Here is a 65,164-nt window from a genome sequence, read left to right on the forward strand (position 1 = left end):
TGCACCAGACCAGAGCGCCACTTGTGCCCATAGTATTGACATGGCAGGCACTAGACCAGAGCGCCACTCCTGCCCCAGTCATGACATGCGTGCCCCCCTCCTGCCCCCAGGCATCACATGACAGTCAGAGCTTTATGGTATGTGCACAAGTTGCGGATTTGGCCCTGCGGACCATTCTTGAAGAAAACCTGTTGGAGTCTGCAAAAGACCTGAGACTGGGACGGAGATTTGTCTTCCAACAAGACAATGATCCCAAACATAAAGCAAAATCTACAATGGAATGGTTCACAAATAAACATATCCAGGTGTTAGAATGGCCAAGTCAAAGTCCAGACCTCAATCCAATTGAGAATCTGTGGAAAGAGCTGAAAACTGCTGTTCACAAACGATCTCCATCAAACCTCACTGAGCTCGAGCTGTTTGCCAAGGAAGAATGGGCAAGAATTTCAGTCTCTCGATGTACAAAACTGATAGAGACATACCCCAAGCGACTTGCAGCTGTAATCGCAGCAAAAGGTGGCGCAACAAAGTATTAAGTTAAAGGGGCCGAATAATATTGCACGCCCCACTTTTCAGTTTTTGAATTTCCACAAAAATTTAAAATAACCAATAAATTTCGTTCAACTTCACAATTGTGTTACATTTGGTATCTTTATGTTTGAAGCATGATATGTGGGAAAAGGTTGAAAAGTTCCAGGGGGCCGAATACTTTCGCAAGGCACTGTATCTATAGATATATCCATAGATATATCTATAGATATATATATATATATATATACCGTATTTTTCGGATTATAAGACGCACTTTTGTTCCCCCAAATTTTTGGTGAAAGTGGGGGGTGCGTCTTATAATCAGAATCTGTGTGCTGTAGAGGAGGGGGGCGGCTCTGGAGTGGTGTCAGGGGGCTGGGGTGGGCTGGCTGCAGAGACAGCAGGAGGTCCTGTGCTCCCACTCATTAGCCTCATGTAATATTCACTGCACCTGCTGTCCATCACCTCGGTGCTGAACCTGTGCAGAGTTGATTCACAGGGGAGCAGCGAGTATTACATGTGCCTGCATCTCCCCCGTCCCGTCATGGATAGGGCCTCCCATCAATCTTATATGCCCCCCCCCCCCCCCGTACTGCTGGCAGGCACATGCCACCCCACCTGTGCTGCTGGCAGGCATATGATAGAATAACAAACACTTAACTCACCTTCCGATGATGGCTCCGAGTTCCCAGCTCCTCGGTTGTGCTTCCCTTTCACACATCAGTTTTTTGCCATCAGTCGCAATCCGTAGAATTTGGAAATAAACGGATCTGTAGCAGATTGTGAAAAACTGATGCGACAAATCCGTTTTTTTCAACGGATCCGACTAGGGGGGCTGGCTAAAGGATCCTAAAAAAATTAGCGCATGCTCAGTCGCCGGATTCCATCATTTGACGGATCCGGCGCCCATAGGCTTCCATTCTAACAAACAACGGACAGTGACAGATCAATCGCTGTCCGTTTTTTCGATGGAGACAAAAACGTTACTTTCTCCATTGTCTCCAGCCGCCGGACAGACAATTTTCGACGGATCCGGCGAACGACAGATGAAACGTGAGGCCATCCATCACAATCCGTCGCTAATACAAGCCTATGAGAAAAAAACATACGGAGGCATCATTCGCTGAATCGTTTTTTTTCTAAATTTGATGGATTGCGACTGATGGCAAAAAATCTGATGTGTGAAAGGGGACTAAGTGTCCGAGCTCAGAACGCTTAGGCTGCTTTTACACATCAGTTTTTGCCATCAGTCACAATCCGTCGAATTTTGAGAAAAACGGATCCATTGCAGACTGTGAAAAACTGATGCGATGGATCTGATTTTTTCGCCAGATCCGTCTAGCTGATCCATCTTATTGTATCCTAAAAAAATCGGAGCATGCTCAGTTAAAAAAAATGGATTCCGTAGCCAGATTCCATCATTTGACAGATGCGGAACCATTGACTTTCATTCTAGCAAATGACGGAGGGGGATGGATCCATCGCTGTCCGTTTTTTCGACGGATACAAAAAAACGTTAGTATGTCCATTTTCTCTGGTCGCCAGGTAAACAATTTTCGACGGATCCGGCAAAAAATGGATGAAACATGAGACCGATCCGTCACTAATACAAATCTATGAGAAAAAAACAGATCCGGCGGCAACTTTTGCCAGATCCGTATTTTTCAAAATTCGCCGGATTGTGACTGACGGCAAAAAACTGATGTGTGAAAGGGGCCTAAGTCAGGGGTGTCAAACTGCATTCCTCGAGGGCTGCAAACAGGTCATGTTTTCAGGATTTCCTTGCATTGCACAGGTGATAATTTAATCACCTGCACAGAATGATTCCAGCACCTTGTGCAATGCAAGGAAATCCTGAAAACAATCATGGTCTGAGGCCCTCGAGGAATGCAGTTTGACACCCCTGGCCTAAGTCATGTGCAGTGAGCTGAGGTGTATGCGTCACACCCACAAAAAGAAAATAGAAATTAAAATCATCCTTACGTTTCAAAAAACTGTACACCTCGTACACACGGCTCCTCTCTGTACACCTATGGCTCCGCGCCATACACACACGGCTCTGCCTCATACACTCGCGGCTCAGCTCCATACACGTTGTACACACTCGGCTCCGCTCCGTACATGTCGTACACACGCGGCTCCGCTCCATACACGTCGTACACATATGGCTCCGCTCCGTACACCTCGTACACACGCGGCTCCGCTCCATACACCTCATACACACGGCTCCGCTCCGTACACCTCGTACACACACGGCTCTGCTACATCCACCCTGTAAACCCCTCCTGACCCCACACACAAACTTCCCCTCATCCAGCACCATGACAACCAGCACAGCAGAGTCCTGCATACACTGAGGCCCCTGATCATGTGACCCCTGACTCCTCCCCTCCTGTGACCTCATCACAGGTCCTGTGCGCACAGAACAGCCATATATGTGGTGTGCGGCTCTGCAGGTGGAGGTAGGTGCTGGAGATTCCCCATTACTAAGAGCTATAACGCTTTCTCCCCTCTCCTCTGATAGATACATACGACCCAACTATGAAGAATCGGAAGTCAGGTAACACATATTGCTCCCATAGTACAGCGCCCCTGTCTGACACACACAGTATAATCTCCCCACAGTGCTGCCATCCTCCGCAGACACAGTATAATGCCCCCACAGTGCCGCCATCCCCTCACACACAGTATAATGCCCCCACAGTGCCGCCATCCCCTCACACACATTATAATGTCCCCACAGTGCCGCCATCCCCTCACACAGTATAATGCCCCCACAGTGCCGCCATTCCCTCACACACAGTATAATGCCCCCACAGTGCCGCCATCCCCTCACACACAGTATAATGCCCCCACAGTGCCGCCATCCCCTCACACACAGTATAATGTCCCCATAGTGCCACCATCCCCCCCACACACACATTCTGGCACCACCCACTCCTCCGGCTAATAAATGCCCCCTTCTCCCAATTACTGACACAGATGACCCAGGGACACAGCACCGACCTCCTGGATCAGTTTCCCAGGGCTGGAGATGTGGCCCCCGGGCCAGTGCTATAGATGTATGAGGGGCTGTTATCTGCGGTGTGAGCTGTACATTGTAATGGAGACATTCTGGGGACAGATTATCCCAGAAATAGAACTTTTCAGCTCTTTAGGCCTCTTTCAGACTTCCATCGTTTGGCATCCGTCGCAATCCGTCGTTTTGGTCAAAAAACGGATCCTGGAAATGTGCTCGCAGGATGCGTTTTTTGCCCATAGACTTGTATTAGCAAGGGATCGCGACGGATGGCCACACGTCGCGTCCGTTGTGCGATGGATCCGTCGTGTTTTGGCAGACCGTCGTCACAAAAAAAGTTCAAGTAAAAGTTTTTTTGTCCGTTGCGGCCGAAACTCCGCCCCCTCCTCCCCGCACTGCAGAATGGGCAGCGGATGCGTTGAAAAACTGCATCCGCTACCCACGTCGTGCAAAACTTTCACAACGTCCGTCGGTACGTCGGCCCGACGCATTGCGACGGCCCCGTACCGACGGAAGTGTGAAAGAGGCCTCAGACAATGTCGCTGTATTTTAGCTTTTTCTTCACTTTATATTTTTAATGACACTATTATAGGACCTCATTGTTAAGCCCCGGCTGTCATGGCGATATATTGAAATGTGCTGATGGAAACAGACCTTCTCGTCTGTGCACCTCCGATGAAGTAACCACAATTGAGAGTCCGCAGTAGTTGATGCTTTTTAACCCTTTCACGAACTATGACATATAGGTACATCATAAGTCATGTCCCTGCACTCCATGCGAGCTCAGGAGCTGAGCCCACATGTTTTCCTGCACTTGACAGCTTATCTGATCAGCTGTCATTTATCTCTAACAGCCATCTGTGGAATCACGATCCACCCTCGGCTGTTAACTTATTAAATGCCGTTGTCAATCTCAGATAGTGGAATTTAACATGGTCGCGCCGGAAGCGCGTCACTAGTCCTGCCCATCGACACACGTCGCATGACTGCAGGTTGCCAATGGGTTGGCATGGCAACACAGGGTCTGCAGGAGTCTGTGGACGGCGCTCATAGCAGGTGAGCATTTTTCCTACACACTGCAAGGCTGAAGCCCTGATGTGTGCAGCACAGGCAATCGGATAATCGAAGCTTCTTGTCTTACATGGAGACTATTGAAGCATGTGTAAAGTAAAAAAAAATACACTGCTCAAAAAAATAAAGGGAACACTAAAAGCCCACATCCTAGATATCACTGAATGGAATATTCCAGTTGTAAATCTTCATTACATATTGGAATGTGTTGAGAACAATAAAACCTACAAATGATCAACGTAAATCACTACTAATATCCCACGGAGGTCTGGATTTGGAACGAAGTGAAAATGAAGTTACAGGCTGATCCAACTTCAGTGGAAATGCCTCAAGACAAGGAAATCATGCTCAGTAGTGTGTGTGGCCTCCACGTGCCTGTATGATCTCCCTACAATGTCTGGGGATGCTCTTGTTGAGGCAGTGGATGGTCACCTGAGGGATCTCCTCCCAGACCTGGACTAAAGCATCCGCCAACTCCTGGACAGTCTGTGGGGCAACGTGACATTGGTGGATGGTGCGAGACATGATGTCCTAGTGTTAAATCGGATTCAGGTCTGGGGAATGGGCGGACCAGTCCATAGCTTCAATGCCTTCATCTTGCAGGAACTGCTGACACACTCCAGCCACATGAGGTCTGTCATTGTCCTGCATTAGGAGAAACCCAGGGCCAACCGCACCAGCATATGGTCTCACAAGGGGTCTGAGGATCTCATCTCGGTACCTAATGGCAGTCAGGCTACCTCTGGCGAGCACATGGAGGGCTGTGCGGCCCTCCAAAGAAATGCCACCCCACACCATTACTGACCCACTGCCAAATCGGTCATGCTGAAGGATGTTGCAGGCAGCAGATCACTCTCAACAGCGTCTCCAGAATCTGTCACATGTGCTCAGTGTGAACCTGCTTTCCTTAGTGAAGAGCACAGGGCGCCAGTGGCGAATTTGCCAATCCTGGTGTTCTGTGGCAAATGCCAAGTGTCCTACATGATGTTGGGCTGTGACCACAACCTCCATCTGTGGACATTGGGCACTCAGACCATACTCAAGGAGTCGGTTTCGAACCGTTTGTGCAGACACATACACATTTGTGGCCTGCTGGAGGTAATTTTGCAGGGCACTGGCAGTGCTCCTCCTGTTTCTCCTTGCACAAAGGCTGAGGTAGCGATAATGCTGCTGGGTTGTTGCCCTCCTACGGCCCCCTCCACATTTCCTGGTGTACTGGCCTGTCTCCTGGTAGCGCCTCCAGCCTCTGGACACTGCCCTGACAGACACAGCAAACCTTCTTGCCACAGCTCGCATTGATGTGCCATCCTGGATGACCTGCACTACCTGAGACACTTGTGTGGGTTATAGAGTTCGTCTCATGCTACCATGAGTGTGAAGGCACAACCAACATTCAAAAGTGACCAAAACATCAGCCAGAAAGCATTGGTACTGAGATGTGATCTGTGGTCCCCACCTGCAGAACCACTTTATTGAGTGTGTCTTGATAATTGCCAATAATTTCCATCTGTTGTCTATTCCATTTGCACAACAGCATGTGAACAGTGTTGCTTCCTAAGTGGACAGTTTGATTTCACAGAAGTTTGATTCACTTGGAGTTAAATTCTGTTGTTTAACCCCTTTACCCCCAAGGGTGGTTTGCACGTTAATGACCGGGCCAATTTTTACAATTCTCACCACTGTCCCTTTATGAGGTTATAACTCTGGAACGCTTCAACGGATCCCAGTGATTCTGACCAGGTTTTCTCGTGACATATTCTACTTCATGATAGTGGTAAAATTTCTTTGATATTACCTGCGTTTATTTGTGAATTTGGCGAAAATTTCGCAATTTTCCAACTTTGAATTTTTATACAATTAAATCACAGAGATATGTCACACAAAATACTTAATAAGTAACATTTCCCACATGTCTACTTAACATCAGCACAATTTTGGAACCAACATTTTTTTTTTGTTAGGGAGTTATAAGGGTTAAAAGTTGACCAGCAATTTCTCATTTTTACAACACCTTTTTTTTAAGGGACCACATCTCATTTGAAGTCATTTTGAGGGGTCTATATGATAGAAAATACCCAAGTGTGACACCATTCTAAAAACTGCACCCCTCAAGGTGCTCAAAACCACATTCAAGAAGTTTATTAACCCTTCAGGTGTTTCACAGGAATTTTTGGAATGTTTAAATAAAAATGAACATTTAACTTTTTTTCACAAAAAATTTACTTCAGCTCCAATTTGTTTTATTTTACCAAGGGTAACAGGAGAAAATGGACCCCAAACGTTGTTGTACAATTTGTCCTGAGTACGCTGATACCCCATATGTGGGGGTAAACCACTGGGCGCAAGGGAGAGCTCGGAAGGGAAGGAGCGCCGTTTGACTTTTCAATGCAAAATTGACAGGAATTTAGATGGGACGCCATGTTGCGTTTGGAGAGCCACTGATGTGCCTAAACATTGAAACCCCCCACAAGTGACACCATTTTGGAAAGTAGACCCCCTAAGTAACTTATCTAGATGTGTGGTGAGCACTTTGGCCCACCAAGTGCTTCACAGAAGTTTATAATGCAGAGCCGTAAAAATAAAACTTTTTTTCCACAAAAATTATATTTTAGCCCTTAGTTTTATATTTTCCCAAGGGTAAGAGAAGACATTGGACCCTGAAAGTTGTTTTCCAATTTGTCCTGAGTACGCTGATACCCAATATGTGGGGGGGAACCACCGTTTGGGCGCATGGGAGAGCTCGGAAGGGAAGGAGCGCCATTTGGAATGCAGACTTAGATGGAATGGTCTGCAGACGTCACATTGCGTTTGCAGAGCCCCTAATGTACCTAAACAGTAGAAACCCCCCACAAGTGGAAACTAGACCCCCCAAGGAACTTATCTAGATGTGCTGTGAGAACTTTGAACCCCAAGTGTCTCACAACACTTATTTTTTAGCCCCCAGTTTTGTATTTTCCCAAGGGTAACAAGAGAAAAGTTGTTGTCCAATGGGTCCTGAGTACGCTGATACCCCATATGTTGGGGTAAACCCTTGTTTGGGCGCACGGGAGAGCTCGGAAGGGAAGGAGCACTGTTTTACTTTTTCAACGCAGAATTGGCTGAAATTGAGATCGGACGCCATGTCGCGTTTGGAGAGCCCCTGATGTTCCTAAACAGTGGAAACCCCCCAATTATAACTGAAACCCTAATCCAAACACACCCCTAACCCTAATCTCAACGGTAACCCTAACGACACCCCTAATCCTGACACACCCCTAACCCTAATCCCAACCCTATTCCCAACCGTAAATGTAATCCAAACCCTAACTTTAGCCCCAACTCTAACCCTAACTTTAGCCCCAACCCTAACCCTAGCTTTAGCCCCAACCCTAACCCTAGCTTTAGCCCCAACCCTAACCCTAGCCCTAACCCTAATGGGAAAATGGAAATAAATAATTTTTTTTTAATTTTTCCTTAACTAAGGGGGTGATGAAGGGGGGTTAGCTTTACTATTTATAGCGGGTTTTTTATCGGATTTTTATGACTGGCAGCCGTCACACACTAAAAGACGCTTTTTATTGCAAAAAATATTTTTTGCGTTACCATATTTTGAGAGCTATAATTTTTCCATATTTTGGTCCACAGAGTCATGTGAGGTCTTGTTTTTTGCGGCACGAGTTGACATTTTTATTGGTAACATTTTCGGGCACGTGACATTTTTTGATCGCTTTTTATTCCGATTTTTGTGAGGCAGAATGACCAAAAACCAGCTATTCATGAATTTCTTTTGGGGGGGGGGGGGAACTTTTATACAGTTCCGCGTTTGGTAAAATGGGTAAAGCAGTTTTATTCTTCGGGTCAGTACGATTACAGCAATACCTCATTTATATCTTTTTTTTATGTTTTGGCGCTTTTATACGATAAAAACTATTTTATAGAAAAAATGATTATTTTTGTATTGCTTTATTCTGAGGACAGATGATGCTGTATGGTGGCTTGTTTTTTGCGGGACATTATGACGTTTTCAGTGGTACCATGGTTATTTATTTCCGTCTTTTTGATCGCGTGTTATTCCACTTTTTGTTCGGCGGTATGATAATAAAGCGTTGTTTTTTGCCTTGTTTTTTTTTTTACGGTGTTCTCTGAAGGGGTTAACTACTGGGACAGTTTTATAGGATGGGTCGTTACGGATGCGGCGATACTAAATATGTGTACTTTTATTGTTTTTTTTTATTTAGATAAAGGAATGTATTTATTGGAACAATATTTTTTTATTATTATTTATTTAGGTTTTTTCTTTTTCACACATGTAATAAAATTTTTTTACTTTGCCCTGGGGGGGGGGGGACATCACATTTTATTGACAGATCGCTGACCTGACACTTTGCTGTGCACTGTGTCAGATCAGCGATTACACAGGCACAGCAGGGACGCTTACCAGCGCTTGCTCTGAGCAGGCGCTGGTAAGCCACCTCCCTGCAGGACCCGGATGCAGCCCCGCGGCCATTTTGGATCCAGACCTGCAGGGAGGAGGAGGTAAGAGACCCTCGCAGCAACGCGATCACATCGCGTTGCTCCGAGGGTCTCAGGGAAGCACGCAGGGAGCCCCTCCCTGCGCGATGCTTCCCTATACCGCCGGATCACTGCGATCAGTTTGTTCTGCCCTGTATGCACACATGGATTTTTCCTCTCTGAACCCTGTTCACACAGGTTATATACAGATGATCAGGTTTTTAAATACATCAGATAGGGATTGCATACATTAGTTAGGACTGCTCTGATATGGGTATACCGTGAAGATTGGTAGAGCAGCTTAGTATACATTTTTTGCAAAAAACGTATCAACCAAATACCCTGTTATTTACATCTTTTACTAGCACTTGCGGATTACTGCAAACATTTTTTCAAACTGAGTGTTTTTGGTTTTACCATTCTCTTTTGTGTCTTCAGGTTTCTTGGTGGTGTGTGAACATGTTCTTACAGACTTGTTCACTGTGCAAGTAGCCCATGTGTTCCTGTTTCCATGATTGTTCTCTTGTGTCTACAAGACTGGGGAGTTCCACCACTCCTCTTGGGCTAGCTGCACAAAAGCTGTTCTGCCCTGTATGCACACATGGATTTTTCCTCTCTGAACCCTGTTCACACAGGTTATATACAGATGATCAGGTTTTTAAATACATCAGATAGGGATTGCATACATTAGTTAGGACTGCTCTGATATGGGTATACCGTGAAGATTGGTAGAGCAGCTTAGTATACATTTTTTGCAAAAAACGTATCAACCAAATACCCTGTTATTTACATCTTTTACTAGCACTTGCGGATTACTGCAAACATTTTTTCAAACTGAGTGTTTTTGGTTTTACCATTCTCTTTTGTGTCTTCAGGTTTCTTGGTGGTGTGTGAACATGTTCTTACAGACTTGTTCACTGTGCAAGTAGCCCATGTGTTCCTGTTTCCATGATTGTTCTCTTGTGTCTACAAGACTGGGGAGTTCCACCACTCCTCTTGGGCTAGCTGCACAAAAGCTGTTCTGCCCTGTATGCACACATGGATTTTTCCTCTCTGAACCCTGTTCACACAGGTTATATACAGATGATCAGGTTTTTAAATACATCAGATAGGGATTGCATACATTAGTTAGGACTGCTCTGATATGGGTATACCGTGAAGATTGGTAGAGCAGCTTAGTATACATTTTTTGCAAAAAACGTATCAACCAAATACCCTGTTATTTACATCTTTTACTAGCACTTGCGGATTACTGCAAACATTTTTTCAAACTGAGTGTTTTTGGTTTTACCATTCTCTTTTGTGTCTTCAGGTTTCTTGGTGGTGTGTGAACATGTTCTTACAGACTTGTTCACTGTGCAAGTAGCCCATGTGTTCCTGTTTCCATGATTGTTCTCTTGTGTCTACAAGACTGGGGAGTTCCACCACTCCTCTTGGGCTAGCTGCACAAAAGCTGTTCTGCCCTGTATGCACACATGGATTTTTCCTCTCTGAACCCTGTTCACACAGGTTATATACAGATGATCAGGTTTTTAAATACATCAGATAGGGATTGCATACATTAGTTAGGACTGCTCTGATATGGGTATACCGTGAAGATTGGTAGAGCAGCTTAGTATACATTTTTTGCAAAAAACGTATCAACCAAATACCCTGTTATTTACATCTTTTACTAGCACTTGCGGATTACTGCAAACATTTTTTCAAACTGAGTGTTTTTGGTTTTACCATTCTCTTTTGTGTCTTCAGGTTTCTTGGTGGTGTGTGAACATGTTCTTACAGACTTGTTCACTGTGCAAGTAGCCCATGTGTTCCTGTTTCCATGATTGTTCTCTTGTGTCTACAAGACTGGGGAGTTCCACCACTCCTCTTGGGCTAGCTGCACAAAAGCTGTTCTGCCCTGTATGCACACATGGATTTTTCCTCTCTGAACCCTGTTCACACAGGTTATATACAGATGATCAGGTTTTTAAATACATCAGATAGGGATTGCATACATTAGTTAGGACTGCTCTGATATGGGTATACCGTGAAGATTGGTAGAGCAGCTTAGTATACATTTTTTGCAAAAAACGTATCAACCAAATACCCTGTTATTTACATCTTTTATTAGCACTTGCGGATTACTGCAAACATTTTTTCAAACTGAGTGTTTTTGGTTTTACCATTCTCTTTTGTGTCTTCAGGTTTCTTGGTGGTGTGTGAACATGTTCTTACAGACTTGTTCACTGTGCAAGTAGCCCATGTGTTCCTGTTTCCATGATTGTTCTCTTGTGTCTACAAGACTGGGGAGTTCCACCACTCCTCTTGGGCTAGCTGCACAAAAGCTGTTCTGCCCTGTATGCACACATGGATTTTTCCTCTCTGAACCCTGTTCACACAGGTTATATACAGATGATCAGGTTTTTAAATACATCAGATAGGGATTGCATACATTAGTTAGGACTGCTCTGATATGGGTATACCGTGAAGATTGGTAGAGCAGCTTAGTATACATTTTTTGCAAAAAACGTATCAACCAAATACCCTGTTATTTACATCTTTTACTAGCACTTGCGGATTACTGCAAACATTTTTTCAAACTGAGTGTTTTTGGTTTTACCATTCTCTTTTGTGTCTTCAGGTTTCTTGGTGGTGTGTGAACATGTTCTTACAGACTTGTTCACTGTGCAAGTAGCCCATGTGTTCCTGTTTCCATGATTGTTCTCTTGTGTCTACAAGACTGGGGAGTTCCACCACTCCTCTTGGGCTAGCTGCACAAAAGCTGTTCTGCCCTGTATGCACACATGGATTTTTCCTCTCTGAACCCTGTTCACACAGGTTATATACAGATGATCAGGTTTTTAAATACATCAGATAGGGATTGCATACATTAGTTAGGACTGCTCTGATATGGGTATACCGTGAAGATTGGTAGAGCAGCTTAGTATACATTTTTTGCAAAAAACGTATCAACCAAATACCCTGTTATTTACATCTTTTACTAGCACTTGCGGATTACTGCAAACATTTTTTCAAACTGAGTGTTTTTGGTTTTACCATTCTCTTTTGTGTCTTCAGGTTTCTTGGTGGTGTGTGAACATGTTCTTACAGACTTGTTCACTGTGCAAGTAGCCCATGTGTTCCTGTTTCCATGATTGTTCTCTTGTGTCTACAAGACTGGGGAGTTCCACCACTCCTCTTGGGCTAGCTGCACAAAAGCTGTTCTGCCCTGTATGCACACATGGATTTTTCCTCTCTGAACCCTGTTCACACAGGTTATATACAGATGATCAGGTTTTTAAATACATCAGATAGGGATTGCATACATTAGTTAGGACTGCTCTGATATGGGTATACCGTGAAGATTGGTAGAGCAGCTTAGTATACATTTTTTGCAAAAAACGTATCAACCAAATACCCTGTTATTTACATCTTTTACTAGCACTTGCGGATTACTGCAAACATTTTTTCAAACTGAGTGTTTTTGGTTTTACCATTCTCTTTTGTGTCTTCAGGTTTCTTGGTGGTGTGTGAACATGTTCTTACAGACTTGTTCACTGTGCAAGTAGCCCATGTGTTCCTGTTTCCATGATTGTTCTCTTGTGTCTACAAGACTGGGGAGTTCCACCACTCCTCTTGGGCTAGCTGCACAAAAGCTGTTCTGCCCTGTATGCACACATGGATTTTTCCTCTCTGAACCCTGTTCACACAGGTTATATACAGATGATCAGGTTTTTAAATACATCAGATAGGGATTGCATACATTAGTTAGGACTGCTCTGATATGGGTATACCGTGAAGATTGGTAGAGCAGCTTAGTATACATTTTTTGCAAAAAACGTATCAACCAAATACCCTGTTATTTACATCTTTTACTAGCACTTGCGGATTACTGCAAACATTTTTTCAAACTGAGTGTTTTTGGTTTTACCATTCTCTTTTGTGTCTTCAGGTTTCTTGGTGGTGTGTGAACATGTTCTTACAGACTTGTTCACTGTGCAAGTAGCCCATGTGTTCCTGTTTCCATGATTGTTCTCTTGTGTCTACAAGACTGGGGAGTTCCACCACTCCTCTTGGGCTAGCTGCACAAAAGCTGTTCTGCCCTGTATGCACACATGGATTTTTCCTCTCTGAACCCTGTTCACACAGGTTATATACAGATGATCAGGTTTTTAAATACATCAGATAGGGATTGCATACATTAGTTAGGACTGCTCTGATATGGGTATACCGTGAAGATTGGTAGAGCAGCTTAGTATACATTTTTTGCAAAAAACGTATCAACCAAATACCCTGTTATTTACATCTTTTACTAGCACTTGCGGATTACTGCAAACATTTTTTCAAACTGAGTGTTTTTGGTTTTACCATTCTCTTTTGTGTCTTCAGGTTTCTTGGTGGTGTGTGAACATGTTCTTACAGACTTGTTCACTGTGCAAGTAGCCCATGTGTTCCTGTTTCCATGATTGTTCTCTTGTGTCTACAAGACTGGGGAGTTCCACCACTCCTCTTGGGCTAGCTGCACAAAAGCTGTTCTGCCCTGTATGCACACATGGATTTTTCCTCTCTGAACCCTGTTCACACAGGTTATATACAGATGATCAGGTTTTTAAATACATCAGATAGGGATTGCATACATTAGTTAGGACTGCTCTGATATGGGTATACCGTGAAGATTGGTAGAGCAGCTTAGTATACATTTTTTGCAAAAAACGTATCAACCAAATACCCTGTTATTTACATCTTTTACTAGCACTTGCGGATTACTGCAAACATTTTTTCAAACTGAGTGTTTTTGGTTTTACCATTCTCTTTTGTGTCTTCAGGTTTCTTGGTGGTGTGTGAACATGTTCTTACAGACTTGTTCACTGTGCAAGTAGCCCATGTGTTCCTGTTTCCATGATTGTTCTCTTGTGTCTACAAGACTGGGGAGTTCCACCACTCCTCTTGGGCTAGCTGCACAAAAGCTGTTCTGCCCTGTATGCACACATGGATTTTTCCTCTCTGAACCCTGTTCACACAGGTTATATACAGATGATCAGGTTTTTAAATACATCAGATAGGGATTGCATACATTAGTTAGGACTGCTCTGATATGGGTATACCGTGAAGATTGGTAGAGCAGCTTAGTATACATTTTTTGCAAAAAACGTATCAACCAAATACCCTGTTATTTACATCTTTTACTAGCACTTGCGGATTACTGCAAACATTTTTTCAAACTGAGTGTTTTTGGTTTTACCATTCTCTTTTGTGTCTTCAGGTTTCTTGGTGGTGTGTGAACATGTTCTTACAGACTTGTTCACTGTGCAAGTAGCCCATGTGTTCCTGTTTCCATGATTGTTCTCTTGTGTCTACAAGACTGGGGAGTTCCACCACTCCTCTTGGGCTAGCTGCACAAAAGCTGTTCTGCCCTGTATGCACACATGGATTTTTCCTCTCTGAACCCTGTTCACACAGGTTATATACAGATGATCAGGTTTTTAAATACATCAGATAGGGATTGCATACATTAGTTAGGACTGCTCTGATATGGGTATACCGTGAAGATTGGTAGAGCAGCTTAGTATACATTTTTTGCAAAAAACGTATCAACCAAATACCCTGTTATTTACATCTTTTACTAGCACTTGCGGATTACTGCAAACATTTTTTCAAACTGAGTGTTTTTGGTTTTACCATTCTCTTTTGTGTCTTCAGGTTTCTTGGTGGTGTGTGAACATGTTCTTACAGACTTGTTCACTGTGCAAGTAGCCCATGTGTTCCTGTTTCCATGATTGTTCTCTTGTGTCTACAAGACTGGGGAGTTCCACCACTCCTCTTGGGCTAGCTGCACAAAAGCTGTTCTGCCCTGTATGCACACATGGATTTTTCCTCTCTGAACCCTGTTCACACAGGTTATATACAGATGATCAGGTTTTTAAATACATCAGATAGGGATTGCATACATTAGTTAGGACTGCTCTGATATGGGTATACCGTGAAGATTGGTAGAGCAGCTTAGTATACATTTTTTGCAAAAAACGTATCAACCAAATACCCTGTTATTTACATCTTTTACTAGCACTTGCGGATTACTGCAAACATTTTTTCAAACTGAGTGTTTTTGGTTTTACCATTCTCTTTTGTGTCTTCAGGTTTCTTGGTGGTGTGTGAACATGTTCTTACAGACTTGTTCACTGTGCAAGTAGCCCATGTGTTCCTGTTTCCATGATTGTTCTCTTGTGTCTACAAGACTGGGGAGTTCCACCACTCCTCTTGGGCTAGCTGCACAAAAGCTGTTCTGCCCTGTATGCACACATGGATTTTTCCTCTCTGAACCCTGTTCACACAGGTTATATACAGATGATCAGGTTTTTAAATACATCAGATAGGGATTGCATACATTAGTTAGGACTGCTCTGATATGGGTATACCGTGAAGATTGGTAGAGCAGCTTAGTATACATTTTTTGCAAAAAACGTATCAACCAAATACCCTGTTATTTACATCTTTTACTAGCACTTGCGGATTACTGCAAACATTTTTTCAAACTGAGTGTTTTTGGTTTTACCATTCTCTTTTGTGTCTTCAGGTTTCTTGGTGGTGTGTGAACATGTTCTTACAGACTTGTTCACTGTGCAAGTAGCCCATGTGTTCCTGTTTCCATGATTGTTCTCTTGTGTCTACAAGACTGGGGAGTTCCACCACTCCTCTTGGGCTAGCTGCACAAAAGCTGTTCTGCCCTGTATGCACACATGGATTTTTCCTCTCTGAACCCTGTTCACACAGGTTATATACAGATGATCAGGTTTTTAAATACATCAGATAGGGATTGCATACATTAGTTAGGACTGCTCTGATATGGGTATACCGTGAAGATTGGTAGAGCAGCTTAGTATACATTTTTTGCAAAAAACGTATCAACCAAATACCCTGTTATTTACATCTTTTACTAGCACTTGCGGATTACTGCAAACATTTTTTCAAACTGAGTGTTTTTGGTTTTACCATTCTCTTTTGTGTCTTCAGGTTTCTTGGTGGTGTGTGAACATGTTCTTACAGACTTGTTCACTGTGCAAGTAGCCCATGTGTTCCTGTTTCCATGATTGTTCTCTTGTGTCTACAAGACTGGGGAGTTCCACCACTCCTCTTGGGCTAGCTGCACAAAAGCTGTTCTGCCCTGTATGCACACATGGATTTTTCCTCTCTGAACCCTGTTCACACAGGTTATATACAGATGATCAGGTTTTTAAATACATCAGATAGGGATTGCATACATTAGTTAGGACTGCTCTGATATGGGTATACCGTGAAGATTGGTAGAGCAGCTTAGTATACATTTTTTGCAAAAAACGTATCAACCAAATACCCTGTTATTTACATCTTTTACTAGCACTTGCGGATTACTGCAAACATTTTTTCAAACTGAGTGTTTTTGGTTTTACCATTCTCTTTTGTGTCTTCAGGTTTCTTGGTGGTGTGTGAACATGTTCTTACAGACTTGTTCACTGTGCAAGTAGCCCATGTGTTCCTGTTTCCATGATTGTTCTCTTGTGTCTACAAGACTGGGGAGTTCCACCACTCCTCTTGGGCTAGCTGCACAAAAGCTGTTCTGCCCTGTATGCACACATGGATTTTTCCTCTCTGAACCCTGTTCACACAGGTTATATACAGATGATCAGGTTTTTAAATACATCAGATAGGGATTGCATACATTAGTTAGGACTGCTCTGATATGGGTATACCGTGAAGATTGGTAGAGCAGCTTAGTATACATTTTTTGCAAAAAACGTATCAACCAAATACCCTGTTATTTACATCTTTTACTAGCACTTGCGGATTACTGCAAACATTTTTTCAAACTGAGTGTTTTTGGTTTTACCATTCTCTTTTGTGTCTTCAGGTTTCTTGGTGGTGTGTGAACATGTTCTTACAGACTTGTTCACTGTGCAAGTAGCCCATGTGTTCCTGTTTCCATGATTGTTCTCTTGTGTCTACAAGACTGGGGAGTTCCACCACTCCTCTTGGGCTAGCTGCACAAAAGCTGTTCTGCCCTGTATGCACACATGGATTTTTCCTCTCTGAACCCTGTTCACACAGGTTATATACAGATGATCAGGTTTTTAAATACATCAGATAGGGATTGCATACATTAGTTAGGACTGCTCTGATATGGGTATACCGTGAAGATTGGTAGAGCAGCTTAGTATACATTTTTTGCAAAAAACGTATCAACCAAATACCCTGTTATTTACATCTTTTACTAGCACTTGCGGATTACTGCAAACATTTTTTCAAACTGAGTGTTTTTGGTTTTACCATTCTCTTTTGTGTCTTCAGGTTTCTTGGTGGTGTGTGAACATGTTCTTACAGACTTGTTCACTGTGCAAGTAGCCCATGTGTTCCTGTTTCCATGATTGTTCTCTTGTGTCTACAAGACTGGGGAGTTCCACCACTCCTCTTGGGCTAGCTGCACAAAAGCTGTTCTGCCCTGTATGCACACATGGATTTTTCCTCTCTGAACCCTGTTCACACAGGTTATATACAGATGATCAGGTTTTTAAATACATCAGATAGGGATTGCATACATTAGTTAGGACTGCTCTGATATGGGTATACCGTGAAGATTGGTAGAGCAGCTTAGTATACATTTTTTGCAAAAAACGTATCAACCAAATACCCTGTTATTTACATCTTTTACTAGCACTTGCGGATTACTGCAAACATTTTTTCAAACTGAGTGTTTTTGGTTTTACCATTCTCTTTTGTGTCTTCAGGTTTCTTGGTGGTGTGTGAACATGTTCTTACAGACTTGTTCACTGTGCAAGTAGCCCATGTGTTCCTGTTTCCATGATTGTTCTCTTGTGTCTACAAGACTGGGGAGTTCCACCACTCCTCTTGGGCTAGCTGCACAAAAGCTGTTCTGCCCTGTATGCACACATGGATTTTTCCTCTCTGAACCCTGTTCACACAGGTTATATACAGATGATCAGGTTTTTAAATACATCAGATAGGGATTGCATACATTAGTTAGGACTGCTCTGATATGGGTATACCGTGAAGATTGGTAGAGCAGCTTAGTATACATTTTTTGCAAAAAACGTATCAACCAAATACCCTGTTATTTACATCTTTTACTAGCACTTGCGGATTACTGCAAACATTTTTTCAAACTGAGTGTTTTTGGTTTTACCATTCTCTTTTGTGTCTTCAGGTTTCTTGGTGGTGTGTGAACATGTTCTTACAGACTTGTTCACTGTGCAAGTAGCCCATGTGTTCCTGTTTCCATGATTGTTCTCTTGTGTCTACAAGACTGGGGAGTTCCACCACTCCTCTTGGGCTAGCTGCACAAAAGCTGTTCTGCCCTGTATGCACACATGGATTTTTCCTCTCTGAACCCTGTTCACACAGGTTATATACAGATGATCAGGTTTTTAAATACATCAGATAGGGATTGCATACATTAGTTAGGACTGCTCTGATATGGGTATACCGTGAAGATTGGTAGAGCAGCTTAGTATACATTTTTTGCAAAAAACGTATCAACCAAATACCCTGTTATTTACATCTTTTACTAGCACTTGCGGATTACTGCAAACATTTTTTCAAACTGAGTGTTTTTGGTTTTACCATTCTCTTTTGTGTCTTCAGGTTTCTTGGTGGTGTGTGAACATGTTCTTACAGACTTGTTCACTGTGCAAGTAGCCCATGTGTTCCTGTTTCCATGATTGTTCTCTTGTGTCTACAAGACTGGGGAGTTCCACCACTCCTCTTGGGCTAGCTGCACAAAAGCTGTTCTGCCCTGTATGCACACATGGATTTTTCCTCTCTGAACCCTGTTCACACAGGTTATATACAGATGATCAGGTTTTTAAATACATCAGATAGGGATTGCATACATTAGTTAGGACTGCTCTGATATGGGTATACCGTGAAGATTGGTAGAGCAGCTTAGTATACATTTTTTGCAAAAAACGTATCAACCAAATACCCTGTTATTTACATCTTTTACTAGCACTTGCGGATTACTGCAAACATTTTTTCAAACTGAGTGTTTTTGGTTTTACCATTCTCTTTTGTGTCTTCAGATCATGTTTGATCGCAGTGTGCCGGGGGTTAATGTTCCGGAAGCAGTCTGTGACCGCTCCTAGCACATAGTGCCGGATGTCAGCTGCGATAGTCAGCTGACACCCAGCCATGATCGGCCGCGCTCCCCCCGTGAGCGCGGCTGATCGCGCTGGACGTACTATTTAGTCCTTGGGAAGTAAGGCCCACCCCACATGGACGGAATAGTACGTCTAATGACAGAAAGGGGTTAAGTGTTCCCTTTATTTTTTTGAGCAGTGTATATATCTATATATATAAAAATGAGTGAATGTGTGTATCAGCCACGCCCACTCCACATAGCACCACCCAATCACTAAGCATCTTTCATTTCACCAGAGCTGTTTAAAAGAAGCTGAGCTGTGATTGGTTGCTATGAGCAACAGTTTTCCCACTCCACAACACCTCAGCAGACACTGACTGGGTGGATGGAAGAAATCTAGCATCCCTGGGAACATAAGCTCCAAGCCATTGTCTGCCCCCCCAGACATGACAGAAATGAATCACCCCCTCTTCTATTACTGCCGCTCTCTATTGTTACTGGCGTAGAAAATTGCCGCACACAGAGCCGCACTGCCAGGTTACATAACAGCACATCTCCAGGAACTCCCTGCTCTGCGCCACCCAGCTCTGGACTATGGGATGGAGGATGTGTGATGGGTATATGGGCACAGGACTATGGGATGGAGGATATGTATGATGGGTATATGGACACGGGACTATGGGATGGAGGATATGTATGATGGGTATATGGACACGGGACTATGGGATGGAGGATATGTATGATGGGTATATGGTCCCTGGACTATGGGATGGAGGATGTGTATGATGGGTATATGAGCACGGGACTGTGGGATAGAGGATGTGTATGATGGGTATATGGGCATAGGACTATGGGATGGAGGATATGTATGATGGTATATGGGCACGGGACTGTGGGATAGAGGATGTTTGTGATGGGTATATGGGCACGGGACTGTGGGATAGAGGATGTATGATGTGTATTTGAGCACTGGACTATGGGATGGAGGATATGTGTGATGGGTATATGGTCACTGGACTATGGGATGGAGGATGATCATTATAATTTGTTACAACCAACCACAGTTAGTTACTGTGCCCGGGCAATGCCGGGCTCTTCAGCTAGTATATATATATATTATATATTAAAATCACCCCCCTTCATCCCATTCAAAATAGTAAAAAAACACATATTTGGTATTGCCGCATTCAGAATCATCCCATCTATCAACATATGAAAGAATTAATCCGATTGGTAAATGGCGTAACGAGTAAGAAAATCAAAACTACAAAATTAAGTTTTTTTTGTCGCCGCAACATTGCAATAATAAGCATCAACAGGCGATCAAAAAATCGTATATACCCCAAAATGGTATAAATAGAAATGTCAGCTCAGTGTGCAAATAATAAGCCCCCACCCAGCCCCAGATCCCGCAAAATGGTGATGTTACGGGTCTTGCAAAATGGCAATTTTTTTTTTAAACTTAATAAAAAAGAACCTATTGTACATGTTTGGTATCTGCGAACTGCTTAATGACCTAGGGAATCATAATGACAGCATTTAGTGAACATGGTAAAAAAAACACAATTGTGGAATTGCACTATTTTTTTGCAATTTCACCGCACTTTGAATTTTTTAAAGTTTTCCAGTACACGATAAAATCAAAAGTCTCATTTCATATCTACTGGATAACACGGTACAAAGTTATATTTTTCCTGTGAATTAAGATGGAGGAGGCTCTATCTATCTCTTTCTGCCTCAGACAAAATATAGGATACTGTCTTTTGTGTAACTCAGATATAGAAGATGCTTTCTCTCTGTCTTCAAGATTGGGGATGTTGTTTCTGATTTATTAAAACTGAGCTTTTTTCACTTAAAACTTTCAGCAACACTCATACAACATGCAAACCAATGTGGTGCATTATCCCTGCCTGTGAGGGTAATACTAAAGGCACCATATTGTCATGCTGTGATGGTCTTTGGTAAGGAAGGGGGTCCTCAACCTGTCCCTGGAACTAGGACCCTAGTTATCCCTGTCTCAAAGGTACTCTTGAAGGTAGAGAGGCTCGAGTTTACAAACTTACTATGCTCCTCTTAATCCCTGATCTGTCCCCTCCCTCATCCATTGAGGCATGGGACAGAAATGTAAGGGAAAGAAGACACAAAGGCAAAACAGGGATAACAGGAAACCTTTATTATACAAAAGCACTAACCAACAATAGGGAGGGGGATAGGGACAGTGAAGAGTAAACTAAATGGGAACAGGGACCAGGAGATAAATACACACATACTACAGCAAACCACAGATTACTACTACAACAACTTCACTCTAACCACTTAGCTTTAGCATACAGCACAGGAAGACAAATCTTTCACTGGCAGGGATGGAAGGTCAGGACAGTTTTTATTGGAAGAGGTATTGACTTGATCAGAAGCGCCTGAACTGGAGCTGCATGATTCTGACCAGCATAGAAAGGGTCGGTAACCTCTTCAACACCAGAGAAAACTAAATCCATTTACTATGGGACACAGATCACACCAAGACTAAAGAAGACCTGCGATTTATTAGCCAACTTCACCGTCTAACTACAGGTCTTTCAGGGGGATGTGACACCTTTGTGACAGTACTTTCCCCTGGTCCCCTCGTGACCAGGTTTATCCAGATGGGCCGCATGGAAGAACCAACTTTATAAAGGAGAGAAAGAAATAGATCATAGAGAGGGGATCACCTGAGGCATGGATCAAGTAAAAAATACACACTTTATTCAAATAGTATACATGAACACAGAAAACCACAAAGAGCATGTGTTAAAAACATTTAAAAATGGTCATCCATGTGACCTACATGTAATACACTTAGGCTCGTAATAGAGCCAACCCCCTGTATACCAACTCCCCAGTACCCAAAAAAATGACAAATGTAAGAATGCCAAAGCAATCCCTATAAGTACCAGAAGTGATGTCTATGTGAACAGCACCCTATGCTCTAAAAGCATTAATTAGAATGAGCTAATAGCAGCTGGATGTTCAAGCATGTAGCTACCAAATTTAGTATGTTACAGAGATCACAAAGCGGCTTGTATAAATCACACATTGCTTAAATAGAACGTGCCCAAGAAAATATATAGGCAATATTCATGGTACAAGCACATATAATGAATTAAGCAGCTAATATAATGAATTAACCCTGAAACCTGTGGCTATAGAAATGTAGAGAGATATAAAGGCACAAGTAATCAGCCAATTTTTTTAGAGAAGAAGGCACATGGATGCCACTTACCAGGGGATGACCTTAGAGACGACAGCCCCGACACCCACTTCAGATGCATCAACCTCAGCAATAAATGGTTGGGAAATATGGGCTAGAAATGAGTACAGGAGCAGTGGAAAAGCATTTCTTCAAAGAAGAAAATGCCTGACGGTTGCAGTCGGACATCTTTGAGAAGTCCGTAAGTTTCTTTGCCATGTAAGGCTGCTTTCACACATCAGGTTTTTGGATCCGTCGCAGATTGTGAAAAACTGATGCGATGGATCTGTTTTTTCTACAGATCCGACTAGCTGTTCCAGCTAATTGGATTCTAAAAAATTCTGAGCATGCGCAGTTAAAAAAAACGGAATCCGGTGCTGGAATCCGTCATTTGACGGATCCGGCGCCCATAGGCTTCCATTCTAGCAAAAAGCCGGAAGCGCCGGTTTTTCGCCGCAGACAAAAAACATAACTTTGTACGTATTTTCCAGACGCCGGACAAACACTTTTCGCTGGATATGGCGAAAGACGGACGAAACGTGAGGCCATCCAGCGCTAATACAAGTCTATGAGAAAAAAACGTATTCGGCGGCAGCTTTCGACGGATCCAGTTTTAAAAAAAAAAAAACGCCAGATTGAGCCTGACGGCAAAAACCTGATGACCTCTTGTATGGTGAATTGGAAATGAAGGGATGGGCTTCACCAGAGTACTATAGGGAAGAAATACAGGGGCCAAAGGCCCAGTCAGCTCACCAACAGACCACAGGAGCACGTGAACCCGTCCTGACCCAGACGTAGCAGCAGCTTGAAGACGTAAGAAATGTGAAGATTGTTCCAGCTCCTTTTCGATTAAAAGTCCTTTATTGATCCATATCCTTAAAAATCATCCCTGCACAAAAAGGAATGTGAACAGCAACAAAATCCTGCTAATAGCAACGCGTTTCGATCTAAAAGATCTTCATCATGGCTAATCGAAAAGGAGCTGGAACAATCTTCACATTTCTTACTATAGGGAAGACCTAGGTCCCATATGATCCGAGCATCCACCATATTTCCTCCCACCCCACTATCCAAGAGGATGGATATTTTCTCAGTTTTCATACCAATAAATACTTCTGCAGGTAAGAAAAACTGAAATACACGGAGGAGATATATACGGTACATCCAAGTTGTTATCCCACACACAAACTGGGGTTAGAAGTTTTCCAACGGCTTTTTATGCTTTCGTGAAGAAGGAAATACCCCAATGAAATACTTCGTTTTGCGATAAACCATAAAAGACTCATACTGAGAGGAGGCCCCTCTTAACTGCAATGGTTCTTCAGAGCATGCAGGAAGAACCTCAGTTTTAGGGAGTACCATGGGGGGTGGAGTCACAACAGGTCTATGCCTGAGGCGTCTATCAATGTGTATGGCCAGAGCCATGGCGGCCTTCAACGACTCAGGAATCTTTCAGACATGCACTCTGCCCCCTCTCTGTCCAGCACTCTGCCCCCTCTCTGTCCAGCACTCTGCCCCCTCTCTGTCCAGCACTCTGCCCCATCTCTGTCCAGCACTCTGCCCCATCTCTGTCCAGCACTCTGCCCCCTCTGTCCAGCACTCTGCCCCATCTCTGTCCAGCACTCTGCCCCATCTCTGTCCAGCTTTACTGACCCCCCCCCCCGTGTCCAGCTTTACTGCCCTGGGCCACCTCCCCTTCCTCTGAACTGCTCACATCACTAGAATGGCCCCTGCTCCATATGGGGTCTAGGACTTCATCATCCCCTGCATCATCTTCCACCCACTCCTCACCCCTGAGTCCTGCACCTCACTTACATTTTTATGTGCGTTTTTGTCTCTCTTTGGTATGTTATTAAATGTGCAAAAAGATAAATATCCATGAGATATATAATTAGTGTCTTGCATATGTAGTTTATTGTACATGGATTATCCTAATAAATAAATGAAAAAAATGATATAGTGCCCCCTCTAGTTTTGATAACCATCCAAAATAAAGCAGACAGCTACAGGCTTATATAGTCAGGCTGGGAAGGTCCCTGATTATTGGACCCTTCCCAGCCTAAAAATGCCAGCACGCAGCAACCCCAGAAGTGGTGAATCATATTAGACGCCCTAATTCTGGCGCTTTGCCCAGCTCTTCCCAATTGCCCTGGTGCGGTGGCAATCAGGGTATTGGTAGTTGAGGTAATACAAAATAATAAAAACACACACCGAAAAAAACACTTTGAGTAAAGACTCCCCAAACTATCCCTTGTTCACCAATTTCTTGGAAAAAAAAATCCCATCTAGGTCCACAGTAATCCATCGAATCCGAAGTAATCCAGAAAAGGATACCTGAAAAACATTAAAAGACAGAAATAAAGGCAATAGAAAGTCCCTCTTTCACGCAAGTCCGATTTAGTCCATGTACCCGATTCTGTCTCCGGCGTCTGTGAATAGCAGAAAAGTGACCGCTCTTCTCAGACTCCAAGCGGGGGACCCAACATAATTTTTTTCATTTATTTATTTATTAGGTTAATCCATGTACAGTAAACTACACACTCACGACACTAATTATATATCTCACAGACATCTATCTCTATCAACTCTCCCTGAACTGCTTTCATCACGTCACCAGATCTTATATAGGACCCAATGACAAAATATGGCCTGCCAATCACAGTAATGTCAGTGGCCAACACGACTGCGGCATTATTGTGTATTGCAGACAATCCTCACATGTCTACTGGTTGCCTAACAGCCACGAAACAAGCAGGGTGTGGATTCGATCATGGCGCTCAAGCACCCGCGATACTCGATCAATTATCGAGCAGAGCCGAGCATGCTTGCTCATCACTATTTACAATATCTCCTCCAGAAAATCTCATTGTCAGATCCAGGATAGACAACTTGAATTGTACATCTGTCCTAATTTCTGCGGTGATCAATTCCACCAGAAGGTTCAATCCTTAAAGGGTCACTGTCACCTGGATTTGGAGGGAACAATCTTCAGCCATGGAGGCGGGGTTTTGGGGTTTTTGATTCACCCTTTCCTTACCCGCTGGCTGCAATATTGGATTGAAGTTCATTCTCTGTCCTCCATAGTACACGCCTGCGGAAGGCAAGATTGCACTGTGCAGGCATGTACTACAGAGGACAGAGAATGAACTTCAATCCAATATTGCAGCCAGCATGCAGCCAGCGGGTAAGGAAAGGGTGAATCAAAAACCCCGCCTCCATGGCTGAAGATTGTTCCCTCCAAATTCAGGTGACAGTGTCCCTTTAAGACATTTCTGGATTTAACCTGTTTATTTTTGTGTTGTTTTTCCTTGTGTGTAAATCTTATCATTTCATTTACCGGTATTTGTCATCATTTTTAACCACTGTACTTATTTTTTTTTATACATTAAAACTACACTTTAATAAATTTGTACCTTGCTGTTCTAAATGTACCCACATCAAAGAGGAAAAGTACAGCTTGCTTTTTTTACCCATGGATGCAGTCTACTGTGGTAGTTGAATGGACAAGTGATTGTAAGAAGCGGAGACCCCCTTTACAAATACATCCAAGTCACGAGTGCAGCAAGTGGGTGATGTTTATGGCATTCCAATTTATACGATCTGAGAATACAACATCTACACTTTCTATAATAAGACACAAAAGAGCACACTGAGGTCAAAAATACTCTGTTGTAAAAAAATCACAGTAATAAGCAAGTGCCAGGCAAATGGAAAAAACAGGGTATTAAGTTGATACGTTTTTTTGCAAAAAATGTATACTAAGCTGCTCCACCAATCGTCAAGGTATACATTCTATAATAATAATCTTTATTTATATAGCGCCAACATTTTCCACAGTGCTTTGCCATTCAGTTCTCTCTCCTCATATGTTCCCTTATTATCTCCTGTAATTGTGTTATTACATAGGATGTTACATTGTCATCTTCCCATTCAGATCTCTATAATGTTTGATCATTTCAGTGGCGATCTTCTATATAAGAAAATTCTTCTGATTTGATCCATCGAGGATGGAGATGGACAAGGAGAAGATGGCGGAGAGGATATTACATCTCGCTCTAGAGATCCTCTTTCGGCTTACTGGAGAGGTGAGAGATTCAAATGACGTCACATTGCATCATTCTTATCTATGGGAATAACAGATGGACAGAACTGGAGAGGTGAGGACTCTGGAAATGTCTGTAGTGAGATTTATTAATGTGTCTCTCCATAACCAGGATTACACAGTAGTGAAAAAGACCTCTAGTGAGCGCTGTCAGGACCCTTTGTCTGAGGGATGGGGAAGACCCCTGAACCCAATCACTGGGACTCGAGCTAACCCACTGATGAATGAGGACATCAATGACCAGAAGATCCTAGAACTCACCTACAAGATGATTGAGCTGCTGACTGGACAGGTGACACTGCTGGGAATGCTGGGACATTATACAATAATGCTATGAAGGGATCGGGGGGATGATGGTATCATTGTATGTGTCAGGTTCCTATAAGGTGTCAGGATGTCACCATCTATTTCTCCATGGAGGAGTGGGAGTATTTAGAAGGACACAAAGATCTGTACAAGGACATCATGATGGAGGTTCCTAATCCCCTCACATCACCAGGTAATAGCCAGACTAAATAAACATGGCCTATAATTATATGTCTGTAAAAAAATGAATTCAGTGCCTGTATGTGTTTCCCCCAGGTCTATGCAGTAAGAGGACTACACCAGAGAGATGTCCTCGTCCTCTTCTTCCACAGGACTGTAATCAAGAAAATCCCAATGTTCCTCAGGATCATCAGGTAGATTGAGAAATGTCATGAGATCTCCTTTATGATATATAGACAACTGTGAAGGTCTTGTGCTCAGTCTTGTTTTATCCACCAGTATTACATGTTTTATACTTGTGTAATGAGAATGGTGGAGATGGCAGGATTAGAGCTGATCATAGATGTGACTTCTCCATCTGTCTGTGACTTTTACAATATTTGTTTCAGGGTAAAGATCTGACCCATATTACTACTACAGAGACATATGTGAGGAAGGATAATTGGGGTAAAGAGGAGATTCCTACAGATAACCGCCCAGGTGAGTAGTAACCATTAAATACAGAGAAGTCACAGATTCTCCTCAGTCACTGGCTGTCACAGCCTTACTGGTGGTGTAGTCCAACCATATCACAATTAAAGGTCACTGTGAAGAATGTGAAGGATCCACGCCTCACCACCCCTCCAACTCAAAAGTTGTCACGGTTTTTGGCTACAGTAGTTTTTGTCAAGAAACTCTCACATTGGCTGCTGCTATCAAGGCAAATAAAATAATGGGATGCATTAAAAGAGGCATTGATGCTCATAACAAGAACATAGTTTTGCCTCTAAACAAGTTACTAGTGCGCCCATACTTAGAATTCTGGGGATAATTTTAGTCCTTGGTGTATAAGGCCGGCGTCACACTAGCGAGTTTTACGGACGTATGAGTGGCGCAGAAAATACGCATTGCACACGGACCAATGATTTTCTATGGGGCAGCTCCTATCTGCCGTATTTTATGCATCCGTATTATACGGTATTGTACGGCTGTAGAAAATCGCAGCATGCTGCGTTTGTCAGCATATTGCGCAAAAAATCCGCCAATGAAAGTCTATGGGGGCGAGAAAAATACGGATTACACACGGACCAACAGTGTGACTTGCGAGAAATACGCAGCTGTGTTCTATAGAGAGGCCAGAAATTCAGCACGGTGTACAGTAAAATCACACTGACAGGTTAGAATAGAATAGCTAAAATAAATGTCTACACATAGTATAGGGAGATATATATACGTATATATATATATGTCAGTGAGACACATATATATATATATATATATATATATATATATATTTATATTTAATACAGTGCTAGATAGCAGAAAAGCCGGTAATTCAATTGCCCCCAGCCACCCCAGAAAAGGCACATCTGTAAGATGCACCTATTCTGGCACTTATCCTCTCTCTTCCCACTCCTGTGTAGTGGTGGGATATGGGGTAATAAAGGGTTAATGTCACCTTGCTATTGTAAGGTGACATTAAGCCAGGTTAATAATGGAGAGGTGTCAATAAGACACCTATCCATTATTAATCCTATATTAATAAAGGGTTTGAAAAAACACACATTAGGAAAAAAGTATTTTAATGAAATAAAGACACAGGGTGTTGTAATATGTTTATTAAACGCTCAATCCAATTGAAGACCCTTGTCACCTGAAACAAAGTTAAAATAAAAAATCAACAATATCCCATACCTTCCGTCGTTCAGTCTTGTCCCACGCTGTAAATCGATCTGAAGGGGTTAAAGATTTTTACAGCCAGGAGCCTGCTAATGCAGCTGTGCTCCTGACTGTTAAATCTGGGGAATGAATGGAAAGCAGGGGAACGTAGCTCCCTAGACTTGCGGTGCTGCGCCCCCTGCTGGCAAAGCCTCATATGAACTCGAGCGTGGGAATTTTTAAGAATATCTTCTCACGCTGGAGTTCATATGAGGTTATACCAGCAGGGGGCGCAGCACCGCAAGCCTAGGTAGCTGCAGCCATCTACCTGGCTTTGTTGTACAACCATTTATGGAATAAAAATAGTTGCATCGTTAACCTGATTAATTTTTAGAAAACACAACCTCCAGATCTTCAAATTAATCACAGACGCAGATTCTTTACTGTAAAAGCAGTGAGATTATGGAACTCTCTGACACATGATGCTGTAATGGTTGATTCACTACTAAAATTCAAGAAGTGTCTGGATGACTTTCTTGAAAAAATATATTATTACAGTTTATGGGTACTAGATTCTGTGATAGGACATTGATCTAAGGATAGAGTCTGATTGCTGTATGTGGAGTGAGGAAGGAATTTTCTCCTTCGCCTCATTGGAGGACACAGACCGTGGGTGTATGCTGCTGCCAATAGGAGGCTGACACTAAGTGATGCAAAAAAAGTTAGCTCCTCCCCAGCAGTATATACCTTCCTGCTGGCTCTCAGCTAACCAGTTCATGCTTAGTGTCTTAGGAGGCACAGGTGTGGTTTCCAGACCTCCCGTTTTTTCTTTCTTTTGTTTTTCACCATGGAAGACGAGACAGGGGCGATGGACCCTTTTGAAGGGGTCCAATCTCCCCAAACCAACAACGAGCGAGCATGTTGAATGTCGCCTCCACGTATCCTCTCCCACAACGTGGGACAATATGCCGGACTCAGCCCTGACCACCCTAAGGTAATGAAACCCTAGGCTGTACAAGTGAATATGGACAGTCCGTGCGGCCCCCACTGCATCACCAATGCTCAGACAATGATGGAAGGAGGCGGGCGGTCCCTCTCCTCATCCCCTGAAGGGAAGATAGAGCTAGGGTTCCTGCACCTTCCTTTATACACCCTCTAACCTTAATATCTGGAGCCATGCAAGGTGGGGGGCTGGGAGGGCTCCTGCTCCTTTTTCCCCTGCCGTTCAAGATGGGAAGCCTTGCTCCAGCCCCGTGCCCGTGTTCTCGGGCGAGTGCTGGGAGTTCTCTGCTGCTGGCGGCGCCAAGCCGCTGGCCAAGATCCCGTTCCTGCCTCCCTCTTCCGGGTCCGCTCCCTCCATACTCGGGCGGGCCTCAGATAATTTAGTATACCGCATAGAACTGTAGAACAGGACGGCACTAGAGCGATACCGCTTTCAGAAACCAGGACGAAAAATATAGGATCTAGAGCGCTAGGCGTCACGCATGCTAGGGGGTATTGGTGCTCAGCATACTAAATGAAATCCAATAGTTCGTATATACACATAAGAGAGAAAATATGCGGCACTCACCCTAATTCAGCAGTGAAAAGCGTGAATTTTAATGGAAAACATAGACAGATGAAAATCCGTTACAACATCAGGTAAGCAGGAGGGTGCGGTGTTGGAGCTTGGACGACGGCCGTTTCGCACCACAGGTGCTTCGACGGGTCCAGGCACCCTCCTGCTTACCTGATGTTGTAACGGATTTTCATCTGTCTATGTTTTCCATTAAAATTCACGCTTTTCACTGCTGAATTGGGGTGAGTGCCGCATATTTTCTCTCTTATGTGTATATCAGATAATTTAGTCCCCGGCTTCTGGTGCGGTTAGGCCACATGCGGAAGTCCCGCCCCTTTTAGCCGTGTCATCTTCTGGCGGCTCCGCCCCCTCATCCTCAGGCGGATGCTGGGGGGGGGAATTTAGCCCCCGGCTTTGGCCTCCGATAGGACGCGAGTCGAAACTCCGCCATTTCCAGCGGGACTGTACACCAATTGGACACATTTTTTATATGGGACATCACTGATGCTTCCTCATGTGACGGGTTCCACAGGACAGCCGGAGACACAGGACTGGGGTAAGTGCTACTCCCCCCAGCCTGGCAGCTGCAATATATATATTCCTGCAGCTTATCCAAATTCTGATTATAACAGCAGCAGGTCCAGCATGTCTAGAAGGACCAAATCTCATTTTTATATATGCCGGTCATAAGGTGTCTTTTAAGCAGCCCCATAGAGTTTTTGTTCTCATCCTGAGTTTGAGGATTTAGTACAGTGTCTCTGGGAGCGGCCGGATAGGCGTTCTCGGGGCAGAGGGTTCTAAATGCAGATATCCTTTTGCCCCGGAGTTCCGTAGGAAGTGGGCGGAATCCCCTTCGGAAGACCCTCCCGTATCTCATTTGGCTTCTAAAGACGTTATTACCCATTCCTAATGGTTCTTCTATTAGGGATCCAACCGATTGACTTATAGAAGGCCTGGTGCATTCAGTATTTGAGGCCTCAGGCTCAACCCTCTCGCCCTCTTTTGTGGCATCTTGGGCGGCCAAGGCCATATCCTGATCAGAGTCTTTGAGGAGAGCTCAACAGGATAAGGATCTGCCATCAGAGGTGACCGGGATTTCGAATCAGGTCATCCTAGCAGGCAACTATCTGATTAATGCGTTCTTGGATGAAGTCTCTTACTGCTCTACTCTAATCAGAGCGGCTGATTATTCGGCGAAAAATTGGATCAGCTCATTTCTGATAACACAGGAGGAGAAAGCAAGGTTTAGGCAGCATTTCATCACCAGTTTCAGACACATTTTTAAGTCTTTTCGGGTGGATCACATTGGCAAACCCCGCTGGCCCAGGTTGACCTAATCTGGTCTGCCCCAGTGGTATTTTCCTTCGTCTTGATCAACATGTTAGGATATAGAAAAAAAACAAAAGGTATGAACTGAGATATAAACTGTTGCACATGCAGCATGTAAGCACATGTCACACAGTCCACTAAACAAAAAAAAACAAAAACCGAAACATAATAAAATACCTTACAGTAAATAAATAGTATAGTGCATGAAAATAATGTACGGTATTTAGTTAACATGTTTTTTTATTAAAATGAGAAAGCCATCTCGTCTTGTCACAGCAACCATAATTGGGATGGTCCTAACTCTAATATTAAAAACTTTACCGTTTGTCAAGTGACATGAATGTAGATAAGGGCTGAGACGGACTGCGACCAACTAGTGGATGCACGGCCGAGGGAGACTACATGAATAATGCCCAGCTCAATTCAAAGGCAGGCCACACCTTGTTAGGATATAGGAAGAACTCAATGGATTTAAATTCAACCTTAAAGGGAATCTGTCACCCCCAAAATCGAAGGTGAGCCAAGCCCACCGGCATCAGGGGTTTATCTATAGCATTCTGTAATGCTGTAGATAAGCTCCCGATGTATCCAGAAAGATGAGAAAAAGAGGTTAGAATATACTCACCCAGGGGCGGTCCCGATCTGGTTCTGGTCCGATGGGCGTCGTGGTCCGGGGCCTCCTATCTTCTTACGATGACATCCTCTTCTTGCCGTGGCTCTGGCGCAGGCGTACTTTGTCTGCCCTGTTGAGGGCAGAGCCAAGTACTGCTTTAGTCTGATTGCCGTATGTGGAGTCGGGAAGGAAGGAAGGAATTTGTTTCCCCAGTGTGGAGCTTACTTTTTGCCACTTTTTTTTGCCTTCCTCTGGATCAACATGTTAGGGCATGTTAGGTTAGGCTATGGGTTGAACTAGATGTACTTAAGGTCTTCCTTCAACCTTAATAACTATGTTACTATGTAGTGCACAGGCGCTGGGCCTCTTTGACCTTTCCCGACGCCCTCAACACAAAAGAAAAGAATATGCACACAGTGGGATCAACCTGATATAATAAATTTTATTTTATTTTAGAATAATACCTCACCACACATAAAGGCAAAACAGGAAGGAACATACATTTAAAAACATCTAAAAACTAGACAGACCTACCCTCAACCCCCCACATATGAAAGCAAGGGTCTATAAATGAAAAAAATACATATGCAAATACCGCAGAGAGCATAACATACAAATTGGCAGATAAGAGACAATACATATATATAAGTTTAATTTCTGATGTAGCCAATTAGCATACTGCCCCTACACAGACAAATATATTTATAGAACCCTAAACAATAGCCCTACCTCCCAGTCCTGTCACAGGCCTGTGCAAAAAACACAATACCATTAGCCAGGTTAATACCTGGTGTAGCCACAGCCTGTCCTAAGTGTAGCACCCCAAGCCATACGTTACCAAGCTAAATGTGAAGTCTCCTGCCACCAAAGATGATGATGTGTCTAAGTCCAAGAAATGCCTATGGGGCAGGAGTACAACAAGCTGGTGGAGGTATATATACCTAAGTGCGGCTGGGGTAGATGAAAGAGTCCAGGACTGGATCCAAGGCAAAGTAGAGGAGGGGGGGGGGGGGGGGGGGAAGGGGGATAAAGGCCCCACGCATATCGACGCTACTGGAGCGTCTTCGTCAGGGGACGCCTGCGCACTGCAGTACTTTGCTCTGCCCTCAACAGGGCAGAGAAAGTACGCCTGCGCCAGAGCCACGGCAGGAAGACAAGAAGAGGACGTCATCGTAAGAAGATAGGAGGCCCCGGACCCCGACGCCCATCGGATCAGAACTGGACCGGGACTGCCCCTGGGTGAGTATATTCTAACGTCTTTTTTCCATCATACATGACGGCACCATGAGAGAGGGGATCCGCCCATCAAGAACAGGAAACCTTCAAGATAAAAGCGGCGGCTCCTCTCTCCACATCAGTTGGTTTCCTGTCCTTGACGGGGAACCCTCAAGATTTAGACTTCTGATGAAGACAGAAGAGGATATCTGGGCCTGGGTCTTGTGGACTTGGGCCAGTGCTGGTCTGCTGCACCCGTCACCAGGTACCTGTAGTCGCCTCGGGAGCCATGTATTCCATGCCCCCCTTGAGTGAAGCATGGCCACAGCCCGTGAGGCGAATGCCCGGGTGAAGATAGGGCCTCGGAGGTGTAACCTCCCTGTACCCGCAAGAAATTCTACCTGCTGTTTAAGTCCTCGGAGGCCACAGTAATGTGCCCCTCCCTGTTGACTTATGGTGGCCATGGAGCCTGTGAAGCACATCGGTGCCCGGGCATTTTAGAGCTCCTCGGTGTATGGGATACTCCCTGTTGAGCACAGCAACCCTCCCCTTCCCATTCCCCAAAGACGGATGGTACCTGCAAGGAGCAGCATGGTGTTTCTCCCGGTGAAGCAAGATATGGGGGCAGCATTGCGGGACGTCATGGAGCTGCAGGGGTGAGGGTAAGGCTGTTCACGCGCCCTCCTCGGTGCTCTACACCGCGCGAACAGAAGTGAGGGGGCGTGTCTATGCGGCGCTCAACTGATGCTGGAAGCAGGGAAGCGCATCGCCGGCTCTGGATCCGGGATCGAGCGGGGACCAGAGGAGGGGCCGAGAGATCAGTGCACACCCCGGGGTTGCCGGGGGAGCGCATAAGCCCGGTACACAATGCGCACACGTCAGCCAGGCCAGCGCTCTGACACAGTCATGCTGCGCAGACGTTGCGCTGGGCAGCCTGGAGAGAGCGTGCACCGGAAGTGGTTGCCGTGTGCGCGCTCAGGTATCATTTCACTGTGCAAGCGTCGCGCTGGGGGCCAGCAAACGCAGGTTCAACCAGGTGATTAATTACATCTATGAGCACCGGAAGTGGTGCAGGCACGATCAGCCAGGTAATCAATCATGAAAGGTGAGCGCATACACCTGACTACTTAAGTGACCAGTAAAGGCAGGATCAACCAGGCGATCCATTAAAAAAAAAAAAAAAAAAGTGAATCTATTTAAACGAACCAGAAGTGCTGCCCTGTGTCACAAAACCAGGCCAGGTTGAAGGTGACTACTCTTGTTACGTGGTGGTGTGTAAGATGGAGAGCTTTTCACCAGAACATTTAATGCCACAGCAAGAGGTGCAGGAGGGCGATCTCGCTCAAGTGCGAAGAGCCAGATCCGCCATGGCAGCAGCAGAAGCCGCTCGGACAGCGTACGGACGGATCGCCATACCAAGGAGGGGTCCCTAGTCTTATTGGGAGACACGGAGAAAACCAATCAACCTCCGGATCCGGTACCCGTACTTTGAGAGCGTCCGAGTGGTGAGTGAACTGCGAGAAAGTCCAGCACGCTAATGTCTGTTCTTTTCTCTTCTCTTATCTCCGTCTCTCCCCTCTTTTCTTACATACATTGCGGGGTGGAGTATAGGAGGTCCCCAAAAAGTATAACGGGAAAACTAAAAATAAGGAATGTCCCTTGTGTAAAAGGCCTTTAAAGACATCTTGGGGTAAAAGACTGTCAGGAGTGTATCAACAAGACAGTGGCGGAAGAAACACCCTCATTTACGGAGAGCCTAAGATCTCTGATCCAGTCCGAGGTCTCTAGGTCTGTAAAAGTGTTACAGACAGCCGACCCAGATGCCAGATCTAGGGACAGATCCAACCCCTCAGTATCATCCCAAAGGGATTCCTCGGAGTCAGAGGAGGACTCAGATACAGCCCGCTGCTCAGATAGTAGCTCAGAGGAGGAAGATGCATTTCCAGCGGAGGCTTCGGACAAGCTTATAAAAGCTGTTCGCTCTACCATGGGGCTGGTAGACGAGAAGGCAAAAAAGACAGCCCAAGAACTTATGTTCAGTGGTCTGCAAAAGAAAAAGCGGATGTCATTCCCTATTAATGAACAGCTACAAGAACTGATTAAGAGGGAATGGCAGAAACCGGAAAAAAGTCCCAAATAGTCAACTCCCTAAAGAGAAGATATCCTTTTGAGGAGGAGGCGTCCTCATCTTGGGATAGAGCCCCAAAAATTGATGTGGCAATTTCAAAAGTTGCCAGAAAATCCTCCCTGCCATTCGAGGATCTAGGTTCTCTAATAGAACCTTTGGATAGAAAGGTGGACAGTTCCCTGAAAACAGCATGGGAAGCCTCGGCGGGAGCACTAAGGCCAGCTATTGCGGCCACTTGTGTAGCCAGATCCCTTAAAATCTGGATAGACAACCTGGAGGAACAGGTAGAACAAAAAGTTCCCAGAGAGACTATCCTAGAGGCAATACCGGCCATGAGAGCAGCGGCAGTATTTCTAGCTGAGGCGTCAGCAGACTCGGCTAGACTGGCAGCAAAGTCAGCAGCTTTAGCCAACACAGGACGCCGTGCGGTATGGCTTAAATGCTGGCCGGGAGATACTCAGGCAAAGATGAAGCTTTGCTCTTTGCCATGTGAGGGGAACTTCCTGTTTGGACCGGCATTAGACGAAGTGTTAGAAAAAGCCGGTGACAAAAAGAAAAACTTTCCAAAACAGCCATTTCAGCCCTTTCGGCGTTCCTTTCAGAGAGGCCGAAAGTTCCGAAGACAGCAGTTTAGAGACCGAGACAGGAGCAACTTGGACAAGCGATCCAGGGGAGGAAAAGGCTTCTATTTTGGCAAGTCCCCCAGAGACACCGAAAAACCCTCCCAGTGATGGTCCTTCTCAGGTGGCAGGGGGGCTCTCTCACTTCCTTCCAACCTGGGAGAGGATCTCCTCCAGCATATGGATCCGACAGATCATAGGATCAGGCCTAAAGTTAAAATTCCACCACTGGCCTCCAAGAAGATATATGCAGACCCCGGTACAGTCCTCCCAAGAGAAACAAGACAGTCTGGAAGGGCAAGTAACATCACTCCTAGACAAGCACGTCTTGGAAGAAGTTCCAAAAGAGGAAAGGAGGGAAGGATTTTATTCCCCCCTTTTTCTCATTAAAAAAACAGACAATTCTTGGAGGACAATAATAAATTTAAAAGGCCTCAACAAATACCTGATAATTCCATCCTTCAAAATGGAAACGATAAAATCAGTAGTGAAGCTCCTATATCCTCGGTGTTACATGGCGGTCCTAGACCTAAAGGACGCTTATTACCACGTCCCAATCAGACAATAAGATCGTCAGTTTCTCAGAGTGGCAGTTCAGATGGGGTCCCAGTTGCATCACTTTCAGTACAGGGCTCTGCCCTTTGGGATAGCAACAGCCCCAGGAGTGTTTACAAAACTGATTGCAGAGGTCACAGCACATCTGAGAGAAAAAGATACTCTGATAATACCCTACTTAGACGACTTCCTGATAGTGGGGAAAAACTTTTCTCAGGGTATGTGCACACGTCAGGATTTCTTGCAGAAATTTTCCTGACAAAAAATGGACATTTCTGCCAGAAATCCGCATGCGTTTTTACCGCGTTTTTAACGCGTTTTTGGTGCGGTTTTTGTGCGTTTTTTCCCAAATGCATAGAATTGCGAGAAAAACGCAGAAAATCCACAAAAATCATAAACATGCTCATTTTTTTACCGCGATGCGGTTTTTTTTCGCGGAAAAAAACGCATCCATGTGCACAAAACATGCAGAATGCATTCTAAATGATAGCATGCATAATGTATGCGTTTTTAATGAGTTTTTATAGCGTTTTTAGCGCGAAAAAAATGCGAAAAAACCTGTACGTGTGCACATAGCCTCACTGTCAGGAGCAGGTCAGAATAGCAATGGACACTCTACAGACACTAGGATGGCAACTGAACCTCAAGAAATCCAAACTATAGCCAGCAATGGTCCAGAATTTCCTAGGGATAACGGTAGACTCTGTGGCGCAGGAGTGTCGCCTCCCAGAGGAAAAAATCAAACAAATTATTTTGACAACATTAAAAAAGCCAGAGATGACTTTAAGAAAAGCCATGTCGGTATTGGGGTCTCTAACCTCCTGCATACCGGCAGTAAAATGGGCCCAGTTCCATGCAAGAGAACTGCAATGGTGTGTGCTGCAGAACGACCTGGAACTTCAGGGGCAGCTAGAGCAAAAGCTCATTCTCCCACTCTCTGTACTCCAGTCACTCAGATGGTGGTTACAGATAGAGTCATCTCCCAGAGGAGTTCCCTGGACATACACAACCTCCAAAGTGATCACAACGGATGCCAGTCCATGGGGGTGGGGAACTCACTCAGACACACTATGGGTCCATGACCCCTGGGCTCAAGAGGAGAAAAATATATCCTCAAATGAGTGGGAACTCCTGGCAATCGAAAGAGCGCTAAGGAGGTTACTTCCACACTTGACAGGGCATCATGTGAGAGTCCTATCAGACAACCGAACAGCGGTCGCATACGTGAACCACCAGGGGGGCACCCGTTCTCGGTCACTGATGGACATAGCCGAAAGACTCATGACTCTAGCCGAAAGGCATTTCCTCTCATTATCGGCCCTGTATATTCGAGGAGTGGACAATATATAGGCAGACTTTCTAAGCAGGAACTACTTAAGGCAAGTGAAAGGTCCCTAAAAAAGTCCATTTTTCAACGGATCGTGCACATGTGGGGAAGACCCAGTGTAAACCTCTTTGCCTCAAAAGCCAACAAAAAAGTTCAAACGTTCTGCTCTCTGAACCCAGCAGACAGACCGTTGGCAGTAGACGCCTTCAGTATAGAATGGACGTCAGGTCTCTTGTATGCCTTCCCACCAATATGTCTAATTCCAGCAGTTCTGAAGAAGATCAGGGAGGACAAGGCCAAAGTGATTGTAATAGCTCCCTTCTGGCCGAAAAGACCATTTTTTTACTGGCTGAGAGTGATGTCAGTGACGGACCCGTGGGTAATCTCGGAAGACCTGGACCTTCTAACACAGGGTCCCTTCAACCACCCGCAGAATTCTGGGCTACATTTGACAGCCTGGCATTTGAACGGTCGTTGTTAGAGAAAGAAGGGTTCTCAGCTGGTTTAATATCCACCTTGCTCAGGAGCAGAAAACCAGTAATGACCAAGATCTATGGGAGAATATGGAAGAAATTCCTCTCCAGCTCAGGGCCAATACGAGAAGGGGAGGTCCCGATAGTGGCAATACTGGAGTTCCTGCAAAAGGGCTTAGATCTGGGATTAGCTGTTAGTACCCTCAAAGTACACATTTCAGCTTTAGCAGCCTTATTCAACTGTGACCTGGCAAGCAATAGATGGGTGATGAGGTTTATCCGAGCCTGTAGTAGAGCTGACTCTGTTCCATCCCGTACTCCACCATGGGATCAAAATTTAGTGTTGACAGCTTTGACAGAAAGCCCCTTTGAGCCATTAAATACAACTTCAGATAAAGTACTAACATTAAAAACAACTTTGTTAGTGGCACTTACATCGGCCCTTAGGGTTGGGGATTTACACGCGTTGTTAGCTGACCCCCCTTACACACAAATTATGGACAATTGTATTAAAATTAGATCTGGCATATCTCCCCAAAGTGGTATCGAGATTCCATAGGGCTCAGGATATAACCTTACCCTCTTTCTGTCCCAATCCTAGCAACAAGAAAGAGGAGAGACTCCATTGCCTAGATGTCAGGAGATGTATCCTACAATATTTAGAGATGACAAAATCCTGGAGGAAACAGAGGGCTTTATTTGTTTTGTTCCAGGGGTCAAGGAAGGGCCTTAAAGCCTCAAAACAAATTATCGCTAGATGGGTGAGAGGGGCCATTATTCTAGCGTATAGTAGTGCAGGCAGGGCTGTTCCACAGGGTCTGAAAGCCCACTCCACGAGGGCCATGGCGACATCGTGGGCGGAGAGAGCAGATGCTACCATCAACCAAATCTGTAAGGCGGCCACTTGGTCCTCTCCGTCTACATTTTTTAAACATTATAGTCTAGACCTATCTGCTACGTCTGATCTCACATTTAGGAGAAGAGTGTTACAAGCAGTGGTCCCTCCCTAAAAGAGAATACAAATCTCTGTATCTCTCTCGTGGTGCCGTCATGTGTGATGGAAAAACACGGGTATTACATACCTGGTAATGTGTTTTTTCATGAGACATGATGGCACCCTTATATTTCCACCCTTTTGATCATGTCATTAGTTGGGTGCATTATTAGCATTATTTGTATTATACACTCCCTCGGGTGTCGGTGAATAGAACCGTATAGGATGTATTATTTATGTGTATACTAACCAGCGGAGTTCCTCTCTCACTCTGTAAAACAACTGATGTGGAGAGAGGAGCCGCCCCTTTTATCTTGAAGGTTTCCTGTCCTTGATGAGTGGATCCCCTCTCTCGTGGGGCTGTCATGTCTCATGAAAAAACACATTACCAGGTATGTAATACCCGTGTTTTCTCATATTTCAGGTTACATCGGGGGCTTTTCTACAGCATTACAGAATGCTGTAGATAAGCCCCTGATGCTGGTGGGCTTAGCTCACCTTCGATTTTGGGGTGACAGGTTCCCTTTAAAACTATGAAGCATTCAGGAAATGTAACCTTCTAGGTGTATCACAATAACTAACAAAAATTGGAATTAAAAAATGTAAAAAAAAATCATTAAATTGTTTGTTAGGTGTCGAGTTCCCGCCGCTGCACAGGGGGGAATCTCGGTCTGCCTCCGCTGCGGTCTCCCATTCTTTTTCAGCCGCAGTGGAGCCTGCTCATCGGAGACGTCGGTCCCAGCATCTGGCTCAGGCAGATAGTGTGCGCTTGGTTACTGCTGATCTTCCAGGCTCAGTCATTGTAACCCGCACAGTTCTGAGGCGAGCAGATGCTCCTGGGACTAAGTCCTGCTTTTCCGCTACTAGGCATGCCCAAGGGATGACCTCTCATTGGAGGTCAGGGGGTCACATGCTCAGGTCCTGAAGCAGTTCCTATTGGACCACTAGGAAGGTCCTGGAGAGCTTTCTCTATAAAAGGTTTGCATGGCCTCACGGCCATTCACTAGTATCCACTTATGTTTATGAGCTTAGCTACCTTGTAGTCTGTGTCTGCATGTGCTCAGGGTCGGCTGTATAGCCACTAGAATTCCGGCACCTCCGGAGAGGAGTTGTTTGTGTGCTGATGCTGACTGTATGACCACTGCATGCTACCTGCTCTGTTAGTGAGCTGTAATCCTCTGTGAGGTTAACAGGGTACAGTGTTATCCTAATCTTGGCGACTCCGAAGCAACAGAGTTCGCTCCTATACATACCAGGTGACGGAACCCGTGTCTATTCAGGCGTTGTTCCACCATATAGTAGAAAGAAAAAGTCGAGCGGGCACCACTACAAATACATAACCTACATAGAAGGGAGGGTGCAACTAATGCGCCAAGAAACATGCATGTAGAAAGGAGAAAAAGAAGCGCAAATAATGTGCACACACAACCCATATGAAGTGAACACAGCTTTTATTGAATTCAATAAAAGCTGTGTTCACTTCATATGGGTTGTGTGTGCATTTTATTTGCGTTTCTGTTCCACCATATAGTGCCGCCATTTACTAGCAGCAGGTTCCACTCCTGCACGGTGGATCCCGGGCTGCGAACACACCTATATTATCTCAATATTTACTTGGTGCGTTCCGCCAGCCCTTAGGCCTGTTTCATACGTCAGTGTCTCCGGTACGTGAGGTGACAGTTTCCTCACGTACCGGAGACACTGACACACGTAGACACATAAAAATCAATGCATCTGTGCAGATGTCATTGATTTTTTGCGGACCGTGTCTCCGTGTGCCAAACACGGAGACATGTCAGTGTTCGTGGGAGCGCACGTATTACACGGACCCATTAAAGTCAATGGGTCCTTGTAAAACACGTACCGCACACGGACGTTGTCCGTGTGTAGTTCGTGTGCCGTGCAGGAGACAGCGCTACATTAAGCGCTGTCCCCCCCCCACTGGTGCTGAAGCCCCGATTCATATCTTCCCTGCAGCAGCGTTTGCTGCAGAGAAGATATGAATAATAGTGTTTAAAATAAAGATCTATGTGCCCAACCTGTGCGCCCCCCCGCTGTTCTGAAAATACTCACCCAGCTCCCTCGTTGGCTGTCGCTGCTTCCTGTTCTAGCCGCATCTTCTCCTGTATTCGGTCACGTGGGGCCGCTCATTTACAGTAATGAATATGCGGCTCCACCTCCCATAGGGGTGGAGCCGCATATTCATTACTGTAATCGGCAGCCCCACGTGACCACATACAGGAGAAGATGCGGCCAGAACAGGAAGCAGCGCCGGCGAGGGAGCAAGCCGGGTGAGTATTTTCAGAACAGCGGGGGGGGGGAGGGAGGGGGCGCACAAGGGGTGGGAGGGCGGGGGGCACATAGATGTTTATTTTAAACACTATTATTCATATCTTCTCTGCAGCAAACGCTGCTGCAGGGAAGACATGAATCGGGGCTTCAGCACCAGATGCTGGTACGTGTGGTACCCAGCACGGTGCGTGTGGTACCCAGTGGGCACACGGGCGGCCACACTGATGTGCCACAGAAATGTAGGGGCACACGGACACGGATAATTCCGGTACCGATTTTTTTCCGGTACCGGAATTATCTGGACATGTGAAACCGGCCTTACATTGTTGATGTAGCCCCAATATTTTCAATTTTACAAGGGGAAATAGAAAAAAAAATTGGCTATGGGAATTCAGATTTTGCTAGAATAGTTTGTGGGTATCATTTGCAGATGACCTAACATTCCATAATGGTGGTAAAACAGAATAATAATAATAATAATTTTTATTTATATAGCGCCAACATATTCCGCAGCACTTTACAATTAAGCGGGGACATGTACAGACAATAAGTTCAGTACAAGTTAAGACAAGTTTAAACAGTGACATTCAGGGTGAGGTCCTTGCTCGCAAGCTTACAATCTGCAAGGAAATGGGGGGGACACAATAGGTGAAAAGTGCTTGTTATTTCAGGTCTGGCAATTATAATAAATAGGGATTTTCATATAAAGCTGCATGATCCGGTCATCAGCCCGTGCGTTTAAGTGCAATAGTCAAGTATCAAGTACAGTTATCGTGTGCATTGAGGGTGTGGAGACAGATGAATAGTAGGGTGCAGATTCACATGCAGATAATATTTGGAAGAAGGGAACAGGACAAAGTTAGTTTACTGAGTAGTTGAATGTGGTAGGCTTGTTTGAAGAGATGGGTTTTTAAAGCGCGCTTGAATAGGTCGGGGCTAGGTATCAGTCTGATTGTCTGGGGAAGTGCATTCCAGAGAGCTGGCACAGCACGAGAGAAGTCTTGGAGACGGAGGTGCGAGGTTCGGATTATGGGGGATGTTAGTCTTAGGTCATTTGTAGAACGGAGGGCACGTATAGGGCGATAGACAGAGATGAGAGAGGAGATATAAGGTGGTGCAGAACTGTGAAAAGCTTTGTGGGTGAGAGAAATGAGTTTATACTGGACCCTGTAGCGAATGGGTAGCCAGTGTAATGACTGGCACAAGATGGAGACATCGGTGAAGCGGCTGAACAGAAATATGACCCTGGCTGCCGCATTCAAGATGGATTGGAGAGGAGAAAGTTTGGATAGAGGGAGACCGATCAGAAGAGAGTTGCAGTAGTCCAGACGAGAATGAATAAGAGCGACAGTAAGAGTCTTAGCAGTTTCAAACGTGAGAAAAGGTCGGATTCTAGAGATGTTTTTAAGATGCAGGTGACAGGAGCGAGTGAGTGATTGGATATAGGGAGTAAAGGAAAGTTCGGTGTCGAATATGACCCCAAGACAGCGGGCATGCTGCTTGGGAGTTATGGTTGAACCCTCCAGGGTAATTTCGATGTTGGGTAGAGTGAGGTTAGTAGAAGGGAGAAACACAAGTAGTTTAGTTTTGGAGAGATTTAGTTTCAGATAGAGGGAGAACGTGATCTTAGAGACAGCAGACAGACAATCCTTGGTATTTTGAATTAGAGTGGGGGTGATGTCAGCGGAAGAAGTGTATAATTGGGTGTCGTCAGCATAGAGATGGTACTGGAACCCAAATCTGCTGATTGTTTGTCCAATAGGGGCAGTGTATAGAGAGAAAAGGAGGGGGCCCTGGACTGAGCCCTGCAGAACCCTGATAGTAAGGGGACGAGGAGAGGAAGAGGAGCTGGCAAAAGATACAGTGAAGGAGCGGTCAGAGAGGTAGGAGGAGAACCAGGAGAGGGCTGTGTCCTTGAGGCCTATGGAGCGGAGCATAGTGAGAAGGAGCTGGTGATCCACAGTATCAAAAGCGGCAGATAGATCCAGCAGAATCAACCTTTGGATTTAGCTGTTATTGGATCATTAGAGACTTTAGTGAGGGCAGTTTCAGTGGAGTATAAAGAGCGGAAACCAGATTGTAAGGGGTCAAAAAGAGAGTTATCCGAGAGATAGCGGATTAGACGGGAGTGGACCAAGCGTTCCAGGAGTTTAGAGATGAAGGAAAGGTTAGAGACAGGTCTGTAGTTAGCCGTGCAGTTCTGGTCCAGGGATGGCTTTTTAAGTAAAGGGGTAATGATGGCATGTTTAAATGAGTAGGGAAAGATACCTGAAGAAAGAGAGAGGTTGAATATTTTAGTCAGGTGAGTGGTGTCCACTGGTGAGAGAGACTGCAGGAGAGGTTAAGGAATGGGGTCACTATTGCAGGTTGTAGGCTGAGCTGAAATAGGCTCAAAGATGTCTAATGAGCTTGAGGTGCGGCAGGTAAGGGGATCCAGGCACTGAGGAGCTTGGGCTGAGATATCCTGATGGATGTGGTTGATTTTTTTCTAGGAAATAAGTGGCCAGATCCTCACCACTGAGATACTTTGTTTCAGGAGGGAGTTTAAGGTTTCAAAAAATCGTTTTGGGTTGTTGGATAGTGAGGTGATGAGGGTGGTGAAGAAGGATTGTTTGGCCAGAGAAAGGGCAGAGTTCTAGGTTTTGAGCATGAACTTATAGTGGATGAAGTCTTCTGCTAAGAGAGATTTTCTCCACTGCCGCTCTGCACACCTTGAGCAACGCTGAAGAAAGCGTGTTTGCATAGTGTGCCAGGGCTCCCGTTGTCTGAACAGTAGAAAAGCGCATAAAGTGACTGTATTACCCTCATGGAATTCATCTTTGGCCGGTTTCACACGTCAGTGACTTCGGTACGTGAGGTGACAGTTTCCTCACGTACCGGAGACACTGACTCACGTAGACACATTAAAATCAATGTGTCTCTGCACATGTCAGCGTGTTTTCACGGACCGTGTGTCCATTTGGAAAACACGGAGACATGTCAATGTTCGTGGGAGCGCACGGATCACACGGACCCATTAAAGTCAATGGGTCGGTGTAAAACACGTACCGCACACAGATGTTGTCCGTGTGCAGTCCGTGTGCCGTGCAGGAGACAGCGCTACTGTAAGCGCTGTCCCCCCCGCGTGTGGTGCTGAAGCCCCATTCATTTCTTCTCTCCAGCAGCGTTTGCTGGAAAGAAGGAATGAATAATCTGTTTTTTTTATTTATTTTTGGTTATAAAATCAAGGTGCCGGTAATCTGTCCCCTCCCAGCTCCCACGGTGCTTGCATCCTCTCCTCACCGCAGCTTCTCCTGTATGAGCGGTCAAGTGGTTCCTCCCATTACAGTGATGAATATGCGGCTCCACCCCTATGGGAGGTGGAGCTGCATATTCATCACTGTAATGGGCGGCACCACGTGACCGCTCATACAGGAGAAGCTGCGGCGAGGATAGGAAGCAGCGCCAGCGAGGGAGCCGGGTAAGTATTTTATTAACAGCGGGGGGGCGCACAGGGGTTGGGAGGGGGTTGGGGACAGGGATCTTTTTTTAAAACAACTAAAAAAAAAAGATTTTTCATATCTTCTCTCCAGCGAACGATGCTGGAGAGAAGATATGAATGGCGGCTTCAGCACCAGATGCAGGGGACAGCGCTTAACTCTAGCTCTGTCTCCTGCACGGTCCGTGTGGTCCTCAGTCGGCACACGGATGCCGCACGTGTGCCACACTGATGTTCAGCGTAAGCACACGGACACGGATAATTCCGGTACCGGAATTATCTGGACGTGTGAGACTGGCCTTTAAGAGTAGTGACTATTTTGACTCCACAAGTAATCTCTGGAAAATAGCACACATTGGATGCTGGATAATGAAAATTGCATATATGCCATTTTAGTGGGCAATAAGTGGTGCCCAGTTTGGGCTTCTGTTGAAACGACCACCATAAGTTTTTAAGTGGCTTCTACAGCAATGCTACTGTAGAAGCCAAAGGACAGTATTTTATTCTGCCTCTTCATTAAGTTGAAACTACTTTACAGACTATTTACGTATTATTCCCTTAGTGCTGCATACTTTGCTAATACTTGTGATTTCATTGCATTTTTATTCCGAGGTCACATCCTTTGTGGGACAGAGGTCAGACCATCCTCTATACTAATCACTATACAACATTTTTGTGCTGTACACATTGATATTCCTTTTGGAACTACTGCAATCCTATCCCCTGTGGGATTGAGTAGATTTACAATCCCCTGGAAATAAGCGCCTATTGGGCACATTTTATATTATAACTTGTATTTTCTTTGGATATTTTAGAAATGTTATGAAAATATAATTCAGCATCATTTTATTCAAAAATCTTTTTTCTTGGCAGGTGACTGCACCAACAGATCAGAAGGACAAGTGACATCTTCAATTTCTAAAACAGATGTCCTTGATATTATTCAAGATATAACTGATGTTTATGCAACTTTTCCAGAAATACAGACATCCGTTCATAGCAAAGATCTATCATCTGATTCTTTTAAACAGGTCCTATTGTCAGATTCATCACAGACTGTTAAGAAAAGTAAAAGTCACAAAAGTGGACTTAAAAATCTAACTGCTCTTAGAGCAAACAAGTCATTTTCAAGTGTAGAATGTGAAAAAAGTTTTTCCTTCAAAACGTCTTTTGTTACACATCCAAAAATTTGCATAGAGAAGAAAAGATTTTCTTCAGAGTGTAGGACATATTCTAACTCAAAATTAGTGCTTATTGAACAAAAAAGAGTTCATGCAAGGAAGAAGCCATATTCATGTTCAGAATGTGCGAAACATTTTAACAACACATCACAACTTATTAGACATCAGAGTACTCACACAGGAGAGAAATCAATTTCATGTTCAGAATGTGGAGAATGTTTTGCAAATAAATCAGGTCTTGTTAAACATCAGAGAACTCACACAGGAGATAAGCCATTTTCATGCTTAGAATGTGGGAAACATTTTGCCCAGAAATCACAATATGTTACACATCAGAGAATTCACACAGGAGAGAAGCCATTTCCATGTTCACAATGTGGGAAATGTTTTGCACAAAGATCAAATCTTCTTTCACATCAGAGAACTCACACAGGAGAGAAGCCATTTTCATGTTCAGAATGTGGGGAATGTTTTGCAAAAAAATCAGGTGTTGATAAACATCATAGAACTCACACAGGAGAGAGGCCATTTTCATGTTTAGAATGTGGAAAATGTTTTGCAGAAAGGTCAAATCTTGATACACATCAGAGAACTCACACAGGAGAGAAGCGATTTTCATGTTCAGAATGTGGGAAATATTTTGCAGAAAGATCAAATCTTCTCTCACATCAGAGAAATCACACAGGAGAGAAACCATTTTCATGTTCAGAATGTGGGAAACATTTTACCCAGAAATCACATCTTGTTACACATCAAAGAACTCACACAGGAGAGAAGCCATTTTCATGTTCAGAATGTGGGAAATGTTTTGCAGGAAGATCAAATCTTCTTTCACATCAGAGAACTCACACAGGAGAGAAGCCATTTTCATGTTCAGAATGTGGGGAATGTTTTACAAAAAAATCAAGTGTTGATAAACATCATAGAACTCACACAGAAGAGAAGCCATTTTCATGTTCAGAATGTGGGAAATGTTTTTCGGAAAGATCAAATCTTGTTACACATCAGAGAACTCACACAGGAGAGAAGCCATTTTCATGTTCAGAATGTGGGAAATGTTTTGCATGTAGATCAAATCTTGTTACACATCAGAGAATTCACACAGGAGAGAAGCCATTTTCATGTTCAGAATGTGAGGAATGTTTTACGAAAAAATCAAGTGCTGATAAACATCAGAGAAGTCACACGTTTTCATGTTTATAATGTGAAACATATTGTACCAACAAATGGTGTCTTACTAGACATCAAATATCTGACAAAGGGAGAAGCCATTATTTCTACCTAGAAGGTGAAAAATGTTTTACTTCAAAATCATATTTTGTTGACCTCAATGGAAAACTCACACAGGTTTAAACAATGTATTTTACTTGCACAGTTTGTCAAAAACATAAGAGAGTCAAAGAAACAATAAAGAAGTACCATAAACGAGAAAGTAAGTTAGAACTCACATTTGAATTAAAACATGAAGTTATTAATATACATTTGTTATCTAAAAATCAAATTAAATGCAATACTACTTTAAATATTTCACAGTTAAATATTAATATATTTACTATATGGACAAGAGTATTACAGCAGCTTCCCTGAAACCTCCCAATAAATACCCATTATTTCCTCCTCCCTCTTCTTCTTAACTCCCAGTCTCAGCGATCTGCCATTCATTAGTCTATTCTATCCACAATCTACGTTTATGAACAAAGTCTTTTAATTTTTCCATGCTACAATAATAAACATGTTCATATTGCAAATTACTATTTACATAAATGATCCATTCCTTCTTTGTTTAGAACATCTGGTGTTATCCATTCTAATTACAATAATATGTCTCCCTCTCCTCACCTCACCTGCCTTATCTAAATTTGTAGTGCTGGGGTAAGATTATCTATACAGAGACATGATATATGGAAATATTAGGGCTACAGCAACATCACATATTTTATACAGAAGAATAGCGCGATCTCCATATTTCTTTATACAATGATATATAGATCAGACAAGGTCCTCATATTTAGGTAGTTTCTATTTTACTCAAGCGCTCTGTGAGTCTCATTATACCGAGTAGAGAAGCTCCAGGGACAAAAACCCCATCTCATACTAACATGCTGGAGGCCAGGCCCAAAGTATCCAGCCACGGGTGCCCGGATTCTCTCATTTTTGGCTCTGGCGTGTTTTTTTTTAGAATAAATCACATATTCATACCGTTCTGTAATAATGACTTTGTTAATCACATTTTGTCAGAAGGTTCATGTGAATAGCTAAATGTCACCAATTTATGTGCACGAAACAATAAATGTCCTGCTGCAGTTTTACCGTGCGTGTCCAGTGTCAGTTCTTCTAGATTCCCTAATAAAAAAAAACATGGAGTCTCGCAACTAATTCTGCAAATTGTCATAATTTTAATGATTTTACTCCATGAAATTGATAAAAACATCTAGCAGGAAGGTTAAATTCATCCAGCAGGGATGACCAGAGCATAGACAAATGACTGTATCTGGTCAGAGGCTGGTCCCACACCCTGACCTTGGACAAACTGGAATGTAATGTTATCAAGCGTCTGCCTGCTACTAATAGTATGGGCATCACCAATAGGCTGTAAACCAGACACTGAGCATCACACATATTTGTGTGACTAATGCCATATACAAGCCTCATCTATGAGCATTCTTTTACCAGACAACCACCAGCTCCATGAATTGGTAGGCTTGTGAGTGGTTGCCCCATCAGTATTTTGCACCTGTATCACCCCCGCCTTTATCAAAGGGTTTGTTTCTTCCTGGTAGTGTATTGGTAATCTGACTCGATGTTGGTCAGGCTGTTTCTTTTTCTGTGAGGTTTTCTGTTAAGGCCCCTTCACATTTAGCGACGCTGCAGCGATACCGACAACAATCCGGATCGCTGCAGCGTCGCTGTTTGGTCGCTGGAGAGCTGTCACACAGACCGCTCTCCAGCGACCAACGATGCCGGTAACCAGGATAAACATCGGGTAACTAAGCGCAGGGCCGCGCTTAGTAACCCGATGTTTACCCTGGTTACCATGCTAAAAGTAAAAAAAAACAAACAGTACATACTTACCTACCGCTGTCTGTCCTCCAGCGCTGCGCTCTGCTTCTCTGCTCTCCTCCTGTACTGTCTGTGAGCCGGAAAGCAGAGCGGTGACGTCACCGCTCTGCTTTCCGGCTCACAGACAGTACAGGAGGAGTGCAGAGCACAGCGCTGGAGGACAGACAGCGGTAGGTAAGTATGTACTGTTTATTTTTTTTTACTTTTAGCATGGTAACCAGGGTAAACATCGGGTTACTAAGCGCGGCCCTGCGCTTAGTTACCCGATGTTTACCCTGGTTACCAGTGAAGACATCGCTGGATCGGTGTCACACACGCCGATCCAGCGATGTCTCCAGGGAGTCCAGCGACGAAATAAAGTTCTGGACTTTATTCAGCGACCAACGATCTCCCAGCAGGGGCCTGATCGTTGGTCGCTGTCACACATAACGATTTCATTAACGATATCGTTGCTACGTCACAAATAGCAACGATATCGTTAACAATATCGTTATGTGTGAAGGTACCTTTAGGAAAAGCCCGCAGCAGGTGATGCAATTTGTTACGTAACGTCCCAGAAGTGTGAAGAAGCACAAAGGAGCACCTCCACATCACAGTGGAGAGCAGATACCTTCAGGATTAGACACAGCACTATGGCTGTCGGATCAATAGTTTATGATGGTTTGTCCAGGAGAATATGTTATCTCCCTGGAATACCCTTTCAAATGTTGGCTTCGTGCTGTAAGGAAATCAAGAATTGAGGGCAAATGATCAGTAGTAGAAGGAGAAAAAAAAAGCTGTTTTCTCTGCTGAGATTTACTACAAAGTTTATCTTTTGCTTGTATTATTCATTTATGAATAGAAAACATGCTTCATTGCCTTGACTTCTACTGACTGCTGCATTTAAGTAGTTAACCCCTTCACAACCTTGGACGTATAAATTCGTCCAGGTAGGTAGGTACTTACCAACTTTGGAGTATGGATACGTCCTGGCAATTCTGACAGCTGACACCCGGCACTCAGTGCCAGGAGCAGTGCCCCACCTTCCCCTGCATTTAAACCCCCTAAATGTTGCGATCTCAGCATTTAGAAGTCAGACAGAGGGAGGGAGACCCCTCTGCCTTCATCGCGAGGGCCTGATCATTGCCATGGTGACCCGACGTCGTCATGATGACATCTGGGTCCCCAGGCTCTAGCAAACTTGTTAGATCATGCGTAGGGCATAATCTAACAAGTTTGTGTGAGCAGGCGCACAGTTGTAATGCATTGCAATGCATTAGAACTACGATCAGACTGCAGAACGTGCAGCCTGATGCCACGTCCAGATTCTTGTTCCACGAGTGCTGTTGCAGCTATATCATTGCCCCTAACAACCAGGCTGCACTGCTGAAGAATCCAGAAAGCGTGCACCTCGTCCATTGCCCCCAGCAACCGAGCTTGTAGGCCTCGTCCGTTGCCCCTAGCAACAAGGCTACAAGAGTGCCCCTAGCATTCTCCACCACATGTGTCGCAGTGATCACTAAGACGGTTGGGGTACACTCATTTGGCGGTGATATTTAACCAAACCGCAACCGTTTCTCATTTACATAAGGCCATGCCTGGTTTCTTACACCTCCATAAACCACGGTAGGCCATGTGAACATCACAGAACCGACATATCATCCATTCCAGTTGTGGTTACGTTCAATACCTGACGCCCGTAAGTTTACAATATCCCAGGCTCTGGGTGTTAGGGCTGGCGGAACGCAGCGAGTAAATATAATCATAGTAAAGATACGTTCGCAGCCCGGGGTCCACCGTGCAGGAGTGGAACCTGCTGCTAGTTAACCCTCCATGAGGGGCAACTGATCTGACAGGCGCAGCTCACTTAGTTTCATTTCTCTATTTTCAGTGGTTTGTCTGGGAAACACCATCCTCCCAGTACCTTCCTAACTTTAAAGGCTGTGTGAAACCTGAGAAGCCTCTTGTGCTGCAGAGCTGCAGGAGATCAGATATCAGTGTTTTGGCTTCTCCGGCTCATTGCCCCTGAATGCGTCACACCTTTGACGATTAGAATTTGCTGTTTTTATTCATCCCAATTGTTTTTTTAGCTTGTTTTATGAATAGCTAGTGCTACATTTGTGGACTTGTCATAGAAGGTTTTGTTAGAAATAAGAGTGTACTTCTCAGACACATTGCGCCCTAACACATATTCTCTCTCTTGCTTCTGCTTTACTTATCAAATGGCCAGGAGAATATTTGACTTGTCCAATGCCCTTCATGTTGAGCAAGTGCAAAATATACTGCTTGATGATGAGACAGACCCCTTACAGCTAGAAGATTTAGGGGAAGAAAGTGACATTGATTCAGAAGATGATGTGGAAGAATGTCCAGATGTGTCTGATACAGATCAAGATGGAGAGAGTGAGGAGGATGCTCAAGACATAGAAACATATTACTTTCTGGTTATTAAACATTTTTTTTTACACCTGATTGTGTATTCTCATTTATTACATTCCTATTAAGTTAACTGATCACTTTTAGAGCATTGAAATTTTTAAAAAAGGAAAATATAGCCAATTTTCTAGCCTGTGCCGGACAGGCGCAATGCCCCTAAACTCGTTATGAAACATATAGCCCATGACGGAGGGTTAATGGTGGCACTATATGGCGGTACTACGCCAGAATAGACATGAGTTCCGTCACCCGGTTTGTATAGGAGCGAACTCTGTTGCTTCAGAGTCGCAGGGAATAAAGGTAACGCTGTGCCCTGTTAGCAGTCACAGGGTGCAGCAAATGGATACTAGTGGGATCCCTGCAATTCATCCCCACTATGCTGGTGATTTATCCCGCTCTGACCCTCTGTGGCTTTTGAGCTCGTGCCTGAGGAAGCCCTGAGTTAGGTGCTGGGATCAAGCGGAAGTTCCCACCTTACACTGACGGATTGTCAGGAGAAACTGGAGATAGCCGCACAGAGTGCGTACAGCACCACACTGGCGGTCACTGCTGGTTAGATGCAGTATAGATTGTGCCTAGTGCTGGATGGCACTATCTGGCGCTAGACAGCTCTAACATTCGCGAGCATTTATCAACTCTAGGGATGGGAATGATTCAGAGATTTTACCAGAACAGGCATACATCCACACACAATTACTGATTTATACTAGTGCATGGCTGAGCGGCCATGAGAACCTTTTATAGCTGCAGCTCTCCAGGACCTTCCAAGTGGACCAATAGGAGCTGCTACAGGGCCTGAGCGTGTGACCCCCGACCTCCAATGAGAGGTCTTCCCTTAGGCATGCTCAGAAGGGGAAAAACAGGACTTGGTCCCAAGGAGCGCCTGCTCGCAGCTGAACAGTATGGAAGATAAGCTAAGCCCACCGGCATCAGGGGCTTAACTAAAGCATTCTGTAATGCTGTAGATAAGCCCCCGATGTATCCTGAAAGATGAGAAAAAGAGGTTAGATTATACTCACCCAGGGCGGTCCCGCTGCGGACCGGTCCAATGGGCGTCGTGGTCCGGTCCAGCGCCTTCCATCTTCTTACAATTGCGTCTTCTTGTCTTCACGCTGCGGCTCCTCTGTTGAGGGCAGAGCAAAGTACTGCAGTGCGCAGGCGCCAAGAAAGGTTAGAGAGGCCCAGCGCCTGCGCACTGCAGTACTTTGCTCAGCCCTCAACAGGGCAAACAAAGTACGCCTGTTCCGAAGCCGCAGTGTGAAGACAAGAAGAGGACATCATCCTATGAAGATGGGAGGCCCCAGATCGGACCGTGACGCCCATCAGATCGGACGGCACGTGTTGTGAATTCTGCTTTTGGGCTCCCTCCGGTGGTTGTAGGTGGTAATGCTGTTGTCTCTGGGCTGCAGTCCTGGACAGGTGTATCTGCTGATTGCAATTCTGACTGGGGTATTTAGGTTTGCAGGACTCATTAGTCCTTGCCAGTTGTCAATGTTTCTTGGGAAGTGTTGGATCCCTGTCTGGCTTCTCCTGCTTAGCTGCCAATTCAGCAAAGATAAGTGTCTGTTTCTTTTTCTATGGCACACAAGCTGTGTGCTTGTTTTTTGATTGTATTCCTGCTCTGAGTTTAGGAGTCTCTGGAGTTGCAGATATACGTTCCACGTCTTTAGTTAGATGGAGGAATTTTTTGTATAATCTGCTGTGGATATTTTTGGAAGGGTTTTAATACTGACCGCACAGAACTCTGTCCTATCCTTTCCTATTTTAGCTAGAGTGGCCTCTTGTGCTAAATCCTGTTTTCTGCCAGAGTTTGTCTTTCCTCTCCTACTCACAGTCAATATTTGTGGGGGGCTGCCTATCCTTCGGGGTTCTGCTCTGAGGCAAGGTAGAATTCCTATTTCCATCTATAGGGGTATTTAGTCCTCCGGCTGTGTCGAGGTGTCTAGGGTTTATTAGGCACACCCCACGGCTACTTCTAGTTGCGGTGTTAAGATCAGGATTTGCGGTCAGTATAGTTACCACCTACTCCAGTGAAAGATTTCATGCGGCTCCAAGGTCACCGGATCATAACAGTACAACTCGCCCATAATGAGTTAAATGCATCTCAGAAGAAGGGAAGAAAGGTGTTGAGCCATTTTTTTTTCTTCAGTCTGCTTTATCTTCTCTTCCCTCTTTATCTCTGGGTGGCTGAGGAGCCTTGTGCTAGCATGAATGTTCAGGAATTAGCTTCTCATGTAGACCAGCTTGCTGCTAGGGTACAGGGGATTTCTGATTATATTGTTCAGACTCCTGTTTTAGAACCGAAGATTCCTACTCCTGACTTGTTTGGTGACAGGTCCAAATTTTTAAGTTTTAAAAACAACTGTAAACTGTTTTTTGCTTTGAGACCTCGATCCTCCGGTGATTCCATTCAGCAGGTTAAAATCGTCATCTCCCTGCTGCGTGGTGACACGCAGGATTGGGCATTTTCCCTGGAATCCGGGAATCCGGCTTTGCTTAATGCAGACTCCTTTTTCCAGGCTTTAGGATTATTATATGATGAACCTAATTCTGTGGATCAAGCTGAGAAGACCTTGTTGGCCCTGTCTCAGGGTCAAGAGGCGGCAGAATTGTATTGTCAGAAATTCAGAAAATGGTCTGTGTTGACTAAATGGAATAATGATGCTTTGGCGGCAATTTTCAGAAAGGGTCTTTCTGAATCCATTAAAGATGTTATGGTGGGGTTTCCCACGCCTTCCGGTCTGAGTGATTCTATGTCTCTGGCCATTCAGATTGACCGGCGCTTGCGGGAGCGCAGAACTGTGCGCGCTGTGGCGTTGTCCTCAGAGCAGATTCCTGAGCCAATGCAGTGTGATAGGATTCTGTCTACAACGGAACGACAAGGTTTCAGACGTCAGAATAGGTTGTGTTATTATTGTGGCGACGCTTCTCATGTCATTTCAGTCTGCCCTAAGCGGACAAAGAGGATCGCTAGTTCATTTACCATCAGTACTGTACAACCTAAATTTCTGTTATCTGTGTCCTTGATCTGCTCATTGTCATCATTTTCTGTCATGGCGTTTGTGGATTCAGGCGCCGCCTTGAACTTAATGGACTTTGAGTTTGCCAGGCATTGTGGTTTTCCCTTGCAGCCTTTGCAGAACCTTATTCCTTTAAGGGGCATTGATGCTACACCCTTGGCTAAAAATAAGCCCCAGTTTTGGACACAGGTGACCATGCGCATGGCGCCAGCCCATCAGGAAGATTGTCGATTTCTGGTGTTGCATAATTTGCATGATTCTATAGTGCTGGGTTTTCCGTGGTTGCAGGTACATAATCCTGTGTTGGATTGGAAGTCCATGTCTGTGACTAGTTAGGGTTGTCAGGGGGTTCATAATGATGTTCCTTTGATGTCAATCTCCTCTTCTTCCTCTTCTGAAATTCCAGAGTTTTTGTCTGATTTTCAGAATGTATTCGATGAGCCCAAGTCCAGTTTCCTTCCACCGCACAGGGACTGCGATTGTGCTATTGACTTGACTCCAGGCTGTAAGTTTCCTAAGGGTCGACTTTTCAACCTGTCTGTGCCTGAACATACCGCCATGCTGAGCTATATTAAGGAGTCTTTGGAGAAAGGGCATATTCGGCCATCTTCTTCACCGTTGGGAGCGGGGTTCTTGTTTGTTGCTAAAAAAAAAGATGGTTCCTTGAGACCCTGTATTGATTATCGCCTCTTGAATAAAATCACGGTCAAGTTTCAATACCCTTTACCTTTGCTTACCGATTTGTTTGCTAGGATTAAGGGAGCTAGTTGGTTTACGAAGATTGACCTTCGGGGGGCATATAATCTTGTTCGTATTAAGGAGAGTGATGAATGGAAAACTGCGTTTAACACGCCCGAAGGCCATTTTGAATACCTTGTGATGCCATTCGGGCTCACTAATGCTCAATCTGTTTTTCAGTCCTTCATGCATGATATTTTCCGGACTTATATTGATAAGTTCTTGATTGTATATTTGGACGATATTTTGATTTTTTTCCGATGATTGGGAGTCTCATGCGGAACAGGTCAGGATGGTATTTCAGATCCTTCGTGACAATGCCCTGTTTGTGAAAGGGTCTAAGTGTCTCTTTGGGGTGCAGAAGGTTTCTTTTTTGGGCTTTATTTTTTCTCCCTCGTCTATAGAGATGGATCCGGTTAAGGTTCAGGCCATTCATGATTGGATTCAGCCCACATCCGTGAAGAGCCTTCAGAAATTTTTGGGTTTTGCAAATTTTTATCGCCGTTTCATTGGTAATTTTTCCAGCGTGGTTAAACCCTTGACCGATTTGATGAAGAAAGGCGCTGATGTGGCGAATTGGTCCTCTGCGGCTGTCTCTGCTTTTCAGGAGCTTAAACATCGATTTACTTGTGCTCCAGTGTTGCGCCAACCGGATGTTTCTCTTCCGTTTCAGGTTGAGGTTGACGCTTCTGAGATCCTGTTGGTTCCTTAATGAAACCGTGTGCCTTCTTTTCCCGTAAGTTTTCGCCTGCTGAACGCAATTATGATGTCGGCAATCGGGAGTTGTTGGCTATGAAGTGGGCGTTTGAGGAGTGGCGACATTGGCTTGAGGGAGCTAAGCACCGTATTGTGGTCTTGACCGATCATAAGAATCTGATTTACCTCAAGTCTGCCAAACGGCTGAATCCTAGACAGGCTCGATGGTCCTTGTTTTTTTCCCGTTTTGATTTCGTGGTCTCGTACCTTCCGGGTTCTAAGAATATTAAGGCTGATGCCCTCTCTAGGAGTTTTTCGCCTGATTCTCCTGAGGTCTTAGAACCGGTCGGTATTCTGAAAGAAGGGGTAGTCCTTTCTGCCATTTCCCCTGATTTACGATGGGTTCTTCAGGAATTTCAGGCTGACAAACCTGACCGCTGTCCTGTGGGGAAACTGTTTGTTCCTGACAGATGGACTAGTAGAGTGATTTCTGAGGTTCACTGTTCCGTGTTGGCTGGTCATCCTGGCATTTTTGGTACCAGAGACTTGGTTGGTAGGTCCTTTTGGTGGCCTTCTTTGTCGCGTGATGTGCATTCTTTTGTGCAGTCCTGTGGGACTTGTGCGCGGGCCAAGCCTTGTTGTTCCCGTGCTAGTGGGTTGCTTTTGCCATTGCCGGTCCCTGATAGGCCCTGGACGCATATTTCTATGGATTTTATTTCCGATCTTCTGGTTTCCCAGAGGATGTCTGTTATCTGGGTTGTTTGTGACCGATTCTCTAAGATGGTTCATTTGGTGCCTTTGCCTAAATTGCCTTCCTCTTCGGATTTGGTTCCGTTGTTTTTTCAGCATGTGGTCCGTTTGCATGGTATTCCGGAGAATATTGTGTCCGACAGAAGTTCCCAGTTTGTTTCTAGGTTTTGGCGGGCCTTTTGTGCTAAGCTGGGCATTGATTTGTCTTTTTCTTCTGCGTTTCATCCTCAGACAAATGGTCAGACCGAGCGAACTAATCAGACTTTGGAGACTTATTTGAGATGCTTTGTGTCTGCTGATCAGGATGATTGGGTGGCTTTCTTGCCATTGGCCGAGTTTGCCCTTAATAATCGGGCTAGTTCGGCTACTTTGGTTTCACCTTTCTTTTGTAATTTTGGTTTTCATCCTCGTTTTTCTTCTGGGCAGGTTGAGCCTTCTGACTGTCCTGGTGTGGATTCTGTGGTTGACAGGTTGCAGCAGATTTGGGCTCATGTGGTGGACAATTTGGTGTTGTCTCAGGAGGAGGCTCAACGTTTTGCTAACCGTCGTCGGTGTGTTGGTTCCCGGCTTCGGGTTGGGGATCTGGTCTGGTTGTCTTCCCGTCATGTTCCTATGAAGGTTTCTTCTCCTAAGTTTAAGCCTCAGTTTATTGGTCCTTATAGGATTTCTGAGATTATTAATCCGGTGTCTTTTCGACTGGCGCTTCCGGCCTCTTTTGCTATCCATAATGTCTTCCATAGATCTTTATTGCGGAAATATGTGGAGCCCGTTGTTCCCTCTGTTGATCCTCCGGCCCCTGTGTTGGTTGATGGGGAGTTGGAATATGTTGTTGAGAAGATTTTGGATTCCCGTTTTTCGAGGCGGAAGCTTCAGTACCTTGTCAAATGGAAGGGTTATTGCCAGGAGGATAATCCTTGGGTTTTTGCCTCTGATGTCCATGCCGCTGATTTGGTTCGTGCCTTTCATCTGGCTCATCCTGATCGGCCTGGGGGCTCTGGTGAGGGTTCGGTGACCCCTCCTCAAGGGGGGGGGGTACTGTTGTGAATTCTGCTTTTGGGCTCCCTCCAGTGGTTGTAGGTGGTAATGCTGTTGTCTCTGGGCTGCAGTCCTGGACAGGTGTATCTGCTGATTGCAATTCTGACTGGGGTATTTAGGTTTGCAGGACTCATTAGTCCTTGCCAGTTGTCAATGTTTCTTGGGAAGTGTTGGATCCCTGTCTGGCTTCTCCTGCTTAGCTGCCAATTCAGCAAAGATAAGTGTCTGTTTCTTTTTCTATGGCACACAACCTTGTTTTTTTTATTGTATTCCTGCTCTGAGTTTAGGAGTCTCTGGAGTTGCAGATATACGTTCCACGTCTTTAGTTAGATGGAGGAATTTTTTGTATAATCTGCTGTGGATATTTTTGGAAGGGTTTTAATACTGACTGCACAGAACTCTGTCCTATCCTTTCCTATTTTAGCTAGAGTGGCCTCTTGTGCTAAATCCTGTTTTCTGCCTGTGTTTGTCTTTCCTCTCCTACTCACAGCCAATATTTGTGGGGGGCTGCCTATCCTTTGGGGTTCTGCTCTGAGGCAAGGTAGAATTCCTATTTCCATCTATAGGGGTATTTAGTCCTCCGGCTGTGTCGAGGTGTCTAGGGTTTGTTAGACACACCCCACGGCTACTTCTAATTGCGGTGTTAAGATCAGGATTTGCGGTCAGTATAGTTACCACCTATTCCAGTGTAAGTTTTCATGCGGCTCTAAGGTCACCGGATCATAACAGGCCCGCCCAGGTGAGGATAATCTAACCTCTTTTTCTTATCTTTCAGGATACATTGAGGGCTTATCTACAGCATTACAGAGTGCTGTAGATAAGCCCCTGATGCCAGTGGGCTTAGCTCATCTTCCATTTTGGGGGTGACAGGTTCCCTTTGAGGCTGCGGTTATCACAGTTGCTTGTGCACCTTTTTCTACCACACTTTTCCTTCCACTGAACTTTCCATTAATATGCTTGGATACAGCACTCTGTGAACAGCCAGCTTCTTTAACAATGACCTTTTGTGGCTTACCCTCCTTGTGGAGTGTGTCAATGACTGCCTTCTGGACATCTGACAAGTCAGCAGTCTTCCCCATGATTGTGGAGCCTACTGAAACAGACTAAGGGACCTTAAGAAGCCTTTGCAAGTGTTTTTTGTTATTTATTCTAATTTACTGAGATAATGACTTTTGGATTTTAATTGGGTATGAGCCATAATTATCAACATTAACAGAAATAAACATGTGAAATAGATCACTATGTTTGTAATGATGCTATATAATATATGAGTTTACCTTTTTGTATTGAAGAACTGAAATAAATTAACTTTTTGATGATATTCTAATGTGAGAAGCACAAGTATTTTCAGTGAATGAACTTTGCAAAAATGCATTAAAATTGCATGTAATCAACAAATGTCTATCTCACTATGGTTCTGTCAAAGCCAAATACATGGAAGTGTGAGAAACAAAGCAGCATTATTTAAAACATGACCATGAAAAAAGAGACAAAAGTCAAAGCAAAAATGCAATTAAAATATATAATTTAATGGGTGCAGAAAATCTGCAGCATCAAAAACTCACCAAATGCTCAATGTGGGCACACAGCCCAGTGTCCGGGCTCAGAACACATATGTCATGTGAACTTAGCTGAATTGTATGCAGAGCATCAATCCTACCCCTTGTCATGACATGGCTGACACCAGACCAGAGCGCCACTCCTGCCCCTGGTCATGACATGGCAGGCACCACCCCAGAGCGCCAATCTTTTCCCTGGTCATGACATGGCAGGCACCAGACCCGAGAGACACTCCTGCCTCCGATCATGACATGGCAGGCACCAGAGCCAAGTGACACTCCTGCCCCCAATTATGACATGGCAAGTACCAGACCAGAGCACCACTCTTGCCCCGGACATGACATGGCAGTCACAGATTTATAGAGACGTCCTCAAACTGTGGAGCAATCAATCAAAAGTTAATGGACATATTTCTTGCAGGACACAGGGATAACTTAGGGCACTTTCTAGTTTAGATTATTGTATATTTGATGGGCTAAGGATGACCTTATTCTAAGCCACACCCACGAAAAAGAAAATAGAAATTAAAATCATTCTTACATTAAAAAAAATTGAGATTATATTTTTTGGAATTGTTTTTTGCCCATCGCGCCATGCAGTGCTCTGCCTTTCAAATATGGCACATGCACAGGGTCGGGCCACCCAATCAACCTGGTCAAGTGCTGGGGCCCTGGACAAATAGGGGGGCCCACTCAGTGGCGTACTACCAATGGCATTACACCATGTGACCACTATGGGGTCTGTGACTGGGGAGTCCCGGTGCCAGCACTGGCACCAGCTCAATCCTTCCTGCATCGTATTTTCAACTATATCATGCCAGTGTACAGTTGAAAAAAGATGATGGGAGAGGGAGCCTTCAGGTGACGCTGTCTCTCCCATCATTCTTTCTCTCCTTCTGAGCTCTGTGACGCCTCAGCACAGAGGGAGGTATGACGTCACTACAGTGTGCCCTCTGTGCCAAGCAGTGCGAAGGATCAGAAGACTGTAGAGGCAAGATCAGAGGGGAAATGGTGACAGTCGAGTATTTATTTGTAATGTACAGAGCACTCTATGCGGCACTTATACTGAATGGAGCAGTATATGAGAACCATTATACAGAATGGAGCAATATATGGGGCCTGTTACACTGAATGGAGTAATATATGGGCCCGTTATACTGAATGGAGCAATATATGGGGCCTATTATACTGAATGGAGCGCTATATGTGTTATGGCTATGACCGCAGACGCGGCCGAGCCGACCCCTCCACGTCGCCTGACCTGGACGGCGTGGGCGAGCGTCCCAAAAAGGAACGCAATGTGGACCCACTGGACCACAGAGTAACCTGGACCTACCCAGACTAGAGAAGGGCAGCGAGCAGGGTCTGTGGCAGCTGAACATGTGAACAAGATGTCGATATGCAGAACTAGATTACACCGCACAACTTCAGGTATGAAGAAACAATGTTTACTTAAATGAAAGCACAGTGCATAACAAAACATAATGATGTCAGGATCCCGATTCCACACGTCTAGGAAGGGTACACGTCTCAGACGCCAGACGATGGCAGGAGTCATCACGGGTTGATGCAGTCCAGGATCTGTTGTGCATTCTGTGGCTGAATTCACTCCTGTGGTCACAAGTGGTACTGCAGCTTCTGAGCTTCCTCCCTCAGGTGTTCTGGTGAGCTCGTTAACTGCTTCGTTACTTAACTCCGCCTGATGCTGCTATCCTTGCTCCTTGTCAATGTTTCAGTGTTGGATCTGAGCTTCTCCTGATTGTTCCTGAGACCTGCTGCTCTGTATAGCTAAGTGCTTTTTGCTTTTTTGTTGCTTTTTTTCTGTCCAGCTTGTCTTTTGTTTTGCTGGAAGCTCTGAGACGCAAAGGGTGTACCGCCGTGCCGTTAGTTCGGCACGGTGGTTTTTTTTGCCCCCTTTGCGTGGTTTTGCTTTAGGGTTTTTTGTAGACTGCAAAGTTCGCTTTACTGTCCTCGCTCTGTCCTAGAATATCGGGCCCCACTTTGCTGAATCTATTTCATCTCTACGTTTTGTCTTTTCATCTTACTCACAGTCATTATATGTGGGGGGCTGCCTTTTTCTTTGGGGAATTTCTCTGGTGCAAGTCAGGCCTATTTTTCTATCTTCAGGCTAGCTAGTTTCTTAGGCTGTGCCGAGTTGCCTAGGTAGTTGTTAGGCGCAATCCACAGCCGCTTTTAGTTGTGTTTAGGATAGGATCAGGTGTGCAGTCTACAGAGTTTCCACGTCTCAGAGCTCGTTCTTGTATTTTTGGGTATTTGTCAGATCACTGTGTGCGCTCTGATCGCTAAGCACACTGTGTTTCTGGATTGCCTTCATAACACCTGTCATTAGCAAACATAACAGTACAAGGAGCCAACTAATGATTCTCAATAGAGGGAAAGAAAAAGTTCTGACATCATTTTTTTTTTTTTTTCTGCTCTGTGTTCACTTTTTTTTTTTTTCCCCTAGACATTTGGGTGATTCTGGACACAGGTGTGGACATGGATATTCAGGGTCTGTGCTCTTCAATGGATAATCTCGTTATAAATGTACAAAAAATTCAAGATACTATTGATCAGAAATCTATGTTAGAACCAAGAATTCCTATTCCTGATTTGTTTTTTTGGAGATAGAACTAAGTTTCTAAGTTTCAAAAATAATTGTAAGCTATTTCTGGCCTTGAAACCTCATTCTTCTGGTAATCCTATTCAACAGGTTTTGATTATTATTTCTGTTTTGCACGGCGACCCTCAAGACTGGGCATTTTCTCTTGCGCCAGGAGACCCTGCATTGAGTAGTGTCGATGCGTTTTTCCTGGCGCTCGGATTGCTGTACGATGAGCCTAATTCAGTGGATCAGGCTGAGAAAAATTTGCTGGCTTTGTGCCAGGGTCAGGATGATATAGAAGTATATTGTCAGAAATTTAGGAAATGGTCAGTACTCACTCAGTGGAATGAATCTGCGCTGGCAGCTTTGTTCAGAAAGGGTCTCTCTGAGGCTCTTAAGGATGTCATGGTGGGATTTCCTATGCCTGCTGGTTTGAATGAGTCTTTGTCTTTGGCCATTCAGATCGGTCGACGCTTGCGCGAGCGTAAATCTGTGCACCATTTGGCGGTACTGCCTGAGGTTAAACCTGAGCCTATGCAGTGCGATAGGACTATGACTAGAGTTGAACGGCAGGAATACAGACGTCTGAATGGTCTGTGTTTCTACTGTGGTGATTCCACTCATGCTATTTCTGATTGTCCTAAGCGCACTAAGCGGTCCGCTAGGTCTGCCGTCATTGGTACTGTACAGTCCAAATTCCTTCTGTCCATTACCTTGATATGCTCTTTGTCGTCGTTTTCTGTCATGGCGTTTGTGGATTCGGGCGCTGCCCTGAATCTGATGGATTTGGATTATGCTAAACGTTGTGGGTTTTTCTTGGAGCCTTTGCGGTGTCCTATTCCATTGAGAGGAATTGATGCTACACCTTTGGCCAAGAATAAACCTCAATACTGGGCCCAGCTGACCATGTGCATGGCTCCTGCACATCAGGAAGTTATTCGCTTTCTGGTGTTGCATAATCTGCATGATGTGGTCGTGTTGGGGTTGCCATGGCTACAAACCCATAATCCAGTATTGGATTGGAATTCCATGTCGGTATCCAGCTGGGGTTGTCAGGGGGTACATGGTGATGTTCCATTTTTGTCGATTTCGTCATCCACCCCTTCTGAGGTCCCAGAGTTCTTGTCTGATTATCAGGATGTATTTGAAGAGCCCAAGTCCGATGCTCTACCTCCGCATAGGGATTGTGATTGTGCTATCAATTTGATTCCTGGTAGTAAATTCCCTAAAGGTCGATTATTTAATTTATCCGTGCCCGAACACGCCGCTATGCGCAGTTATGTGAAGGAATCCCTGGAGAAGGGACATATTCGCCCATCGTCATCACCACTGGGAGCAGGGTTCTTCTTTGTAGCCAAGAAGGATGGTTCGCTGAGACCGTGTATTGATTACCGCCTTCTTAATAAGATCACTGTTAAATTTCAGTATCCCTTGCCATTGTTATCTGACTTGTTTGCTCGGATTAAGGGGGCTAGTTGGTTCACTAAGATAGATCTTCGTGGTGCGTATAATCTGGTGAGAATCAGGCAAGGAGATGAATGGAAAACTGCATTCAATACGCCCGAGGGTCATTTTGAGTATCTAGTGATGCCGTTCGGACTTGCCAATGCTCCATCTGTGTTTCAGTCTTTTATGCATGACATCTTCCGTGAGTATCTGGATAAATTCCTGATTGTTTACTTGGATGACATTTTGATCTTCTCAGATGATTGGGAGTCTCATGTGAAGCAGGTCAGAATGGTTTTTCAGGTCCTGCGTGCTAACTCTTTGTTTGTGAAGGGATCAAAGTGTCTCTTCGGTGTGCAGAAAGTTTCATTTTTGGGGTTCGTCTTTACCCCTTCTACTATCGAGATGGATCCAGTTAAGGTCCAAGCCATCCAGGATTGGATTCAGCCGACATCTCTGAAAAGTCTGCAAAAGTTCCTGGGCTTTGCTAATTTTTATCGTCGCTTCATCTGTAATTTTTCTAGCATTGCCAAACCATTGACCGATTTGACCAAGAAGGGTGCTGATTTGGTTAATTGGTCTTCTGCTGCTGTGGAAGCTTTTCAGGAGTTGAAGCGTCGTTTTTGTTCTGCCCCTGTGTTGTGTCAGCCAGATGTTTCTCTTCCGTTCCAGGTCGAGGTTGATGCTTCTGAGATTGGAGCAGGGGCGGTTTTGTCACAGAGAGGTTCTGATTGCTCAGTGATGAAACCATGTGCTTTCTTTTCCAGGAAGTTTTCGCCCGCTGAGCGTAATTATGATGTGGGCAATCGAGAGTTGCTGGCCATGAAGTGGGCATTCGAGGAGTGGCATCATTGGCTTGAAGGAGCTAAGCATCGCGTGGTGGTATTGACTGATCATAAGAACTTGACTTATCTCGAGTCTGCCAAGCGCTTGAATCCTAGACAGGCCCGTTGGTCGTTATTTTTTGCCCGCTTCGACTTTGTGATTTCGTACCTTCCAGGCTCTAAAAATGTGAAGGCGGATGCTCTGTCTAGGAGTTTTGTGCCCGACTCTCCGGGTTTATCTGAGCCAGCGGGTATCCTCAAGGAAGGAGTCATTGTGTCTGCCATCTCCCCTGATTTGCGGCGGGTGCTGCAAAAATTTCAGGCGAATAAACCTGATCGTTGTCCAGCAGAGAAACTGTTCGTCCCTGATAGGTGGACTAATAAACTTATCTCTGAACTTCATTGTTCGGTGTTGGCTGGTCATCCTGGAATCTTTGGTACCAGAGAGTTAGTGGCTAGATCCTTCTGGTGGCCATCTCTGTCACGGGATGTACGTACTTTTGTGCAGTCCTGTGGGATTTGTGCTAGGGCTAAGCCCTGCTGTTCTCGTGCCAGTGGGTTGCTTTTGCCCTTGCCGG

The 65,164-nt window shown here is 44.6% G+C and overlaps 1 protein-coding gene across 1 annotated transcript; it reads left to right on the forward strand.

Moving 5' to 3' along the window:
* Positions 1–2,928: 2,928 nt before the first annotated feature.
* Positions 2,929–48,748, forward strand: LOC138663971 (oocyte zinc finger protein XlCOF22-like). Its single transcript, XM_069750362.1, has 7 exons — positions 2,929–2,993; positions 26,410–26,534; positions 26,664–26,843; positions 26,927–27,050; positions 27,134–27,231; positions 27,427–27,517; positions 46,131–48,748. The coding sequence occupies exons 2-7, from the start codon at positions 26,457–26,459 to the stop codon at positions 47,639–47,641; spliced, it is 2,082 nt and encodes a 693-aa protein (XP_069606463.1). The 5' UTR covers positions 2,929–2,993; positions 26,410–26,456; the 3' UTR covers positions 47,642–48,748.
* The last annotated feature ends 16,416 nt before the right edge of the window (positions 48,749–65,164 follow it).

Source organism: Ranitomeya imitator, chromosome 2 (genome assembly GCF_032444005.1).
Source record: "Ranitomeya imitator isolate aRanImi1 chromosome 2, aRanImi1.pri, whole genome shotgun sequence".
NCBI classification, from domain to species: domain Eukaryota; kingdom Metazoa; phylum Chordata; class Amphibia; order Anura; family Dendrobatidae; genus Ranitomeya; species Ranitomeya imitator.

Excerpts from the sequence above, each read along its gene's own strand:
- LOC138663971 (XM_069750362.1), top strand. The coding sequence starts at position 26,457 with ATGGAGATGGACAAGGAGAAGATGGCGGAGAGGATATTACATCTCGCT. Across the intron at positions 26,535-26,663 it reads TCTTTCGGCTTACTGGAGAG|GATTACACAGTAGTGAAAAA; the intron begins GTGAGAGATTCA and ends CTCCATAACCAG. Across the intron at positions 27,051-27,133 it reads TAATCCCCTCACATCACCAG|GTCTATGCAGTAAGAGGACT; the intron begins GTAATAGCCAGA and ends TGTTTCCCCCAG.